General features: G+C 40.9%; 2 protein-coding genes across 2 annotated transcripts; both read right to left on the bottom strand.

Annotated features, from left to right (window-relative positions):
* Positions 1–5,139: 5,139 nt before the first annotated feature.
* LOC113893568 (olfactory receptor 8S1-like) lies at positions 5,140–7,874 on the bottom strand. The gene is made up of 2 exons (XM_027543490.1): positions 7,102–7,874; positions 5,140–5,302 (listed from the first exon to the last, which is right to left on the bottom strand). The coding sequence occupies exons 1-2, from the start codon at positions 7,872–7,874 to the stop codon at positions 5,140–5,142; spliced, it is 936 nt and encodes a 311-aa protein (XP_027399291.1).
* A 31,873-nt stretch (positions 7,875–39,747) lies between these two features.
* Positions 39,748–66,919, bottom strand: LOC113893567 (olfactory receptor 8S1-like). Its single transcript, XM_027543488.1, has 3 exons — positions 66,862–66,919; positions 41,950–42,739; positions 39,748–39,910 (listed from the first exon to the last, which is right to left on the bottom strand). Exons 1-3 carry the CDS (start codon positions 66,917–66,919, stop codon positions 39,748–39,750), a joined length of 1,011 nt encoding a protein of 336 aa, XP_027399289.1.
* Positions 66,920–72,089: the final 5,170 nt, after the last annotated feature.

Genomic DNA, 72,089 nt, shown 5'->3' with positions numbered 1-72,089 from the left:
ATTCTTTGGCGCTCAGCAACAGTATAGATGACCTTATTTGCAAAGCAGAAATAGAGACACAATGTACAGAACAAATGTATGGATACCTAGGGGGAAAGGGTGGGAGTAATTGGGGGATTGGGATTGACACATACACACTACTGATACTGTGTATAAAATAGACAACTGATGGGAACATACTGTATAACACAGAGAACTCCTCTTGATGCACCTAAAGTGGTATCCTAGATGGGAGGGAAATCTAAAAGGGAAGAAATATACACATGGCTGATTCATTTTGCTGTGCAGCAGAAGCTTTGTAAAGCTTTAACAGCCTTGTAAAGCAGCTATGTGTGTGTGTTAGTCACTCAGTCGGGTCTGACTCGTTGCGACCCCATGGACTGTAGCCCACCAGGCTTCTCTGTCCATGGAATTCTCCAGGCAAGAATAGTGGAGTGGATTGCATTCCCTTCTCCAGAGGAACTTCCCAACCCAAGGATTGAACCCTGGTCTCCTGCCTTGCAGGCAGATTCTTTACTGTTTGAGCTATAGGAAAGCAGCTATACTGCCATAAAAATTAACTTATTAAAAAAAATATATATATATGACAGCAACTCAGCAATTGAAAAATTTGAACACTTGGGGCCTGTGGTTGGGACCCTGCACTCCATTACTCTTTCTTGCTGCTTTACTGGCCTTTACGGGGTAGGTTTGCAGAACCTTATTGTCATTTGATCATGAGGCATGTGAAAGAAGGATATTAGGAGATCAAGTCCTAAAGTCTGTTTCTGCTTCACACTGATGGTCCAAATCTGGACAAGTCATCTCTGTCTCTGTGGCTCAATTTTTTCATCATTAAATGAAAGCTTTGGTCCAGTGATTTTTCTGAGATCTCATCCTGCTTTGACAATTCAGCTTGCCAAAATTCCATTCAAGATACACAATTTCTGTCTTAGCCAAGTTATTTATCTTCTAATTCTCTCTTTGTACACTCTATACCTGTGGGTACTTTCGGCATTCAGACCATATTTCTCTTGTCTCAGGGACCAGCAGCTCCCAAATGAAGCCTCCATAGCCTGTTAAAGGACGTATAGGCCCTGGCAAGTGGTGGACAAGACAGCCCATTCCTATACTTAATGCAACCAAACTCTCAGGAAATAACTTGGCTTTCATAATATGATTTTAATCTGAATTTTAACACAATGTGACACATTTCCCAGGGATATTGCATGTATTTTCTTCCTTAATTATGAGATAATAGTCTTCCCCAATCTATAGGGTTTTAGGAATAATTCAGAGAAGGCAATGGCACCCCACTCCAGTACTCTTGCCTGGAAAATCCCATGGACGGAGGAGCCTGGTGGGCTGCAGTCCATGGGGTGGCTAACAGTTGGACACGACTGAGCGACTTCACTTTCACTTTTCACTTTTGTGCATTGGAGAAGGAAATGGCAACCCACTCCAGTGTTCTTGCCTGGAGAATCCGAGGGATGGCGGAGCCTGGTGGGCTGCCGTCTCTGGGGTCGCACAGAGTTGGACACGACTGAAGCGACTTAGCAGCAGCAGCAGCAGTAGCCTGTGTGTTGTGTGTGGGTAGGCAGGATTGAATGGCCATTCCTCCTACTGATCTCACAATCTGCTTATTATTTTGCTTCAGTTACGCCCTCAGGAAGGCATATGCTCTGGAAAATGTAAAGCACCAGCTCCACCAAGTGTGCAAAGCAGAAATGCTACTGAACCTGGGACTGTTTTGCTAGCTCCTCAGCCCTGGCCTTCATCTCCAGAGAAATATCCTCATTTTGGAAATTTCGCCTGGAGTATGCCACATATGAGGACTTGATTTTCAGATGGCTTTGCTGAAGAAAACTGACAATTGAGGAAAGGATCTCAGCCTGAGGGTCAAAGGATCGAGAACAGATAGAAGTCAGGGAGCTGGCATGGAAGTGGTCTGCTATTGTCTCTCTGAGAACTTTCTTGGAGCTGAATGGGAGATGAGGTGGCAGCTGGGCATTTGTTTTGCTTTCTCCGACTTCTCCTTCCTCTAGGCTTGGAACAGTTCTTGAAGGCATTAGGGATCTGAAGTTGTCTGGACTCGGGTGGGTGACAGAGAGACTTAGGACAGGGGGTCAGAGTGCACGTGCTTCAGCAACCTCTTGTGAAGATGACCTTGGGTGGTGTCCCAAAATAAAGATTGTTTTTCTCTTTTTCTGTCCTGATCTCTCCTCCATGCTACTTTCCTCTGACATCTATATTGTTACGAAGGCAGGAATTTTATTGGACTAAATTAAATGTTTCTTTTCATATGTTCCTTCTCTCACTCCCTTCTCTCTCATTCATTTTTTTTTTTTTTGTATTCTAATTGAGAGGCAATAAGTAATAGGAACTACTAGACTCGATGGACGTGAGTCTGAGTGAACTCTGGGAGTTGGTGATGGACAGGGAGGCCTGGTGTGCTGCGATTCATGGGGTCGCAAAGAGTTGAACACGACTGAGTGACTGATCTGAACTGAGACACTGAGGATACAGAATCCGTTAGATAGGGTTTTACTCTCAAGACTCACATTTTAGAGGAAAATATTCCCTCTTCTTTCCTAGGATCATGCAAGGGAAAGGGGGACTCCTGAGACAGACTGATCATTCATTTCTCATGCACCTCTTAATAAACAAATAGTTATTCAGGATTTATTATTTGCTATGTTCTACCTTAGGTATTACTAGTTAAGAATAATACAGTTGGAAACATGCTTATTTTTTTTTTTTTTGATTTATAGGTATTTTATTTTTACAATTTACCACCTTTCTGAGTTTACTAAGCACTAACTGGGGCTTCTAGATACAAAATTATTTCACTTCTAAAAAGAAAACAGTGGGTATATGTATAACTGGTTTTGTTTGCCACTTGGCTGTATATCGAAAACCAACGCAACATTGTAAATCAACTACACTATAATCAATTCTTTTAAAAAGCCCTTTCAGAATATTTCAGCCTATGTTGTTTGCCTCTCATCCATTACCACTCCTTTTTTAACCTTCTCCCTGACCTCATGATTAGCACTGTTTTCTTCTGAAGGTGACAATGAGTGGCTAGCCATTGATTCATTCACTTGTTTAAGATAATTACTTGGTTACTTTTTTTTTTTTTTTAGCTTTTCTTTCTTTTTTTTTTTTTTAAATTTTATTTTATTTTTAAACTTTACATAATTGTATTAGTTTTGCCAAATATCAAAATGAATCCGCCACAGGTATACATGTGTTCCCCATCCTGAACCCTCCTCCCTCCTCCCTCCCCATACCATCCCTCTGGGTCATCCCAGTGCACTAGCCCCAAGCATCCAGTATCGTGCATTGAACCTGGACTGGCAACTCGTTTCTTACATGATATTTTACATGTTTCAATGAAACATGCTTATTTTTATTTCATTTCTTTCCAGGTTACTCTGGAGCTGTAGATTTTGCCAGGCAGTTTTCTGTATGGGAACAAAGGAGGAGCTGGGTCTCAGTACTAAGATAAGACTCTCCCAGAATGAAGTGGGAAATTTGCTAGTGGTTGGATTTCTGCTTTGTGCATAAACAAAAGTAAAAGATTGAAGGAGAGGCAAAAGAGGAGGGGTTGAAACGGTAAGAAATGAGAGGAGAAAGATAGTGGAAATGGCTGTTGGAGCTGTGAAGATTTTCTTTACTGTTTTTCCCCCAGTTTAAGGAGAGCTGATTGACCTATATTAATATGTAAGTTTAAGGTGCACAGCATGAGAATATAAATACACACACACACACACATACACACACATATAAATGTGTATTGCAATAGGTTCAGTTAATATCCATCATCTAAAAACTTCTAATCAGGAAAATCTTGAAAGTTAGCTATGGTTGAGAAAATTTCACACATTGAGTTTTGGGGAAGTCATTTTGGCTTATATATGGTTCAGCCTGGAGTTTGTGTGAACCTGAAGAGCCTGTCAAACACACACAGTAGGTCTGCTTCAATCATTAAGGTAAAGAATATCTGTTTTGAAGATAAAGATATGACATCTGTGTTTAACTCCCTTGAAGAAAGGTTCCTTTCCTAGACACCAGGGTCCTGCTGTCTCATTCTATATCTACTTATCCTGTCTCTTTTGGAAGCTTGAAGGAATATACCCAGGTAATGTTTGATGTGTGTTCTGTGTTCTGATAAGATATATGACTATGCTAAAAATCATGCTTCAGTGGAGCAGTTTCTCAGAGTTATCTGAGAGGCTGTCTTCTGGGCTATAGTCCTCAGTTTGGCTCATATAAAACTCTTCTCTATTCCTCAAAATATTCCATCATCTCATAAAGGTATAAGATAAAGAAAAGCAAGAAGAAAAGAAAAAAAAAAACTTTTCTCCTTGTGATGTTACTAGTTGGGATTTACTTTCTTATCAGATTTTGTATATATCATACAATGCTGTTAACTATAGTCACCATATAGTACAAGTTAATATTTACCTTACACTGGAAATTTGTACCTTTTAATTACTTTCCTCCAATTGCCTTTCCTCCTACCCTCCATCTCTGATAACCATATGTTTGACCTTTTTTTCCCTAAGAGTTTGGTTTTCCCTAGATTCCTCATGTATGTGAGATCATATTGCATTTGTCTTTATTTGTCTGACATTTCACTGAGCAAAATGCCTTCATGGTCCATGCGTGTCATCACAAATAGTAGAATTTCCTAATTTTTACAGCTGAATAATATTCCATTGCTTTATCTATGCCTTCTTTATCCATTCATCCATTAAGGAAACCTAGGTTCTTTCTATGTGTTTGGTGTTGTAAATAATGCTGTCATGAACATGGGGGTGCAGATACCTTTCTGAGTTATTGGTTTCATTTCCTTTGAATGTATTCCCAGAAATGGAATTGCTGATATATATGGTGGCTTCATTTTTAGTTCTTTGAAGATCCTTCATATGTTTATTGAGAAGATTTTCTTGTGTGGTGACTGGGTCCTCTGTGGATGGCTGCCATTGGTTTTGTGGAGGTTTTTCCATTTTGCTTGACTAGGGGAGGGCACTGGGGTCAGAGCAACTAAGGCTTCTGTTTTTCTTGCTGAGATAGCTTTGAGATGAAGGTTTTCTGTCTCCTCTCCTTTCTCATGACTTTTCCTCCTTTTATGAGGCTGCAGTAGAGCTTGGCTTAGAAGGTAAAACTAGGTTTCCTGGCCAATGTCCTCCTAATAGCTGCCTTCACCTCCTGGTTCTTCAGACTGTAGATAAGGGGGTTCAGTAGGGGGGTCACCACACTGTACTGCATGGATAGCACTTGCTCCAGGGCTGAGCCAGAAGCTGGAGTCATGTACCTTGAAGGGAATTGCACAAAGGGAAAAAATGAGCTCAGGACAATGACCACAATGCTGTTGGCAGCCAGGGTCCATTCCATCCTAGATTCTGCAAAGAGCATCCCCAGGGCTGAGTCAGCTATCACTGATAGAAGCATCTAGAAATGACTGTATTATCAGTGAGAAGTCTGTCATTTCTGCCTTCAAACACTTCCATACATGAATTATCTAATGCAAAACATTATAGGAGCTACCCCGAGGCAAAAGGACGTTCTGCAGTATATGAAGTGCTACGGGTTAGAATAGAACTAAAAATGATTTCATGCATTTCTCTCGTACTTCATACATTTCAAAGTGTCTTTTCTTAATAGTTATGATGATGATGAGGATTTTTTTTCTCTTTTTTTTCTCATATGCACAACTGTATGTTCCCATCTTGTGGTGATAGTTCCATTGTTGGGCTAGCATATGCAAAACTATATGCTGGTCCAATAATGTTGTCATTTTTTCCAAACATTTATGGGGAATTAACCCAGAATCACAGCACTTTATTTTTACAATGCTTAGTGGAATAAAATTTTGTCCTTTTAAACATATTTGTCTTTGGCTTAGAAAAGAAGCCAAGCTTTGTAAATAAAGTGAACTATAAAAATGTATTTAGCATGAGATATGATTCCAAAATAGTAAGAATTAAAAGGATGTACTTCGTTAAGTATCACAAGGAGTATTTCCCAAAGAAGCATTGGAAAACAAATTTTTGCAGTTGTTCCATTATCATTGGAACATTCTTTTTTGGGTTTGGTGTGCTTGATTAAGAAAGATATTCATCTTACTGTCATTTTTTAATCTTTTAATTTCATACTCCTAACATATCTGTGAAATAGGTGGGAGAAATCTCCTACCCTCTTGGGAAAATGAGGATACAGAGACAAAGAGAGCTCAAGAGATTTTTCCACAGGCTCAGGTGAGCTCTCCTAGACCATTCCTTATCCTTTCACACCCTATGACTTCTGTCCAGAAAAAAAAAAAAAAAAAAAAAAAGCAGGTGAGAGAAGTTTAGAGCAATTTTAGTAAATCCATCTCCAGTTCACTAGTAGAGAGTATAGGCCATAGTTACTCTGTTCCCTGGGAAGCAAGGACTCATCAGGTATTGCTGTTTATATTTCAGAGAAACGTAGTAGAAAAGAGCTTGAGGTGTCCAGTCAGTAAGACTTGGTTTTTATTTTGGCTTCATTCCTAGCTTGTTCTGGAAAGTTTTGTAGGGTACTTGGTTACTCCTAAAAATCAAGTTTCTTATCAGAAAATGAGATTAATAATATTTCTCTTTTGGTGTGGTGTGATGTATACTAAAATTGAGCTTGATTATGTAAATCAGCTGTTATGTAATAAACACCTAATAAATAGTTAAGGCAGAAATAAGCTGTGGAGACACCAATTTCCAGTAGGAAAGAGAAATGGCATCTGTTGCAAGGATGATATAATTTATTTATTTTTGTCTAGCACTAATAAAAGTCTAGCAAAAGTCTGTATTATTTTCTTTTGATGACTCTGAAATCATAGGTTAATGAAAGTAAGAAAGTCTTTACTTCTTGTATAAACTTATTTTGCAGAGTTAGACAATTGAGGCCTCAGAAAGAAAATGGATTAAAAAAAAAATAATTCACGCATTAGGTCCACAGCGGAGCCAGAACTAGAACCTAGGCTTATTGATTCCAGTATAATTCTTTTCTTGCCACTTTGCAATGCTCTGTCTACAGGGCAAGTTTACTTAGGGTGAAAAACACACTGCATTTGTAGGCAAAGTTTTAGCAATGACATACCTGAAAATTCCAGAACCATAAAATATGATGACCACAAGAAAATGGGATGAGCAGGTAGAGAAGATCTTGTTCCAACCTGTGGCAGAGTTCATTCCCAGGGCTGTCAGGATAATACGGGTGTAAGAACCCACCAATATGACAAAGGTGCCAAGGCCCAGGACCACCATGGTGGTCAGGATGGAGAACACACTAATGTAGGGGTCAGAACAGGCCAACAGGAGCACTGGAGGAAGCTCGCAGGCAAAACTGCGGATTAGGTTGGGGCCACAGAAGTGCTGCTGAGCCAGGAGGATGGTATTAAGCAGGCCAGTCCCCATTCCTATGGCCCAGGAGGCTCCCGCAAGGCCAGCACACACCTTCTTATTCATGGTCACCACATACAGCAGCGGGTGGCACACAGCCTGGTACCGGTCATAGGCCATGACTGAAAGGAGGCAAGTTTCAGTGGCCCCAAGAAATATAACAAAGAAGATCTGGATGAAACAGTCAAGAAAGCATATAGTCTTCCACTTGGAAAGCAGGTTCTTTAGCAGCTTAGGCACAATGATTGAGGCATAGAAAGCATCCAGGCAGGAGAGGTGACTGAGGAAGAAGTACATAGGGGTGTGGAGGTGGGAGTCAGTCCTGATCACCAGCAGCATCAGCAGGTTCACTGTGAGAATCAGGAGGTAAATCACCAGGAATGTTACAAAGAGTACTGCCTGGATCTGAGGGTTGTTGGATAGTCCTTGGAGAATAAAGAAAGTGACTGTGGTTGTGTTGCCAGCTTCCATGGAGCACTGGAGTTTCTCTTTAGAAGGACAAGAACAGAAAAGAATGCTCCAATGTGCTATGAGTCTCAGAGAATGGCTTGAGATGAGGTGTTACGAATAAAGCCTCAGGGCTGACCCAGATCAGATTGTGTAGCAGAGGCAACCTTGCTATGTCAGACCTCATCAGTCCTGCCCAGCTCAGAGCAATAATCTATTGGCTGCGGTGGAGATGGTGGGGAGGAAGATGGAGAGGCTCACACCTAGAAAGGAAGAAGAGAAAAGAGATTATTCAGACTGGAGAAGGAAAGGAAGGGAGTTGTAAATAGCCTCCAGAGCACTGAGAAGTGCTCTTCTCCAGTTCCCAAAGTAACTGAATTCAAAGCACAGGAAGACTCACTGGCATAGTGAGTGAGCAATAAAGATTTTGGCTGACCTAAGGCTCATAGTCCATGATGCAGGTTTGAGTGATTGGTAGAGGTACTGTGACAGTGGATGATGGCACAAAGCCGTTCTCTGTCACTGTGAGTTCATGAATCAGTCACTTGGGTTTCTCATTACAAGAAAATCTGGAAAAACTAGACATTTTAAAATCTGTTCCAGCTTAGAAATTCTACAGATTGGGAGCCAATCTTCCTTGGGTATCTCTGGTACTAAATGGAAACTTTCTCCCCTTCTGTGTCAACAGAAGCAGAAGTGGCACAGGAGTAGTTGTTTTCATGGAAGTCAGGCAGGAGGAAGCCGTCAAGTGGGAGGCAAGGGTTGTGTACTGCAGTGACTCCAAGGGCTTCCCATTCCAAGATTCTGTGAATTTATAATGTCCACTGTTTGTACTGTAATCTCATCACTTAACATGAGGGTCCATGACGACTGTGCTATTCTCTGAGTTGGTACTAGAGGATTTGGATGAAGCCAGGTCAAATTTGGACCACGTTCTGTGCATCACAGAGATAGTAAAAGAGAAAAAGAGGGGAGATAAAAGACCACCTAGAACATGTGGCAAAATGAACAGTCAAGAGGATTTAGTGCAGAGCAAAGCAAGATATTGTCTTCCCCTCTGTCCCCTTGAAGGGTAACTCAGGAGGAGGATAAATGAGAATCTGATCTCTATTTATGGCTTGTATACTCAGGAGTTCCCAGATTGGATAGTTTTAAGATAAGATGGAGCTGAACGAGAAGAATATTTGTCTTCACGTGGGTTCCCTACAACAAGAGACACTCTCAGTGGTGGATATTTGGGATTCTTTCTAACACTGGAGCAAAAGCCACAGATATGGCTAGGGCTTCATGGACTACTGACAACTTTGTCTTTCCTTTAGAAGATGCAGAGGTGGAGATTTTGAGCAAGGAAATATCCCTATAGTCCTTCTGTCCAATGAGAAAATTTCTTGACTTTGCCTCCAAAATAACAATGGCCAGAGGGACCTGATCTCAGCCCTAGACCTTGGAGAGTGTTGGCGGTCCCTGGAGAGGCCCTTAAGCAGGAGGCCTGCTCTGATCTGAATGAGTCCTCCAGGGCCAACATTCCCCCTGTATTACTCTTGTTTCAGTGGGTTGCAAGAGGTACCCTTGGGTGGCTAAGAGTTTCTCAAGATGAAGATAGAGGCTTTTCTATAAGAGACTCTATAAACAGAGTCTCTCTTTTAAGATTTAGAAACCTTAAAACTACGGTTTCTTAGTTTTAAATCTTGTTATTCCTTTCTCTTTCCCCTCCTTCCTTCTTTTTCTTATCTTTTTGTTAATTTTTTTAGAAATAGGTATGTATTCATTTGTTACTTTTGGCTGCACTGGGTCCTCATTGCTCATGTGTGCTTTCTCTAGCTGTGAAGAGTGGGGGCTACTACTCACTGCAGTGTTGCATGGGCTTCTCACTGCGGTGGTGTCTCCTGCTGTGGAACACAGGATCTGTGTGCACACGGGCACCTAGCTGCAGCACACGGCTCAGTGGTTGCAGCACATGGGCTCAGTAGTTGCAGCTTGCTGGCTCTAAGGTATATGGGCTTCAATAGTTGCGGCACAGGGGCTCATTTGTTGCAGCTTGAGGGCTCACGAGCATGTGCTCAGAAGTTGTGGCCTGTGGGCTTAGTTGCACTGTGGCATGTAGAATCTTCCTGGACCAGGGACTGAACTCATGTCCCCAGCATTGGCAGGCAGATTCCCATCCATTACACCACCAGGGAATTCCTTTTTCTGTTCAATTTTAAATAATATTTGTGATTATAGAAATAAAATGATAAAAGATAAAATACAAAAAAGATATTTTAGGAAACTGGAGCCTATTATACAGAGTGAAGTAAGCCAGAAAGAAAAACACCAATACAGTATACTAATGCATATATATGGAATTTAGAAAGATGGTAACGATAATCCTGTATACAGGACAGCAAAAGAGACACTGATGTATAGAACAGTCTTTTGGACTCTGTGGGAGAGGGAGAGGGTGGGATGATTTGCTAGAATGGCATTGAAACATGTATAATATCATATAAGAAACGAATCGCCAGTCCAGGTTTGTTGCATGATACAGGATGCACGGGGCTGGTGCACTGGGATGACCCAGAGGGATGGTATGGGGAGGGAGGTGGAAGGGGGGTTCAGGATGGGAAACATGTGTATGCCCCTGGCGGATTCATGCTGATGTGTGGCAAAACAAATACAATATTGTAAAGTAATTAGCCTCCAATTAAAATAAATAAATTTAAATTAAAAAAATAAAAATAAAAATGAAAAAGTATGTTTAAATAACTTCATGATAACAGGCAAAAATGCAAATTTATTATGCTATCCAATATTAATTCTTTAATTTTTTGCAATTTGAAAAAATCCAGGTAGGTTAAAACTGTAAAACAGTTCTGGGTTAGTAGATGCAGACTAGTATATGTAAAATGAATAAACAACAAGGTCCTACTATATAGCACAGGAAATTTATTTTCAATATCCTGTCATAAACCATAATAGGAAAAAGAACGTGTAAATGTTTTTGATGAATGTTTTTGATGTATGGCAGAAATTAACACAACACTTGATATCATCTAACTTCAGTTAAAAGGGCTTCCCTAGTGGCTCAGACAGTAGGAGAATGCGGGAGATGGGGTTTGATCCCTGGGTCAGGAAGATCGTCTGGAGAAGGGAAAGGCTATCCATTCCAGTATTCTTGCGATGGAGAATTCCATGGACCGAAAAGCCTGATAGGCTATAGTCCATGGGGTTACAAAGAGTCAGACATGACTGAGTAACTTTCACTTTCAGTTAAAAAGGAAAAAAAAAACACACTTAAAATTTTAACTGTGGTAGAACCTTTTTAAAATATGGAAAATTTTAAGCATATATAGAAGTAAAAAGAATAGTGTAATAATCCTGTATCCATCACCCAGCTTCAACAATTATCAACTCACTGACACTTTGATCACATGTGATTGAAAAATGTAATCTCTATTATGAACATTGGGGTACACGTGTCTCTTTCAATTCTGGTTTCCTCAGTGTGTATGCCCAGCAGTGGGATTGCTGGGTCATACGGCAGTTCTATTTCCAGTTTCTTAAGGAATCTCCACACTGTTCTCCATAGTGGCTGTACTAGTTTGCATTCCCACCAACAGTGTAAGAGGGTTCCCTTTTCTCCACACCCTCTCCAGCATTTAGTGCTTGTAGACTTTTGGATCGCAGCTGTTCTGACTGGCGTGAAATGGTACCTCATAGTGGTTTTGATTTGCATTTCTCTGATAATGAGTGATGTTGAGCATCTTTTCATGTGTTTGTTAGCCATCAGTATGTCTTCTTTGGAGAAATGTCTATTTAGTTCTTTGGCCCATTTTTTGATTGGGTCATTTATTTTTCTGGAGTTGAGCTGTAGGAGTTGCTTGTATATTTTTGAGATTAGTTGTTTGTCAGTTGCTTCATTTGCTATTATTTACTCCTGTTCTGAAGGCTGTCTTTTCACCTTGCTTATAGTTTCCTTTGTTGTGCAGAAGCTTTTAAGGTTAATTAGGTCCCATTTGTTTATTTTTGCTTTTATTTCCAATATTCTGGGAGGTGGGTCATAGAGGATCCTGCTGTGATGTATGTCGGAGAGTGTTTTGCCTATGTTCTCCTCTAGGAGTTTTAAAATTTCTGGTCTTACGTTTAGATCTTTAATCTGTTTTGAGTTTATTTTTGTGTATGGTGTTAGAAGTGTTCTAGTTTCATTCTTTTACAAGTGGTTGACCAGTTTTCCCAGCACCACTTGTTAAAGAGATTGTCTTTAATCCATTGTATATTCTTGCCTCCTTTGTCAAAGATAAGGTGTCCATAGGTGCGTGGATTTATCTCTGGGCTTTCTATTTTGTTCCATTGATCTATATTTCTGTCTTTGTGCCAGTACCATACTGTCTTGATGACTGTGGCTTTGTAGTAACAATAACCCTGTATCAGATCAGATCAGATCAGTCCCTCAGTCGTGTCCGACTCTTTGCGACCCCATGACTTGCAGCACGCCAGGCCTCCCTGTCCATCATCAACTCCTGGAGTTCACTCAGACTCACGTCCATCAAGTCAGTGATGCCATCCAGCCATCTCATCCTCTGTCGTCCCCTTCTCTTCTTGCCCCCAATCCCTCCCAGCATCAGAGTCTTTTCCAATGAGTCAACACTTCACATGAGGTGGCCAAAGTACTGGAGTTTCAGCTTTAGCATCATTCCTTCCAAAGAAATCCCAGGGCTGATCTCCTTCAGAATGGACTGGTTGGGTCTCCTTGCAGGCCAAGGGACTCTCAAGAGTCTTCTCCAACACCACAGTTCAAAAGCATCAATTCTTCGGCGCTCAGCCTTCTTCACAGTCCAACTCTCACATCCATACATGACCACAGGAAAAAACATAGCCTTGACTAGATGGACCTTTGTTGACAAAGTAATGTCTCTGCTTTTCAATATGCTATCTAGGTTGGTCATAACTTTCCTTCCAAGGAGTAAGGGTCTTTTAACTTCATGGCTGCAGTCACCATCTGCAATGATCTTGGAGCGCAGAAAAATAAAGTCAGCCACTGTTTCTACTGTCTCCCCGTCTATTTCCCATGAAGTGATGGGACCAGATGCCATGATCTTCGTTTTCTGAATGTTGAGCTTTAAGCCAACTTTTTCACTCTCTTCTTTCACTTTCATCAAGAGGCTTTTTAGTTCCTCTTCACTTTCTGCCATAAGGGTGGTGTCATCTGCATATCTGAGGTTATTGATATTTCTCCCGACAATCTTGATTCCAGTTTGTGTTTCTTCCAGTCCAGCGTTTCTCATGATGTACTCTGCATATAAGTTAAATAAACAGGGTGACAATATACAGTCTTGACGAACTCCTTTTCCTATTTGGAACCAGTCTGTTGTTCCATGTCCAGTTCTAACTGTTGCTTCCTGACTTGCATATAAATTTCTCAAGAGGCAGATCAGGTTGTCTGGTATTCCCATCTCTTTCAGAATTTTCCACAGTTTATTGTGATCCACACAGGCAAAGGCTTTGGCATAGTCAATAAAGCAGAAATAGATGCTTTTCTGGAACTCTCTTGCTTTTTCCATGATCCAGCAGATGTTGGCAATTTGGTCTCTGGTTCCTCTGCCTTTTTGAAAACCAGCTTGAACATCTGGAAGTTCATGGTTCATGTATTGCTGAAGCCTGGCTTGGAGAATTTTGAGCATTACTTTACTAGCATGTGAAATGAATGCAATTGTACGGTAGTTTGAGCATTCTTTGGCATTGCCTTTCTTTGGGATTGGAATGAAAACTGACCTTTTCCAGTCCTGTGGCCACTGCTGAGTTTTCCAGATTTGCTTGCATATTGAGTGCAACACTTTCACAGCATCATCTTTCAGCATTTGGAATAGCTCAACTGGAATTCCATCACCTCCTCTAGCTTTGTTCGTAGTGATGCTTTCTAAGGCCCACTTAACTTCACATTCCAGGATGTCTGGCTCTAGGTCAGTGATCACACCATCGTGATTATCTGGGTCATGAAGATTTTTTTTGTACAATTCTTCTGTGTATTCTTGCCGTCTCTTCTTAATATCTTCTGCTTCTGTTAGGTCCATACCATTTCTGTCCTTTATCAAGCCCATCTTTGCATGAAATGTTCCTTTGGTATCTCTGATTTTCTTGAAGAGATCCCTAGTCTTTCCCATTCTGTTGTTTTCCTCTATTTCTTTGCATTGATCGCTGAAGAAGGCTTTCTTATCTCTTCTTGCTATTCTTTGGAACTCTGCATTCAGATGTTTATATCTTTCCTTTTCTCCTTTGCTTTTCGCTTCTCTTCTTTTCACAGCTATTTGTAAGGCCTCCCCAGACAGCCATTTTGCTTTTTTGCATTTCTTTTCCATGGGGATGGTCTTGATCCCCATCTCCTGTACAATGTCACGAACCTCTGTCCATAGTTCATCAGGCACTCTATCTATCAGATCTAGGCCCCTAAATCTATGTCTCATTTCCAGTGTATAATCATAAGGGATTTGATTTAGGTTATACCTGAATGGTCTAGTGGTTTTCCCTACTTTCTTCAATTTAAGTCTGAATTTGGCAATAAGGAGTTCATGGTCTGAGCCACAGTCAGCTCCTGGTCTTGTTTTTGCTGACTATATAGAGCTTCTCCATCTTTGGCTGAAAAGAATATAATCAGTCTGATTTCGGTGTTGACCATCTGGTGATGTCCATGTATAGAGTCTTCTCTTGTGTTGTTGGAAGAGGGTGTTTGTTATGACCAGTGCATTTTCTTGGCAAAACTCTATTAGTCTTTGCCCTGCTTTATTCTGTATTCCAAGGCCAAATTTGCCTGTTACTTCAGGTGTTTCTTGACTTCCTACTTTTGCATTCCAGTCCCCTATAATGAAAAGGACATCTTTTTTGAGTGTTAGTTCTAAAAGGTCTTATAGGTCTTCATAGAACCGTTCAACTTCAGCTTCTTCAGCATTACTGGTTGGGGCATAGACTTGGATTACTGTGATATTGAATGGTTTGCCTTGGAAACGAACAGAGATCATTCTGTTGTTTTTGAGATTGCATCCAAGTACTGCATTTCAGACTCTTTTGTTGACCATGATGGCCACTCCATTTCTTCTGAGGGATTCCTGCCCGCAGTAGTAGATATAATGGTCATTTGATTTAAATTCACCCATTCCAGTCCATTTCAGTTCGCTGATTCCTAGAATGTCGACATTCACTCTTGCCATCTCTTGTTTGACCACTTCCAATTTGCCTTGATTCATGGACCTGACATTCCAGGTTCCTATGCAATATTGCTCTTTACAGCATTGGACCTTGCTTCTATCACCAGTCACATCCACAGCTGGGTATTCTTTTTGCTTTGGCTCCATCCCTTCATTCTTTCTGGAGTTATTTCTCCACTGATCTCCAGTAGCATATTGGGCACCTACTGATCTGGTGAGGTTCTCTTTCAGTATCCTATCATTTTGCCTTTTCATACTGTTCATGGGGTATGAGACAGCAAAAGAGACACTGATGTATAGAACAGTCTTTTGGACTCTTTGGGAGAGGGAGAGGGTGGGATGATTTGGGAGAATGGCATTGAAACATATATAATATCATATATGAAACGAGTTGCCAGACCAGGTTCGATGCACGATACTGGATGCTTGGGGCTGGTGCACTGGGACGACCCAGAGGGATGATACAGGGAGGGAGGAGGGAGGAGGGTTCAGGATGGGGAACACGTGTATACCTGTGGCAGATCATGTTGATATATGGCAAAACCAATACAATATTGTAAAGTTAAAAAATAAAATAAAATAAATGGAAAAAAATGTAATCTCTATATTACATGAACAGTCAAATATTTAAAACATGAACTTGTTCAAAGGTAGAAAAGGATAGGTATCGAAGAGCAATTATCAGTGTTTGCCACAGATAAGGACTGAATGATGGTTGATTGAATAAATTCCTGCTGCTGCTGCTGCTGCATCGCTTCAGTCGTGTCTGACTCTGTGCGACCCCAGAGACGGCAGCCCACCAGCTCCCCCCGTCCCTGGGATTCTCCAGGCAAGAATACTGGAGTGGGTTGCCATTTCCTTCTCCAATGCATGAAAGTGAAAAGTGAAAGTGAAGTCGCTCAGTCGTGTCTGACTCTTTGCGACCCCTTGGGGTAGCAGCCCATCAGGCTCCTCTGTCCATGGGATTTTCCAGGCAAGAGTACTGGAGTGGGTTGCCATTGCGTTCTCCGGAATAAATCCCTAGGAGATAACAAAGCAACAATAGGCAAGGAACTTGGGTTTTTCACTCTGGACCATCCAATACTATTGAGCTTCAGAAAAAAATAATCTTTTAATTTGTTTGATTCACTTTATTTTGGAACCTCTTCTGTAATAGCTTTATCCTTTATCTTCCTAAAACAGAGGTCCTAACTAACTCTAATTATTTCCAACTTCCCACCACCAAAAAAAGGTTGCAGTTACACATTCTTTTGTGTTTGCCTTCAGAAGTAAGTCTATTATGTTTGAGATGTACGTTAGGTGATCTCTGAGCTACAAAGGGTAAGAGGAAATATTACTACAGACAAAAGTAAAAAGTAAAACTTTTATTACAAGAGTTTGAACTACATACTCAGAAATATTGTTGCTGTTGTTCAGTTGCTGAGTCATATCACACTCTTTGCGACCCCATAGACTACAGCATGCCAGGCTTCCCTGTCCTTCACCATCTCCTCAAATTTGCTCAAACTCAAGTCCGTTGTGTTGAGGATGCCATTCAACCACCTCATTCTCTGTTGCTTCCTTCTCTTTCTGCCCTCAATCTTTCCCAGCATCAGGGTCTTTCCCAATGAATCAGTTCTCTGTATCAGGTGGCCAATGTATGGTAGCTTCAGCTTCAGCTTCAGTCCTACCAATGAATATTCAGGGTTGATTTCCTTTAGGATTAACTGGTTTGATCTCCTTGCTACCCAAGTGACTCTTAAGAGTCTTCTCCAGCACCACAGTTTGAAAGCATCAGTTCTTCAGTGCTCAACCTTCTTCATGGTCGAACTCTCACATCCATACATGACTACTGGAAAAACCATAGCTTTGACTATATGGACCTTTGTTGGCAAAGTAATATCTGTCTCTCCTTTTTAATACACTGTCTTGGTTTGTCATAGCTTTTCTTCCAAGGAGCAAGCATCTTTTAATTTTATGGCTGCAGTCACCATCCACATGGATTTTGGAGCCCAAGAATATAAAGTGTGTTGCTGTTTCTGAGTGACTCAGAAATATATCTGCATTTTAATACAAACTACATAGTTTGTAGTCTTTTATAACTTGATATCAATAATGAATTAGGCTAAAATTCATTATCTATGTGAAGTTATAAGACTACCCAAGTGGAATCAGAGTGGTGTCCTGGCCTGGGCTAGTCCACTCTGGGCCTCCCTGTGTTACCTTTGGGTCCCTCTAGGCAAATAGCCATAGGTGTCTGGGGTGAGACCTGACCCAATGTCAGCAGTGTCAGTAAAGGCTATCACCATGGGTTCTGAGGACATGATCTCGGAACATTGGGACACAGCAGAACATGTCCATTTGAGAGTTTCAAGTTAGCTGGCTAGGGGGCATCTCTAGATGTGGTTGCCTTGTTATTCAGGTTCCAAGATTGTTGGTTTTGTTGCCAGGGAAATGAGGCCACTTCATGGGGTCCCCTTACCTGGGCCTCCTCCTTTCACAAAGCTCCTCAAGGGCACCTTTGGGCTGATGACTATATGCCATGTCCACGCACAGTGATACCAACACAACCCACTCCATAGCTTTAGGGAGGCCTGGGTGCGGTAAGGACCCCAACTTTGAGGACATAGCTGGGTTCAGACCCGACTGCTCCTTTTCAACAGTCATGTGACCCTCAGCAAGCCATGTACCTCTCAGGGTCCCCCGATTCCCCATCTGAATGTGGGGGTCATTCTGGTGTCTACATTCTAGGGAGGTCATCAGGTGTATAGACCTTATATACTTGTATTGCCTCTAAAGCCCATAGGCTCATATCACACATGGCTCATGGACAGACTTAGCAAAGGAAAGATTACATTTATAAAGGGCTGCTTTAGCACAGAATACAACTGCAACAAGCCTGGGTCTACTCTGAGATCAAGGGAAAGTCACTCCCCTCCCTGCCTGTTTCCCAGTTCCCCCTGGGAAGGTTGAAATTAAATGAAATTCAGACGTTGTCCCCTCTGGCATACAGCCCTCCAGGTCCTCTTGTTATGTACGTTTAGACTCAAGTCTTAGTGTTTCATCTTGGTCTATGTGGTGGCTGTCCCCATTATGGCTCCCAGGGTTCCTGGCTCCTGGAATGCATCCTTGTGTAATCCCCACCCCTCCAAGTGGATGAACATTGCAACTGAGTTATAATATACAGACTGATTTATGAAAAGTCTGTGACGTCTACTCATCCCCTCTCTCGTGTTCATTCTTTCTCTCTGTCTCTCAGTCTCTCTATCTGTCTTTGCCTATTTTTCTGTCTGTATGGGTATATGCATATATGTATATATGTATGTAAAATGTCCTTTCCCTTCCTTAACCCCCACTGATGATGTCCTGCCTCCTTAGAAGGAGGGTGACATCATTATCAAGGACAGAAAATTGGGAATGAGAGAATTCTGTACAAATAGACCTTATTCAACATCATTGTTATCACCCTTAGCCTCCCTACATAGTGTAGTTCCTTTCCCACAATCACCTCTCTTTTCTCAAACCAATAGAAAAACATTTAGGTTTTGTCACTTCTCTTGGTCTTTCTTCATTTCTTTAGGAAGGTGCACTGTGTCACATACAACTTATGGGGAATAAATATGTATGCTTCTCTCCTGTGACTATGTCTTGTATCCATTTAATTCTCAGGACCAGCTTTCAACTCTAAGAAGGAGCTTTCAACTCTAAGAACCTTACCTGGTTTTTGTCTTAGAGTCATCTTTCTAACTGGCATCTATAATTCCACCCCTTTACTTGTCTTGAGTCTTCAGTAGGCAGACATGCTCTCAGCTACCATCTTCAGAAACTCTGTGAATATGGGCTGTGTCTTTGGAAATGAAATACATTCTTACCATACAATCCAGCCCTCAAAATATTGGAATCAAAGGACCCAAATGAATCGAGTATTTACATTTACACAAAAACCTGCACAGAAACATTTACGACAGTTTTCTCCTTAAGTGCCAGAATTTAGAAGCAGTGATGATGTCCTTCAGGAGGTGAATGGACAAATAGACTTGGTTATATCTATGTAACAGAATGTTTTTCAGCACTGAAAAGAAATGAGAGAGCTAGGGAGCCATGGGGAGACAGGTAGGATACCTGAAATGCATATTACTCACTGGAAGAAGTCAATTTGAAAAGGTGGCATACTACAGAGTACCAACTATGTATGACATTTGGGAAAAGGCAAACCATGGAAAGGATGAAAAGATCAGTGGGGATGTGAGGGGTTCATGGTGGGGCTGAGGGATGGGGAGTGATAAACACACTGAGCACAGAGGATTTTAAAGGCAGTGAAATTATTCAGTAGGATGTATTCATGGTGACATACATTTGTCAAAACCCATAGAATGTACAACACCAGGTGTGAATCCTAATGTAAACTCTGGACTCTCGTGATCATGACGTGTGACCACCACACAGGATGTTGATAGGAGACTTTGGATGTGGAAGGCTCTGAGCACCCATGGAGGGTGATGGGAGAATCAACCAGGTCACAGCAGAGGGCTTATGGGAACTCTTTGTACCTTACCCAACTTTGCTTTGAACTTGGGCAAACTCCAGAAGACTGTGAGAGATAGGAAGGCCTGGTGTGCTGCAGTCCATGGGGTCGCAAACAGTCGGACACGACTTAGTGACTGAACAACAACAACACTTCTTTAAACAGATAATAAAGCTTCTTTAAACAAAGATGTTCAAGCAAGTTCTCTAGTAGTATCAAATGTCCTTACCTCTTTGAGTCCTTATTTGGGCGACTTGAGAGCTGAACTTCAGCGGACATGGTCTCTTCAACCTACACATTTTCACAGTTTCATCTGACATCTGCTTTTTACCTCATTACACTCTTTCTTTTCTAAGATAGTATTTTTTCTTCTTCTTTTTTTAATTGATGTATAATTGACTGTCAATATTATATTAGCTTTTTGGAATGCAACATAGTGGTTCAATATTTTTATACACTACAAAATGATCATCAAGATTTGTTTAGTTACCATTCATCACCATACAGTGTTTTTACAATATTATGGATTGTATTCCATATGCTGTACATTACATTCTTATGACATTTGTTTTATAATTGGAATTTTGTACCTCTTAATCTTTTTCACATACTGTAGCCATCCCCCTACCACTCTTTTCTAGCAACCACGAGCATATTCTTGGGATCTATGCATCCATTTGCTCATTTTGTAGATTCTATACACATATAAACAACATCATAGGGTACTGCTCTTTCTCCGTTTGACATATCTCACTTAGCGTAATATCCTCTAGGTCAATTCTTCTTGTCACAAGATTTCATTCTCTTTTTTTTGCAAATATCTTCTCATGTTCAGTAGGGTGCTTTTTTGTTTTGTGAGTGATTTCCTTTGCTGTTTAAAAGATTTTCTGTTGGATGGGTTCCCAGTGGTTTATTTTCCTTTTGTTTTCCTTGTTTGAGGAGAGAGATCTCCCCAAAATATTGCTAAGACTCATGTCAAAGAGCATACTGCCCATATATTCTTCTAGGAGTTCCATGACTTCAGATCTTGCATTGAAGCATTTGATTCATTTTGAGGTTTGGTGACGGGCAGGAAGGCCTGACGTGCTGTAGTCCATGGGGTCGCAAAGAGTTGGACACGACTGAGCGACAGAACTGAACTGAGGTTATTTTTGTAGATGGCATGAGAAAGGATTCTAGTTTGATTCTTGTGCATTCAGCAGTCCAGTTTTCCCAACACCATTTATTATTGAAGAGGCTTTCTTTTCTGCATTGTATATTCTCATCTCTGTTGTTGTAGATCACTTGACCATATAAGTGTGGGTTCATTTCTGGGCTTTTTATTCTGTCCCATTGATCTATGTGGAACTTTTTCTTTGTGTGTGTGTGTGCCAATACCATATGACTGAGGATTCCAGGTGTGTTTGAAATCAGGGAGCATGTTATGTTCAGAGTTGTGCTTGTTTCTTAAGGTTGTATTGACTATTGAGACTCTTTTGTGTTTCCATATACATTTTAGAATTCTTTGCTCTACTTCTTTGAAATATTCCATTGGTATTTTGATAAGAATGACATCAAATCACTAGATTGTCTTGAGGTGTGGAATCATTTTAACAATACAAATTCTTCAAATCTATGAACACAGTATCTCTTTCCATTTGTGTCATCTTCAGTTTCTTTCATTGTTGTCTTCCAGTTTTCTGAGTACAAGCCTTTTACCTCTTTGGTTAGATGTATTCTTAGGTATTTTATTTTTATTAATCTCATTGTCATTGGAATTGTTTACTTAATTTCTCATTCTGAGAGTTTTTATGAGTATATAGAATTACAACAGATTTCTTTTTTTTTAATTTAAATTTATTTTAATTAGAGGCTAATTACTTTACAATATTGTATTGGTTTTGCCATACGTCAACGTGAATCCGCCATGGGCGTACACGTGTTCCCCATCCTGAACCCCCCTCCCACCTCCCTCCCCATACCATCCCTCTGGGTCATCCCAGTGCACCAGCCCCAAGCATCCAGTATTGTGCATTGAAACTGGACTGGTGATTCATTTCTTATATTATATTATACATGTTTCAATGCCATTCTCCCAAATCATCTCACCCTCTCCCTCTCCCACAGAGTCCAAAAGACTGTTCTATACATCTGTGTCTCTTTTGTTGTATGACAGATTTCTATATGTTAATTTTGTATTCTATAAGTCAGCTGAATTTTCTGATGAGTTCTATTTGTTTTGGTGTGTTGTCTTCAGGATTATCATGTCATATCATGATATTATCATATCATGACATAAGATATCATGTCATCTACTATCAGTGAAAATTTTAATTCTTCTTCTCCAGATTCTTTTTATTACTTTTTTCCATCTAATTACAATGGCTAAGACTTCCTAGACCATATTGGATGAAAATGGTAAGAGTGATTAGGGTTTTAGTTAGGTTTAAGCATAACTATCTCTCTTTTCCTTCCTCCCTCGCTGTCTCTCTAAGGCCTCTGGGGAGGATAGAACTACTTCAGGGTCACACTTGACTCAGGGAATTTAGCTGGACCATTGTTTTCTGCCCCAGCCCCCTCAGCCCAATCCTTGGCATATTTCTGTCTATAATCTGTGTATCATCTTTAGCCAGGTGTCCATTCAGATATTTACCTATTTTTAATGGGATTACTTGTGTTAGAATTCTTTGTATTTTTTGAGCCAAATCCCTTATTAGATATGTGTTTGCAAATATTTTTCTCCCAGTTTGTGACTTGGCTTTGATTTTCTGAATGAGCTCTTTCTCATAATAGAAATCTTTAATTTTTAGAATGCTTATGGTATGACTTTTCTTTGTGGATTGCCTTTTGTGTTTTGTGTGTTAAAATTCAAAGCTACTGATCTACAAACCCAAGCTCATGTCGATTTTCTTCTTTAATTTTGAGTAGTTTTGCATTTAAAGTTTGTCTATAAATAATTTTGAGTGAATTTGGAGTTAAGTTATAAAGTTTATGTGTACATTCATTTCACTGTATATAGTTTCCAATGAATTGTTCCTTAAGTGTTTCTGGAGAAGTTATAGGGTGTTTGATTCCATTTCAGTTTGAATTTCAAAAGCTGGATAAGTTCAGCAGTTGGCCAGCAGAGAACTGTGAGCAAAACGCGGTCTACAATCCCTGTACCAACCATACGGGGCGCTGGGCCCACTTCTCTGACCCGCCAGCGCATGCACCTTCCTCTGAAACTGGCTCTGTGCGCAGCTGAAAGTGGGCTGCCGTCTACGGAGTCGGACTGAAACGACTTAGCAGCAGCAGCAGCTGAAAGGATGCGTCTCCTCAGGCACCACCAGGGCTTGAGCTTTGGGAAGCGCCGGGCAAGTGTCCATGCAACAGGAGTTCAGTCTCTGTAGGGCTCGCCGGTGTTTGGCCTTTAGGACAACCTGAAGTTGCATCTGTGCTGACAGGTCCTGGGTTTCCTCAGGATCTGCCTGTGGAAGCACCATTGGGAGTAAAAGGTGAGAAGTGAGTAGAAGCTTCCTGTGTATGACTGTGGTAATGGGTGGGGGAGGGTCCACCTTCTGCTGATGCCGCAGGGGCTTGTTGTGTTAAACTGGGTTTTCAGTCAGTTTTCTCTGCAAAGTAGATGGTGTCTGATGTAGTTCTTTGATGTGTGGTGTGCAGTTTTCAAGCAGTGTTTATTGTGCAGTCTGTCCTTCCCCCTTGGTGTGTTCTTGGCTACTTTCTCCTAAGTTAACTGACTGCATCTGCATGGGTTTAATTCTGGGGTCTCTGTTGCCCTCCTCTGGCCCTTGAGCCTGTTTTTGTGCCAGTTCCACATTTTGGATATTGTAGCTGTGAGATGCCTCCAGCAGGTTCTCCTTTCTGAGGATCACTTTGGCTATATGGGGTCCTTTGTGGTTCCACAAATATTAAGATGATTTGCTCTATTTCTATAAAAAATACTAATGGAATTTTGGTATGGATTGCATTTTACTATATAATTTGAGTAGGATGGATAGTAATTCATTCTATAAGTGTGGGATCTCTTTCCATTTATTTGTATCTTCCTCAGTTTCTTCATCAAGTTTTTTGTGTGCAGGTCTTTCAAGTCCTCAGTAAAGTTATTTCTAGATATTTTGTTCTTTTTGATACAATTGTAAATTGAATTGTTTTCTTTCTCTTTCTGACGGCTTTTTATTGTTTAGAAATGTAATTGAGTTTTGTGTATTGATTTTGTAACTTCACTGAATTCATTTATTAGTCCTATTAGTTTTTTGGTGGAATGCTGTAGAAAATTGGAATTAAAAAAGCCCATTCCTTCTGTCACATCCAGGTCACCCACAACACTGATGACATAGTGGCTCCTAATATCTTCACGGTGCCTCTCAATTACAGGTGGATTCCTATATGAGCAATTAGGTTCATGACTTTGTATGAACTGCATCTGAGTAAGGCTTGGCCTCTATAAGGAAGTGTAATGTTTTCTCTTTCAAGCATAGAAAAAAATTACAATAGCAGTGCAAAGTACTGTTTATCTCTTAGGTCTCCAGCCATCTTTGCTTTAACTCATTTGCCGCTCACATGAAATATTCTAGTGTGTTTTCTCCATGACAGGCACACTCTCCCAGGGAACCTGCACGCAACCTCCAAATGAAGACATCAGTGCGGGGGTCCAGCCCCAGTGGATTCAGGGAATTCGAAGCGGGGACGGTGTTGGCGAGGATCAGGAAACAACTGCTTAATTAAACTTTAATTAAGGATATAAAGAGTAATAGAATGAGGATAGCTCAGTGAAGAAATTCAGTGGAGAAAAGAGGCTAAAATAAGGATAGCTCAGTAGGAAAATTCAGTGAAGAAAAGAGGCTGAATAATTCAGCCGGAAGGTAAGAGAAAGAACGACATGGGGAGACCAAGTTTCGGTGAACAAGGCCCGCACTTTATTTTCCAAAGTAGTTTTTATACCTTGAGTTGTGCATAGAGGATAATGGGGGAAGGGGTAGAGTCATGCAGCAAGCCAGGCTTTCTTCCTGCAAACTTATCATATGCAAAAGCTTAGGTGATTTGCATCATCTTCTGGCCTGGAGGCCTGTTCCATTTTAAGACCCTTTCTTCAGAAAACTTATTTTTCTCTAAAGGTGATTGGTCAGGAGCCACCCTCCAAAAGCATTAGATAAAGTTGCATTCCTACAGAGCAAAGGTGTGGTGGGCTATAACAAGAAAAAGAATTAACTCAAGGGTCCCAGGTTACAAACATTAAAGCTACTACTTACACCAATTATATTAATCAATACACTGTCAGGGACACAGCAGGTAAGGGATATGGAAACTTAGCAGCAAACATTGGCCCAACAAGTGAAAATCCCTTCACCAATACAATTTCTAATCAATCTTTTAACTACTCAAAAGAATCTGTGTTTAGACAGTTTAGAACATCTCCTGCCTCTCACAGTTGGGAGGCTCTGAACAATCACATGTGGCCAGAAAAACCTATTCAGGCAGGCTAGAGGATTTCCAGAGGAGTTTGTAGGTTGAAACACTGTCACACCCAGTAATTATTAACTGGAGCTGTAAGCTAACTCTTTTTCAGAGAGGTAGTGGGGGACAGCCCCCTGTAAAGTCAGAGGTGTAGGTGAAAGCACAAAGCAGAAAGTAGGCAGATTCTGGTTTTGGGTGTAAATGCTTGAGAATTTCCAGGGGGACTCCTGAGGCTCGATCCCACCTTTGCGTATGCCGAGCCTCCTTCCTCATGACCTTTGTCATGGGTGGAGCTCCTCACGCTGGCTCCCGGCAGTGATAGAATTCCAGCTGAGCTATTCCAGATCCTGAAAGATGATGCTGTGGAAAGTGCTGCACTCAATATGCAATATGCCGGCTCCCGGCACATCAGTGTGGTTTCCACATTATAATCCAATCCACAGGCCCACTTCCACTTTTGTCAGCTGGCCCCAACTCTAAGGACATGTCTTTTTCCATTCTGATCTACTTTTCTCTTTTTGGAACCATTACTTATACTTTCCCTCAGTTTTATAACCTTGATGGATTTAAAGCTTTAGATGAATATGATCTGGCTGCCCTTTTCTGTATGGCTTCTTTCCCTTTAGGATGTTTTCAATGTTCATCCATGTGTTTGTGCCAGCATTTTATTCACTTTTTTCACTGTACTTAAATATAGAAACATTTATCATTCAAGCCATTGTAAGTGTACAGTTCTATGGCACTAACTACATTCACATTGTTGTACAAATATCCTCACCATCCATGTTCAGAAATTGTCAATTTTCACTAGTGAAACTTGTAGCCATTAAACTCAAATTCCCCTCAGCCCCTGGCAACCACATTCTCCTTTCTTTCTTTGAATTTGACTTCTCTGGATACTTCATATAAGTGGAATCATATAATTTTTGACCTTTTGGAACTGGAGTTATTTCATGTATCATAAAGTCACTCAGTCGTGTCTGACTCTTTGTGACCCCGTAGACTGTAGCCTACAGGGCTCCTTGGTCAATGGAATTTTCCAGGCAAGAGTACTGGAGTGGGTTGCCATTTCCTTCTCCAGGGCATCTTCCCAACCCATGAATTGAACCTTGGTCTCCTGAACTGCAGGCAGATGCTTTACCCCTCTGAACCACCAGGGAAGATCATGTATCATATTGATTTTCAGGTTAATATATGTTGTATTAATAGTATGTGTTGGTATCCTTAGTTTTAAAGACTGAATTACATTGTATATATGCCACATTTAGTTTATCTATTCATTCATTGATGGACACTTGGTTTGTTTCTATCTTCTGTTTTTATGGTTAATGCTACTATGAATATGAGTGTACCCATATCTTTTCCTGTCCTGCTTTCAATCTTTTGATTATATACCCTCATATGAAATTGGTGGTGTGTGTGTGTGCGCGTGCTAAGTCACTTTAGTCACGTCCAACTCTTTGCGACCCTATGGACTATAGGCTCCCAGACTCCTCTGTCTATGGGATTCTCCAGGCAAGACTACTGGAGTGGGTTGCCATTTGTTAAGCCAGGGAATCTTCCTGAACCAGGGATCGAACCTGCTTCTACCTCTTATATCTCCTGCATTGGCAAGCGGGTTCTTTACCACTAGAACCGCCTGGGAACTTGGTATGTTTCTATCTTTTGCTCTTGTGGTTAATGCTGCTCTGACTAGGAGTGTGCCCATATCTTTTTCTGTCCCTGCGTTCAATCTTTTGATTATGTACCCTGATGCACCGAAGAACTGATGCTTTTGAACTGTGGTGTTGGAGAAGACTCTTGAGAGTCCCTTGGACTGCAAGGAGATCCAACCAGTCCATTCTGAAGGAGATCAGCCCTGGGATTTCTTTGGAAGGAATGATGCTAAAGCTGAAACTCCAGTACTTTGGCCACCTCATGCGAAGAGTTGACTCATTGGAAAAGACTCTGATGCTGGGAGGGATTGGGGGCAGGAGGAGAAGGGGACGACAGAGGATGAGATGGCTAGATGGCATCACTGACTTGATGGACTTGAGTCTGAGTGAACTCCAGGATTTGGTGATGGACAGGGAGGCCTGGCGTGCTGCAATTCATGGGGTTGCGAAGAGTCGGACACGACTGAGCTACTGAACTGAACTGAACTGAAATTGGTGGATCATCCATTAATTCTGTTTAAAGTTTTGAAGAACTGCCATGTATTTTCCACAGAGGCCAATTTTGTTTTATTCCTTCTGTGGTGAATAATATGGCTGTTTATGGATCTACCCCATTTTGTTTATCCATTTATCCATTGATGGACGTTTGCATTGTTTCTACCTGTTGGCTATTGTGCACAGTGTTACTATCAATATATATACATCTGTTATTAATTCTTTGGGGTTTATATCTAGGAGTGGAGTTGTTGAATCCTATGTTAATTGTATATTGTAAACATAGGTAGCACCCTTTTCCACAAGTAAAGTTTAAAGGTTCCAATTTTTCTGCATTGTTGTTAACGTTTGTTATTTTAAGATTTTTTTATTTTAACCATTTTAGAATATGTGAAGGAGTTGTTGCATTGTGGTTTTAATTTGTATCTCCATCATGACTAATGATGTTTGATATGTTTTCATCTGCTTGTTGACCATTTGTATGTCTTGTGTGGAGAACAGTCTGTTGAAGTCATTTATCCATTTTTAAGCTTGGGTTGTTTGTCTTTATGTTGTTGGTCAAGTTCTTGGGATACAAATTCATCAGATATATAATGTTCAGATGTTTTCTTACATTCTCTGGGCTATATTTTCACTTTCTGAATTGTAACTATTGATGCACAAAGGTGTTTAACTTTGAGGAAATCCAATTTATTTTTTTTCTTTCATAGCTTGTTGTTTTCTTTCAGATCTAAGAAACCAGCACTAAACCCAGATTGCAAAGGTTTTTCCCCATGTTTCACTGGAACATTTTTACATTCATTCCTTGGTATCTGTGGAGGGTTGGTTCAAGGACACTGAGCACACCAAAATCCGCGTATACTCAAGTCTCTTATAATAAAAATGGTATAGTGTTTGCATGTAACCTAAGCACATCTTCCTGTATGCTTTAAATCATCTCTAGGTTACTCATACTAATTAATAAGGTGTAAATGCTATGTAAATGTTGTAATACAAAGTAAATGTTATACATCAATAAAAATTTGCTGGCACATGGAAAATTCAACTTTTGCCTTTACAAACTTTTTGTAATTTCCTCTTTCTAATATTTTCAGTACAGAGTTGGTTGAATCCAATGATATGGAACCTGTGGATACAGGGTTTTGACTGTAACTTTACTTCTTACATTTAAGCCTTTTGTGTATTTTGAGTTACTTTTTGTATATGGAAGGAGGAAATGGTCCAATTTCATTCCTCTGCACATGGGTAGCCAATTGCCTAGCACTGTTGAAAACAGCATTTTCTCCCACTTTAATGTTGATCATTGTCTAAAATCAGTTTACCATAGATGGGTGGGTTTATTTCTGAAAACTCCCTTCAATTTCATTTTCTATATGTATATCTGTATGCCAGTCTCTTGGAGAAGGCAATGGCACCCCACTCCAGCACTCTTGCCTGGAAAATCCCATGGATGGAGGATCCTGGTAGGCTGCAGTCCATGGGGTTGCTAGGAGTTGGACACGACTGAGCGACTTCACTTTCACTTTTCACTTTCGTGCATTGGAGAAGGAAATGGCAACCCACTCCAGTGTTATGCAATAGGCATAAGCCTCTAGTTTAGAGAAGGACCAGAGAAGAGGGATGCTCATTTCCTTTCTGGTTAACACTTAGCTCTCTCATTTCCCTTCCGTAACTCCTGCTAGAGTTCCTGGGTGATGACCTTACTGATGACATTATGGGTGTCAAGAAGGTTCTGGATAAAGTAGGAATTAACTCCTGGTGAGTCCCCGATCTGTTTCCTCCTTTACCCTTCTGTCCTTTTTCTTAGAATTTTAATCCCAGCACCATATCCCTTTCTCTCTATTTCCTGGTCTTTTAAGATAGAATGGAGTCCTCAAAACAAAACTCATTAAGCAGACTCAGGTTTCCAGTTTTTAAGTCTCACTTACTCCACTTCTGTTTAACAATTTTCCTAACAAGATTTCCCTAACAGAGGGCTGAGATCCAGGGTTTCCTTTAGCAAGTCTTGGACATTTAATTAGACTTGTTTAGACCTAAACCCTAAGGCAAGTTTTTGTACCACGGCCCTACAATTTTCTTGGAGTTAAAAAGAAATGGCGGCGGCACAGTGTTCCTTGCCACGTGGCCAGGAAAATCTTTTTGGTTTTAATTTTCACCCATACTCTTCCACCTCAGCCTTCTAGGAGACAACGCTACATGAGAGTTGAACTAAGATCCTGTCAGTCAACTTGCCTTGTCCTCTTCTTGATCAGGTTGGCCTATGATGTACTGTGTTCTGAGGAGCTGGATCAGTGGCTCTGTGAGAAGTTGGGAACACCTGCTGTCTTTGCTGCTTCTGCCCTCTGTCTGTTCCTGGAATTCCTCTCCCCTGTGGCTACCTTGTTTTGCTTCTTTGTACCCCCTTGAAGCTAACTCGTCTCTGAGCCCTGGGCCCTGTAGTGACACCATTGGACATTAGGACTGATCTCCAGGGATGTGTGACTGATGCTCTGAACTTTTGACCCTTTTTCAGTGACCCTGAAAATTATTTGGCATTCCCTTTCTTTGATATTGGAATAAAAACTGACCTTTTCCAGTCCTGGGGCCACTGCTGAGTTTTCCAAATTTGCTGACATATCGAGTGCAACACTTTAAGACAATCATCTTTTAGGATTTGAAATTACTCAGCTGGAATTTCATCACCTCTACTAGCTTTGTTCATAGTAATGTTTCCTAAGGCTTACTTGACTTCACACTCCAGGATGTCTGGCTGTAGGTGAGTGAACACACCATTGTGTTTATCCAGGTTTAAGACCTTTTTTGTATAGTTCTTCTGTGTATTCTGGAATGCAGGAGACCCGGGTTCGATCCCTGGGTCGGGAAGGTCCCCTGGAGAAGGAAATGGCAACCAACTCCAGTACTCTTGCCTAGAGAATCCCATGGAGGGATTCCCTGGTGGCACAGATGGTAAAGCGTCTGCCCGCAATGCTGGAGACCCGGGTTCCATCCCTGGGTCAGGAAAATCCCCTGGAGAAGGAAATGGCAACCCACTCCAGTATTCTTGCCTGGGAAATCCCATGGACAGAGGAACCTGGTGGGCTACAGTCCATGGGGTCACAAAGAGTCAGACACGACTGAGTCACTCACTGAGTGACTTCACTTTTCTGTGTATTCTTGCCACCTCTTCTTAATCTCTTCTGCTTCTGTTAGGTTCTTGCAACTTCTGTCCTTTATTGTGCCCATCTTTGCATGAAATGTTCCCTTGGTGTCTCTAGTTTTCTTGAAGAGATCTCTAGCCTTTCCTATTCTATTTTTTTTCTATTTCTTTGCATTGTTTACTTAGGAAGGCTTTCTTATCTCTCCTTGCTATTTTCTGGAACTCTGCCTTCAGATGGGTATATCTTTCCCTTTCTCCTTTGCCTTCCACTTCTGTTCTCTTCTCAGCTATTTGTAAGGCCTTTTCAGACAAGCATTTTACCATCTTGCATTTCTTTTACTTGGGCATGGTTTTGGTCACCACCTCCTGTATAGTGTTACAAACCTCCATCCAAAGTTCTTCAGGCACTCTATCTATTAGATCTGATCTGTTGAATCTATTTGTCATTTCCACTGTATTTTCGTAAGGGATTTGATTTAGGTCATACCTGAATGGCCTAGTGGTTTTCCCTACTTTCTTCAATTTAAGTCTGACTTTTTCATTAAGGAGCTCATGATCTGAGCCACAGTCACCTCCAGGTCTTTTTTTTTTTTTTTGCTGACTGTTTAGAGTTTCTTCATCTTCAGCTGCAAAGAATATAATCACTCTGATTTCGGTACTGACCATCTGGTGATGTCATGTGTGGAATTGTCTCTTGTGTTGTTGGAAGGTGGTATTTGCTATGACCAGTGCATTCTCTTGGCAAAGCTCTGTTAGCCTTTGCCTGCTTCTTTTGTACTCCAAGGTCAAATTTGCCTGTTACTTCAGGTATTTCTTGACTTCCTGCTTTTGCATTCCCGTCCCCTATGGACTGGAAAAAAAAAGAAAGAAAAGAAAGTTTTCTTACTTCCTTTCTTTCCCCTATGGACAGCAAGTAGATCAAACCAGTCAATCCTAAAGAAATAAACTCTGAATATTCTTTGGAAGGACTGATGCTGAAGCTCCAATACTTTGGCCACCTGATGTGAAGAGCTGACTCATTGGAAAAGACCCTGTTACTGGAAAAGATTGAGGGTAGGAGGAGAAGGGGATGATAGAGGATAAGATGGCTGGATGGTATCATCAACTCAATGGACATGAGTTTGAGCAAACTCTGGGATGTAGTGAAGGACAAGGAAGCATGGCTTGCTGCAGTCCATGGCACTGAAAATTAGGCATGACTGAACAACTGAACTACGACAACAATGATGAAAATGATATCTTTCTTGGTATTGAAAGAAAGTGAAAGTTGCTCAGTTGTTGCTGACTCATTGCGATCCCATGGACTATAGCCTGCTAGGCTCCTCTGTCCTTGGGATTCTACAGGCAAGACTACTAGAGTGGGTTGCCATTTTCTTTTCCAGGGGATCTTCCCCACTCAGGGATCGAACCCAGGTCTCCTGCATCACATGCAAATTCAGAGCTGCTGGTGACCACACAAATGTTGCTAGTTATACATATTATTGCTTTTAGTAAAACTTAAGATAGAAACTTTAAGTAAGGGTATGAAGGGTCTCTTCAGGACTATAACCTAAGCAATTCGTTGGTTTGGCTAGAAACCACAGAGTTAGAAATGATATAACTGTGGCTTTAAGTTATTTGTAGAAAATCTTGGAAGTACTGAACAATAACAACAGTCCCCCTGAAGGCACCACAACAGTGTATTCCACCTGTATTCCACTCAAAATCAGGCCCTTTATTCACGACAGAGGATGAGATGGCTAGATGGTATCCTGAATAAAGGGCCTGATTTTGAGTGGCTGGGTGTGTTTTTTCCCCAGAGGATGAGGGAGGAAATAGGGTGAAGAGGTAGACATGGCCATGGCTCATAGCCACCTTCATCTCTACTGAAGAGGAAATGGACTCAACTTGTAACAACTCAAGGATGGAGATTCCTTCCTGTATCAATTCAATTCGACAAAGTTTCATTGATCACCTAGTTATTCAAAGAACTATGGAGGGGATCTTATTGTTGTTATTGTTCAGTTGTTAAGTCTTATCTGACTCTTTGTAACCCCCATGGACCCCATGGACTGCAGCACATCAGGCTCTTCTGTCCTCCACTGTCTCCTGGGGTTTGCTCAAATTCCTGTCTATTGAGTCAGTGATGGTATGTAACCATCTCACCCTCTGTTGTCCCCTTCTCCTTTTGCCCTAAATCTTGCCAGCATCAGGTTCTTTTCTAATGAGTTGGCTCTTCATATCAGGTGGCCAAAGTATTGGAGCTTTAGTTTCCGCATCAGTCCTCCAAAGAATATTCAGGATAGATTTCTTTTAGGGTTGACTGGTTTGATCTTGCAGTTCAAAGAACTTTCAAGTGTCTTCTCCAGCAACGCAATTCAAAAGTATCAAATTGTGTCGCTCAGCCTCCTTTATGGTCCAGCTCTCACATCCGTACATGAGAAAATCCACAGCTTTGACTGTATAAGGCCTTTGCTGGTAAAGTGATGTGTCTGCTTTTTAACATGCTGTCTAGGTTTGTCATAGCTTTCCTTCCAGGGAGCAAGCATCTTTTAATTTCATGGCTGCAGTCACCGTCCGCAGTGATTTTGGAGCCCAGGAAAATAAAAGATGTCACTCCTTCCACTTTTCCCCCTTTTATTTGTGATGAAGTGATGGGACTGATGCCATGGTCTTAGTGTTTTTGAATGTTGAGTTTCAAGACAGCTTTTTCGTTTCCCTCTTTCACTTTCATCAAGGCGCTCTTTAGTTCCTCTTCACTTTCTGCCATTACTGTGGTATCATCTGCATATCTGAGGTTGTTGATATTTCTTCCAGTGATATTGATTCCTGCTTGTGATTCATTCAGCCCAACATTTCACATGATGTACTCTGCATATAAGTTAAATAAGCAGGGTGACAGTATACAGCCTTGTCCTACTCCTCTCCCAATTTTGACCCAGTTCATTGTTCCATGTTCAGTTCTGACTGTTGCTTCTTGACCCACATACAGGTTTCTCAGGACACTGGTAAGGTGGTCTGGTATTCCTATCTCTTGAAGAATTTTCCACAGTTTTTTGTGATCCACACAGTCAAAGGCTTTAGTGTAGTCAATGAAGCAGAAGTAAATATTTTTCTGGAACTCCCTTGCTTTGTGTATGATCCAGTGGATGTTGGCAATTTGATCACTAATTCCTCTGCCTTTTCTAAACTCAACTTGTAAATCTAGAAGTGCTCAGTTCACATACTGCTGAAGCCCAGCTTGAAGTATTTTGAGCATTACCTTGCTAGCATGTGAAATGAGTGAAATTGTACAGTAGTTTGAACATTCTTTGGCATTGCCCTTCTTTGGGATTGGGATGAAAACTGACCTTTTTCAGTCTTGTGGCCTCTGGTTGGTTTTCCAAATATGCTGGCATATTGAGTGCAGCACTTTAACAACATCATCTTAGAATTTGAAATTTCTAAGTTCAGCTAGTATTCCATCACCTCCAGATTTAGATGGAAGGGATCTAATGTTGGCTAAAAGTATCTCTTCCCTCAAGGAATAGTAGGAAAGATAAGATAAACATTAAGAATTAATTAAAGTGTAAGATATAGTATCATAAGTATCATTAGGTTAGATCAGATCAGATCAGATCAGATCTGATCAGTCGCTCAGTTGTGTCCAACTCTTTGTGACCCCATGAATCGCAGCATGCCAGGCCTCCCTGTCCATCACCAACTCCCGGAGTTCACTGAGACTCACGTCCATCGAGTCAGTGATGCCATCCAGCCATCTCATCCTCTATTGTCCCCTTCTCCTCCTGCTCACAATCCCTCCCAGCATCAGAGTCTTTTCCAATGAGTCAACTCTTCGCATGAGGTGGCCAAAGTATTGGAGTTTCAGCTTTAGCATCATGTCCAGTTCTAACTGTTGCTTCCTGACCTGCATACAAATTTCTCAAGAGGCAGATCAGGTGGTCTGGTATTCCCATCTCTTTCAGAATTTTTGACAGTTTATTGTGATCCACACAGTCAAAGGCGTTGGCATAGTCAATAAAGCAGAAATAGATGTTTTTCTGCAACTCTCTTGCTTTTTCCATGATCCAGCAGATGTTGGCAATTTAATCTCTGGTTCCTCTGCCTTTTCTAAAACCAGCTTGAACATCAGGAAGTTCACGGTTCACATATTGCTGAAGCCTGGCTTGGAGAATTTGGAGCATTACTTTACTAGCATGTGAGATGAGTGCAATTGTGCGGTAGTTTGAGCATTCTTTGGCATTTCCTTTCTTTGGGATTGGAATGAAAACTGACCTTTTCCAGTCCTGTGGCCACTGCTGAGTTTTCCAAATTTGCTGGCATATTGAGTGCAGCAGTTTCACAGCATCATCTTTCAAGATTTGGAATAGCTCAACTGGAATTCCATCACCTCCACTAGCTTTGTTTGTAGTGATGCTTTCTAAGGCCCACTTAACTTCACATTCCAGGATGTCTGGCTCTAGGTCAGTGATCACACCATCGTGATTATCTGGGTCGTGAAGATCTTTTCTGTACAGTTCTTCTGTGTATTCTTGCCATCCCTTCTTAGTATCTTCTGCTTCTGTTAGGTCCATATCATTTCTGTCCTTTATCGAGCTCATCTTTGCATGAAATGTTCCTTTGGTGTCTCTGATTTTCTTGAAGAGATCCCTAGTCTTTCCCATTCTGTTGTTTTCCTCTATTTCTTTGCATTGATCGCTGAAGAAGGCTTTCTTATCTCTTCTTGCTATTCTTTGGAACTCTGCATTCAGATGTTTATATCTTTCCTTTTCTTCTTTGCTTTTCGCTTCTCTTCTTTTCACAGCTATTTGTAAGGCCTCCCCAGACAGCCATTTTGCTTTTTTGCATTTCTTTTCCATGGGGATGGTCTTGATCCCTGTCTCCTGTATAATGTCACGAACCTCATTCCATAGTTCATCAGGCACTCTATCTATCAGATCTAGGCCCTTAAATCTATTTCTCACTTCCACTGTATAATCATAAGGGATTTGATTTTGTGCCCTAAATGTTCATAAGAGGAAAGATAATTTATATTTGGTGGGGTGGGGCAGGTTGTGGGAAAAAGCACTCAAGGAAAGATTCATGAGAGGAATGAGATTTAAGCTTGTTTTGAAGTACTGGTGGGATTCTGACAGCTAAAGTTGTGGGGGTGGTAAAAGGACAGTAAGGGCAAGAGCTCAAAGAATCTGAAATGAATGACTTGAGGCAACTTTGAGATATCTCCTTACCTCTGAGATAAGAAAATACCCTTTGCAAATTGCTGTAAGAGGAACTCTTTCTGAGAACCACTAGATGAGGAGAGCTGAGCAATAGAAGAATCTGGACCCTTGGGGCCTTGTGGTTGGGACTCTGTATTTCATTACTCCTTCTTGTTAGTTGGTTGGTCATTAAGGAGTGTGTTTGCAGAACTTTATTCTAATTTGACTATGAAAAATGTGAAGAAGGGTACTCAGGAGATTTGAGTCCTAAATCTGTTTCTGCTTTTCACTGATGGTCCAAAGCTGGTTAAATCATCTCTGTCTCTGTGGCTCAGTTTTCTCATTATTAAATGAAGATTTTGGTCTAGTGATTTTCCTGAGATCTTTCCCTGCTTTGACAATCCAGTATTCCAAAACTTTAACTTAAATTGCCCATTTTTGTATTAGCCAAGTTTTATTTTTCTGATTCCCTCATTTCCCCCCATATACCTGGGCTTCCCAGGTGGCTCTAGTGCTAAAGAACTCACCTGCCAATGCAGGAGACCTAACAGGCATGGGTTCGATCTCTGGGTTGAGAAGATCCCCTGGAGGAGAGCATGGTAACCCACTGCAGTATTCTTGCCTGGAGAATCCCATGGACAGAGGAGCCTGGCAGGCTACAGTCCATAGGGTTGCACAGAGTTAGACATGACTGAAACGACTTAGCACCCACAAAGTACCTACACTCTATATACCCATTGGGTATTTTGGCATTTAGACCATATTTCGGTTGTCTCAGAGACCAGTAGCTCCTTAATGGAGGCCCAGTAGCCTGTTTATGGACATATAGGGCCAGGCAAGTGGTGGACAGGGCATCCCTTTCCTATACTTAATGAAAAATAAGTCACAGGAAATAACTTGATATTCATCCTATGATTTTGGTCTGAATTTGAACACAGTATGACACATCTCTCATAGGTGTGCATTTCCCTCCTTAATCATGGGGTGAAAGGCTTTCCTCCAAGTCTACAGGGTTGTAGGAATAATCCCTGTGTGTGGTTGTGGGAAGGGCTGGATTAAATGGCCATTCCTCCACTGATCTCACAATCTGCTTATTATTTTGCCTCAGTTACACCCTCACGCCCTAGTCAAAGCTATGGTTTTTCCAGTAGTCATGTATGCATGTGAGAGTTGGACTATAAGGAAAGCTGACCACTGAAGAATTGATGTTTTTGAACTGTGGTGTTGGAGAAGACTCTTGAGAGTCCCTTGGACTGCAAGGAGATCCAACGAGTCAATCTGAAAGGAAATTAGTCCTGAATATTCATTGGAAGGACTGATGCTGAAGCTGAAACTGCAATACTTTGGCCACCTGATGCGAAGAACTGACTTATTGGAAAGACCCTGATGCTGGGCAAGATTGAAGGTGGGAGGAGAAAGGGGCAACAGAGAATGAGATGGTAGGATGGCATCACCGATGCGATGGACATGAGTTTGAGTAGGCTCCGGGAGTTGGTGATGGACAGGGAATCCTAGTGCAGTCCATGGGGTCGCAAAGAGTCAGATACGACTGAGCGACTGAACTGACACCCTCAGGAAGGCATATGCTCTGGAAAATGTAAAGGACCAAGAGGTCAGAACAGAAATGCTACTTAAGCTGGGACTGTTTTGCTCAGCTCCTAGCCCTGGCCTCATTCTACAGAGAAATATCTTCATCTTGGAAATTTCCCCTGTGAGTGTACCACATGTGAGGCCATGATTTTCAGAGGGCTTTGCTGAAGAAAACTGGCTGTTGCAGAGCAGATCATAGTCTAAGGGTCAAAGGATCGAGAACAGATAGAAGTCAGGGAGCTGGCATTGAAGTGGTCTCAGTTGTAGACCTGTCAGTCTTTGGATGGAACAACTGCTATTGTCTTTCAAGGAGCTCTCTTTGGACCTGAATGGGAGATGGCTGGTAGCTGAGCTTTTGTTTTACTGTCTCCAATTGCTTCTCCTTCCTCTAGGCTTGGAACAAGTCTTGAGCCTAGTCAGGGATCTCAAGTGGTCTGGGTTCAGGTGGGTGGTGGAGAGACTCGGGCTGGGGTGATGGAGTGCATGTGTTTCAGCAAGCTCTTATGAGTACGACCCTCAGTGGTGTCCCAAAATATGGGCTCTTTTTCTCTTTCTATCCTGATCTCTCTTTTATGCTACTTTCTGCTGACATGTATATTGTTGTGAAGGCAGGAATTTTATTGGACAAAATTAAATGTTTCTTTTCATATGTTCCTTCTCTCCCTTCTCTCTCATTAGTTCATTCTTTTTCTTCTTCTTCTTTTTTTATGCGCTAATTGAGAGCCAATTAAGTGATAGGACCTACTAGGTACAGAATCATTAGACAGGGTTTTGCTCTCAGGGCTTACGCTTTAGAGGAAAATATTCCCTCCTGTTTCCTAGGATCATGCAAGAGAATGGACTCCTGAGACAGACTGATCATTCATTCCTTCATGCATTCCTTAATCAACAAATAGTTTTTCAGGATTTATTATTTGTTATGTTCTGATTTAGGTATTTCTAGTTAACAAAAATAGAGATGACACACTTATTTTATTTCATTTCTTTCCAGGTTTCTCTGGAGCTTTAGATTTTGCCAGGTAGTTTTCAGTGTGGGAACCAAGTAAGAGTTGGGTCTCAGTATTAAGACGGGACCCTCATAGTATGAAGTGGGAAGTTTGCTAGTGGTCAGATTTCCACTTTGCGCATAGACAAAAGTAAAAGAGTGAGGGAAAGACAAAAGAGGAGGGGTGGAACAGGCACGAAATGAGAGAGAAAAGCAGTAGCTGTGGAAATGGCTGGTGAAGCTGTGAAGATAGTCCTTACTTTTTCCCCCTAGTTCTATGGAGACATAATTGACATACATTAATGTATAAGTTCAAGGCATGCAGCAGAGTGGCTCGATATACATATATAAATGAGTATTCCAATATGTTCAGTTAATATCCATCATCTTGAAACTTCTAACTGGAAAATCTTGAAAGTTCCCTCTGATGGAGAAAATTTTCATACGTTGAGTTTTGAGGGAGTCATTTTGCCTTATACATGGTTCAGCCTGAAGTTTGTGTGAACTTAAAGAGCCTGTCAAAAACCTGCTACATCATGGCATGTCTGATTTTTAACCATTAAGGTAGAGAATGTCTGTTTTGAAAATAAGGATAAAGAACTCTCTTCTTATGACATCCATATTTAATCTCTTGAAGATAAGGTTCTCTTCCTAGATACCATGGTCCTGCTATCTCACTCGATATTTATTAAACCTATCTCTTTTGGAACCTTGAAAAAATATTCCCAGGTCATCTTTGATGGATATTCTGTGTTCTGATAAGGTATATGTCTACACTAAAAATAATAGTTCAACGGAGTAGTTTTTCAGAGTTATCTGAAAGGCTTGACTGAAATAAACCTCTTTTCTATTCCTCAAAAAAATTCCATCATCTCATAAAGATATAATATAAAGAAAAGCAAGAGGAAAAAGGAAGTAAAAACTTTTCTCATTGTGATGAGAATTCTTAGGATTTACTCACTTACCATATTTCCTATACATCATACAGTGGTGTTAACTACAATCTTCATATTGTACATTACACCTAGTACTTATCTTACCCTGAAAATTTGTACCTTTTAATTACTTTACTTTCCTCCTACCATCCACTCCTGGTAACTACATGTCTGATCTCTTTTTCTATGAGTTCGGTTTTTTCCTAGGTTCTGCATGTGTATGAGATCATATTGTATTTGTCTGTCTTTGACTGATTTATTTCACTGAGCATAATAATGCCTTCACAGTCCATCTATGTTGTCACAAATGGTAGAGTTTCTTCTTCTTTTTTTTTTTTATGAATGAGTAATATTCCATTACTTTATCCATGCCTCTTTATCCATTCATCCATTAAGGAAACCTAGTTTCTTTCCATATGTTGGGTATTGTAAATAATGCTGCCATGAACATGGGGGTGCAGATAACTTTTTGAGTTAGTATTTTCATTTCCTTTGGATAAATTCCCAAAAGTGGAATTGCTGGATAGATAGTGGTTCTGTTTTTGTTTTTTGATGATCATCCAGATGTTTATTGAGAAGATTTTCTTGTGTGGTGACTGGGTCCTCTGTTGATGGCTGCCATTAGTTCTGTGGAGGTTTTCCCATCTTGCTTATCTGTGGGAAGGCACTGGGGTCAGAGGAACTAAGGCTTCTGTTTTTCTTGCTGAAAAACATCTCTAAATAAGTAAGCTTAGAGATGAAGCTCTCTCCATCTCCTCTTCTTTCCCATGACTTTTCCTCTTATTTATGAGGAGGCAGTAGAGCCTGGCTTAGAAGGTAAGCCTGGGCTTCCTGGCCAGCATCCTCCTTAGCGCTGCCTTCACCTCCTGGTTCTTCAGACTGTAGATAAGGGGGTTCAGTAGCGGGGTCACCACACTGTACTGCAAGGATAGCACTTGCTCCAGGGCTGAGCCGGAAGGTGGGGTCATGTACCTTGAAGGGAATTGCACAAAGGACAGAAATGAGCTCAGGACAGTGGCCACAGTGATGGTGGCAGCCACAGTTCATTCCGCCCCAGACTCTGCAAAGAGGGTGCTCAGGGCTGAGTCAGCTGTCATTGTAGAAGCATCTAGAGATGACTGTATTATCCGTGAGAAGTCTGTCATTTCTGCCTTTAAACACCTCCATAGATGAATTATACAAAACATTATAGGAGCTACCCCAAGGAAATGGAGAAGGCAATGGCACCCCACTCCAGTACTCTTGCCTGGGAAATCCCATGGACAGAGGAGCCTGGTGGGCTGCAGTCCATGGGGTCGCTAAGAATCGGACACGACTGAGCGACTTCACTTTCACTTTTCACTTTCATGCATTGGAGAAGGAAATGGCAACTCACTCCAGTGTTCTTGCCTGGAGAATCCCAGGGATGGGGTAGCCTGGTGGGCTGCCGTCTATGGGGTTGCACAGAGTTGGACACGACTGAAGCGACTTAGCAGCAGCAGCAGCCCCAAGGAAAAAGGAAGTTCTGTAGCATATCAAGTGCTACAGATTAGAATAAAAAATAATTTCATGCATTTCTGTAACACTTCACTTTTCAAAGTACTTTTCCTTAATAATTATGATGACAATATGAGGATTTTTTCCTTTTCTTTGTCTTGCATACACAGCTGTTTGTTCCCATCTTATGATGATTATTCCTTACAAAACTATATGCTAGTCCAATAATGTTGTCATTTTCCCCAAACATTTATGGGGAGTTACCTCAGAATCACAGCACATTATTTTTATAATGTGTAGTGGAATGAAATTTTGTCCTTTTTAGTATGTTTGTCTTTGGCTTAGAAAACAAGCTAAGCTTTGTAAATAAGGTGAAACACAAAAATTTTGTGTTTAGCTTGAGATATGAATCCAAAAGAGTAAGATTAAAATTTTGAATGTAACTTGTTAAATGTTACTGAGAGTATTTCCCAAAGAAGCATTAATTTTTTTTTTTTGCAATTGTGCCATTATCATTGGAATGAATGTTCTTTTTGGGTTTGCTGTGCTTGATTAAAAAAGGTATTCATTTTACTGTCATTTTTTAATTTTTAAATTATCTCTCCTAACATATCTGTGAAGTAGGTAGGAGAAATCTTGTACCCCCTTGTGGCAAACGTGGAAACTGAGACAAAGAGAGCTGCAGAGATTTGTCCTCAGGCTCAGATGAGCTCTCCTAGACCTTTCTTTATTTTTTCCCATGCCACATGTCTTACCAAGTAACAAACAGGTGAGAAAAGTATAGAGCAATTTGTGCAAATCCATCTCCATTTCACTAGTGGAGAGCACAGGCCATTAGTTACTGTTTCCTGGGAAGCAAGGACTCATCAACTAGCACTGTTTACGTTTGAGAGAAACACGGTGGAAAAGAACGTGCAGTTTCAAGTCAGGGATACTTGGTTTATATTTAGGTTCCATTCCTAGCTGGTTCTGGCAACTTTTGTAAGGTACTTAATTACTCCTGAAACTCAGGGTTTCTTATCAGAAGTTGACATTAAGAATATTTCTCCTGTGTTGTTATACATAATAAAATTGAGCTTGATTATGTAAAGCAGCTGTTGTATAGTAGATGCCTAATAAATAAACCAGAAATCATCTGTGGAGACATGAACTTCCAGTAAGAAGGAGAAATGGCATCTGTTTCAAGGATGATGTATTTTATTTTATTTTCTTGTCTAGCACTGAATAAACGTCTACCAGAGGCCCTGTGATTTTCTTTTGATGACCCTGAAAATCATACGTTAATGAAAGTAAGAAAATCTTGACTTCTTGTATTAGATTATATTTCAGAGTAGACAATTGAGGCCTCAGAAAGAAAATGGATTTTTAAAAATAATTCACACATCAGGCCAACAACAGAGCCAAAACTAGAATCTAGGCCTACTGATTCTAGTACAGTTCTTTTCCTGCTACTCTGCAATGCTCTGTTTACAGAGCAAGTTTCCTTAGTGTGAAAATATCCTACATTTACATTCAAAGGTATAGCAATGACATACCTGAACATTCCTGAACCATAAAAAGTGGTGACCACAAGAAAATGAGATGAGCAGGTAGAGAAGATCTTGTTCCAACCTGTGGTGGAGTTGATCCCCAGGGCTGTCAAGATAATACGGGTGTAAGAACCCACCAATAGGGCAAGAGAACCAAGGCCCAGGACCACCATGGTGGTCAGGATGGAGGCAAAGCTCATGTAGGGGTCAGAACAGGCCAACAGGAGCACTGGAGGAAACTCGCAGGCAAAACTGCGGATGAGGTTGGGGCCACAGAAGTGCTGTTGAGACAGGAGGACGGTGTTAAGCAGGCCAGTCCCCATTCCTATTGCCCAGGAGGCTCCCACCAGGCCAGCACACACCTTCTTGTTCATGGTCACCACATACAGCAGCGGGTGGCACACAGCCTGGAACCGGTCATAGGCCATGACTGAAAGGAGGCAAGCTTCAGTGGCCCCAGAAAATATGACCAAAGAGATCTGGGCGAAACATTCAAGGAAGGATATAGTCTTCCACTTGAAAAGTAGGTTCTCTAGCAGCTTAGGCACAATGACTGAGGAATAGAAGGCATCCAGGAAGGAGAGGTGACTGAGGAAGAAGTACATGGGGGTGTGGAGGTGGGAATCAGTCCTGATCACCAGCAGCATCAGCAGGTTCCCTGTGAGGGTCAGGAAGTAAATCACTAGGAATGTTACACAGAGTACTGCCTGGATCTGAGGGTTGTTGGATAGTCCTTGGAGAACAAACACAGTGACTCTGGTTGTGTTCCCAACTTCCATGGAGCATTCAAGTTTTCCTTCAGAGGCACAAGAACAGAAGAGAATGCTCCAGGGTGCTACGAGTCTCAGAGCATTACTGGGGATGAAGTGTCATGAATGAAGTTTCAGGGCTGACCCAGGACGGATTGTATAGCAGAGGCAACCTTGCCATGTCAGGCCTCATCAACCCTTTCCAGCTCAGGGCAATAATCTATTGGCTAAGGTGGAGAAGGTGGGAAGGAAGAGTGTAGAGAATCAAACTTAGGAAAGAGAGAAAAAAGAGATTATTGAGATTGGAGAAGGAAATGAAGGGAGTTGGAAATAGCCACCAGTGCACTGAGAAGTACTGTTTCCAGTTCCAAAAAGAATGGAGTTCAAACCACAGGAAGGCTCACTGGCATAGTGAGTAAGCAATAAACGTGTTGGCTGGCCATCTGGCTTATAGTCCATGATGCATGTTTGTATGATTGGCAGAGGTATTGTGACAGCTGATGATGGCATAAGACATTCCTCTGTTGCTGTAAGTTCATGAATAATTCACTTGACTTTCTTGCCAAAAAAACAAATCAAGAAAACTAGATGGTTTCTAAAGTCTCTTCCACCCGAGAAAATCTGAAGATTGGGGGACAGTCTTCCTTAGTATCTCTGATACTAAATGGAAACCTTTTCCCCTTCTGTGTCAACACAAGCGGAAGTGGCACCGGAGTTGCTGGTTTCACAGAAACCAGATAGGAGGAAGCCCTCAAATGGAGGCAATGGCTGTGCACATCAGTGACTTCAAGGGATTTCTGTGATGTTATAATATCCAATGTTTGCACTGTGCTCTCAGGATTTAACATGAGAGTCCATGAAGATTGTGCTATTCTCTGAGTTTTTACCAGAGGAGTTGGATGAAATCAAGTCAAATTTGGGGCATCTTCTGTGCATCACAGAGATCGTAAAGGAAAAAAGAGGAGAGATAAAAGACAACCTAGAATGTGTGGATGGAGAAGGCAATGGCACCCCACTCCAGTACTCTTGCCTGGAAAATCCCATGGACGGAGGAGCCTGGTAGGCTGCAGTCCATGGGGTCGCTAAGAGTCGGACACGACTGAGCGACTTCACTTTCACTTTTCACTTCCATGCATTGGAGAAGGAAATGGCAACCCACTCCAGTGTTCTTGCCTGGAGAATCCCAGGGATGGGGTAGCCTGGTGGGCTGCCGTCTATGGGGTCGCACAGAGTCGGACACGACTGAAGTGACTTAGCAGCAGCAGAACGTGTGGAACAACAGACAGAGGGTTTAGTCTAGAACAAAGGAAGATAAAAGCGTTCACCTCTCTCCCCCTGAAGGGTAATTCAAGAGGATGATAAATAAGAATCTGATCTCTATTTATGGCTTTTACACTCACGAGTTCTCAGAATGGATAGTTTTAGGAGAAAATGGAGTTGAATGAGAATAATATTTGTCTTCACCTGTGTTCTCTAGAGCAACAAGAGGTGCTCTTAGTGGAGGCTACCTGAATGGCATCCTTTCCAACACTGGAGCAAAAGCCACGAATATGGTTAGGGCTTCCTGGGCTTCCCTGAACTTTGTCCTTCCTTTAGAAGATGCAGAGGTGGTGCTTCTGAGCAAGGAAATATCCCTATAGTCATTCTGTCCAACAGGAAGATTTCTTGACTTTGCCTCCAAATTAACAATGACCAGAGGGACTTGATCTCAGCTCTAGACCTTGGAGAGTGTTGATAGTCCCTGGAGAGGCCCTCAGGTAGGAGGCCTGCTCTGATCTAAATGAGTTCCTGGGCCAACTGTTTCTTCCCTGTGTTATTCTTGTTTCAGTGAGTTGCATCATCTAAGAGGTACCCTTGGGTGGCCAAGAATTTCTCAAGATAAAAATATAGAGTTCTAAGATTTCTTAGTTCTAAATCTTGGAATTCCTTCCTTCTTCTCTTCCCTCCTTCCTTTCCTTCTGTTTTTGTTAACTGAAAAATACTTATTTATTCATTTGATATTTTTTAAAAATTTATTTTTAGTTGAAGGATAATTGCTTTACAGAATTTTGTTGTTTTCTGTCAAACCTCAACATGAATCAGCCATAGGTATACATGTATCCCCTCCCTTTTGAACCTCACACCTTTCTCCCCACCCCCACCCCCATCCCACCCATCTAGGTAGATACAGAGCCCATGTGGCGCTTACATTACCATATGTAAAATAGATAGCTAATGGGACTTTGCTGTATGTCTCAGGACACTACTTTGATATTTTTGGTTGCACTGAATTTTCGTCACTATGTGCACACTTTCTCTGGTTGCGGATGGTCGGGTCTACTCTTCTGTTGCAGTGTTGCTTCTTGCTATAGGCACACAGGCTTCAGTAGTTGCAGCACAGGGTTTCACCAGTTGTGGCTCATGGGCCCTAGAGCTTGCAGGTTTCAGGAGGTGCACGTGGGCTCTGTAGTTGGATCTTATGGGCTCTAGATTGAAGAGCTCAGAAGCTGTGGTGTGTGGGCTTAGGTGCTCTGAAGCATGTGACGTCTTATCTGACAAGGGATTGAATCCGTGTCCCCTGCACTGGCAGGCAAATTCACATCCACTGGGCCACCAGGGAAGTCGTCTTTTTGTTAAATTGTAAGTAATATTTATGATTATAGAAATATAATGATAAAAGCTGGGCTTCCCAGGTGGCATTAGTAGTAAAGAATCTGCTTGCCAATGCAGGAGACCCAAGAGATGTGGGTTAGATCACTGGGTCAGGAAGATCCCCTGGAGGGGGATATGGCAACCTATTCCAGTATTCTTGCCTGGAGAATCCCATAGATAGTGGAGTCTGGCAGGCTGTAGTCCATAGGGTCACAAAGAGTTGGACATGACTGAAGAAACTGAGCGTGCAATGATAAAAGATACAATTGAAAAACTATATTAAACATATTTTCATGATAACAGGAGAAAATACAAATTTATTATGTTATCCAAAATTGATTCTTTAATTTATTGCAATTCACAAAAATCCAAATAGATTAAAAGCTGTAAAAAGTTTTGGGTTAGCAGATGTAAACTAGTATATATAAAATGGATAAACAACAAGGTCCAACTGTACAACACAGAGAAGTATTTCAATATCTTGTCAGAAACCATAATGGAAAAGAATATAAAAAAAGAATGTATGTATGTATGTATTCCAGAATCTTTTGATGTAGAGCAGAAATTAACAACATTTTAAATAATCTAATTTCAATTTTATAAAGGTAAAAAAGCTTAAAAAATGTAACTGTCATAAAAACTTTTTATTATTGAAAAATTTAAGGATTGTTGTTGTTCAGTCACTAAGTCATGTCCAGCTCTTTGCAACTCCATTGACTGCGGCAGGCTCAGCTCACCTGTCTTTCACTATCTCCTGGAGTTTGCTCAGATTCATGTCCATTGTGTTGGCAATGCCATCGAACCATTTCATCCTTCTCCTTTAGTTTTCAATCATTCCCAGCATCAAAGTCTCTTCCAATGAGTTGGCTCTTCGCATCAGGTGGTCAAAGTATTGAAGCTTCAGCTTCAGCATTAGTCCTTCCAATGAATATTCAGGGTTGATTTCCTTTAGGTTTGACTGGTTTGATCTTAATGTCCAAGGGTCTCTCAGGAGTCTTTTCTAGCACCACAATTTGAAAGCATCAGTTCTTCAGTGTTCAGTCTTCTTTATGGTGCAACTCTCACAACCGTACGTGCCTACTGGAAAAACCCTAGCCTTGACCGTACAGACCTTTGTCAGAAATCGATGTCTCTGTTTTTAATATGCTGAGTAAGAAGAATAGTGTAATAATCCTTCTGTATCCATTATCAGCTTCAGCATTTATCAACTCATTTGCTGTTATGCACCTTTGACCACATGGAACCAAAAAATGTGGTCTCTATATTACATAAACAGTCAAGTGTCTAAAACATGGACATGTTCAAAGGTAGAAGGGAAGGATAAGTATTGATGAGAAATTATCAGTCTTTCCCAGGGATACTGACTGAATGATGGTTGATTGAATAAATACCTAGGAAATAACAAAACAACAATATCGATGGAACTTGGGTTTTTAACTCTGGACTCTCTAATACATCTCTGGACTTAAGAGAAAATGATCTTTTATTTTGTTTGATTCATTTTATTTTGGGATCTCTTCTGTAACAGCTTAGCCTTTATCTTTCTAAAACAGATTGCCTAACTAACTTCAATTTATCTCCAATTTGCCACCACCAAAAATAAGGTTGCAAAAAACAATTTTTTAGTGCCTTCAGAAGCATTTCTTTTATATTTGAGATGTATGTTAGGTGTTCTCTGAGCTACAAATGGTAATAGGAAATCTTATTATGTGCTGACAAAAGTAAAAAGTAGAACTTTTTTTTTTTGCAAAAGCTTAAACTGCATACTCGGAAATATATCTGCATTTTAATACAAATTACATAATTCCTTGTCTTTTATCAGTTCAGTTCAGTCCAGTCACTCAGTTGTGTCTGACTTTTTGCGACCCCATGGACTGTAGCGTGCCAGGCTTCTTTGTCCATCACCAACTCCTGGACTTTACTTAAACTCATGTCCATTGAGTCGGTGATGCCATCCAACCACGTCATCCTCTGTCTTCCCCTTCTTCCACCTTCAATCTTTCCCAGCATCAAGGTCTTTTCAATGAGTCAGCTCTTCACATCAGGTGGCCAAAGTATTGGAGTTTTGGCTTCAGCATCAGTCCTTCCAATGAATATTCAGGACTGATTTCCTTTAGGATGGACTGGTTGGATCTTCTTGCAGTCCAAGGGACTCTCAAGAGTCTTCTCCAACACCACAGTTCAAAAGCATCAATTCTTTGGCACTCAGCTTTCTTTACAGTCCAACTCTTACATCTATATGACTACTGGAAAAACAATAGCTTTTTAAAAAAAATATAAATTTATTTATTTTAATTGGAGGTTAATTACTTTACAGTATTGTATTGGTTTTGCCATACATCAACATGAATCCGCCACAGGTATACACGTGTTCCCCATCCTGAACCCTCCTCCCTCCTCCCTCCCTGTACCATCCCTCTGGGTTGTCTCAGTGCACCAGCCCCAAGCATTCAGTATCATGCATTGAACCTGGACTGGTGATTCATTTCATATACGATATTATACATGTTTCAGTGCCATTCTCCCAAATCATCCCACCCTCTCCCTCTCCCACAGAGTCCAAAAGACTGTATAGCTTTGACTAGATGGAACTTTGTTGACAAAGTAATTTCTCTGCTTTTTAATATGCTGTCTAGGTTGGTCATAACTTTTCTTCCAAGGAATAAGCGTCTTTTAATTTCATGGCTGCAGTCACCATCTGCAGTGATTTTGGACCCCAAAAAATAAAGTATGTCACTGTTTCCACTGTCTCCCCATCTATTTGCCATGAAGTGATGGAACCAGATGCCATGATCTTAGTTTTCTGAATGTTGTGTTTTAAGCCAACTTTTTCACTCTCCTCTCTTACTTTCATCAAGAGGTTCTTTAGTTCTTCTTCACTTTCTGCCATAAGGGTGGTGTCATCTGCATATCTGAGGTTATTGATATTTCTCCCAGCAATCTTGATTCTAGTCTTTTATAACTTCATGAAAATAATGAATTAGGCTAAAATGCACTCTAATATTTTATAGACTTTAAGACCAGTGTTTTTAGTATATAAAAATATGTTTTTACAGAGGAAAGAAACAGAACTTGCAAGTAGGCGTTTTAAACATAAGTGTCTATAGCTACAAAATTCTGTTCTTGGTAGCATTTATGTTTTGGGGGAGTCTCCCAGTCTTCAAAGGACAAAGCAGAGAGTAGAATCAGTGTAAGATGTCCACAGTTTGTAAGCAGAGGCTCTGAAGATTTGCAACATCCTGATAAGATGCCTTCAGTTCCTTAACATTGCACACAAATTATGTGATTTATGTTGTATATTTCTCGGTCCACTTACCAGTTATCCTGTCATTTTCTGCTCTACTGATCAAATACTGAATGTCTATACATCTGAGCAGAGGATCCACAGGGTTGCGGTCAGTCAAAAGAGAACAAACTGCCAGCAAAACCTTTGAAATCGTCAAAGATACTCTGTTTGTCTTTAAGGATGTCCAGACAGATGATTCCTGGACTGTGGGTGTTGCTGTTATAGGTTCTGGTGCAGAACATAGTAGTATATTTTTAAAACTTTTATTTATTTGTTTTTGACTGTGTTGGGTCTTCATTGCTGTGCTCTCTAGTTGCAGAGGGCGGAGGCTACTCTCTAGTAGTGCACAGGCTTACTTTCTTGTGGTGCACGGGCTTCTCGTTGCAGTGGCTTCTTTTGTGGGGGAGCCCAAGGCCTAGGGTGCGCTGACTTCAGTAGTTGTGTCATGTGGACTCAGTGGTCGTGGCTCCTGGACTCTAGAGCACAGGCTCAATAGTTCTGGCACACGGGCTTATTTGCTGCAAGGCACATGGAATCCTCCCGGATAAGGGATCAATCACGAGTCTCTTGCATTGGCAGGCTGATTCTTCACCACTGAGCCACCAGGGAAGCCACACATTGCTATATTTAAAATAGATAACCCACAATGACCTACTGTGTAGCACAGAGAACTCTACTCAATACTCCATACTAACCTAAATGGGAAAAGAGTTTGAAAAAGAAGACATACATGTATATGTACAACTGAATCACTTTTCTATACACTTGAAACTAGCCTAACATTTTAGCCAGCTTATATTCCAATACAAAATAAAAATTTAAAAAGAAATATTTGGTGTGGACAATAAGATGAAAATGCGATATCCAGAAAGAACATATCACTTTCACATACAGAACCTGGTGGAACAAGTGTGGTCGATCTCCACTTATCAGTGTTGTCTCCATTGGCCCAGCAGTGAAGTTAAGAGGGGAGAATCAAGGTTATTTCAGCTAGCTCCTTCTGAGTTCTTATGGTGCTAGTGGATAACTTAGCAGTGGTTTTGCTAGAGTGTGGTGCTTTTCTTCTGGGTGGCAGAAATTTTTCTCACTTGTTTTTAGGCTTTGGAGTGGCTGGATTTCGCCAATCCGTGTCTGAATTAGCACATCGGCCTGTGGCTCTCATTACGAGACATTTACCAGATTTGATATCTTGGAGATGTTATTTCTTGGAAAATTCTGCTGCCTGCTCGGCCCAGTCCCTGGATGCTATGGTTGTTGGGGGAAGTGAGGAAGAGGCAGGGAGGGCAAAAAGGAAGCCAAGGAAGTTCAGGCCAAGAGTGTGGAACATTGAGAGTTGGACAGGATTGTCTGCAATAAACATTTAATACATGTTTCCTCGAGAATTTATATGATAATATTTTAGAGAATTATATCCGGATGAATATATCTGGATCATAGTGTATATGTAGGTATAATTTGGTCAAGTACTCATGCAATGGAGATGATGTAACTTTTACTATAATCCTTGTAGGTTTCTCTTTCATTAATAATTGTTAGCTAATATTTGGTCATCTATCAGGTGTGGAATGCCATCTCTTTGCTGTTTTAACTTAATATTTTTTAGTTGCTATTGAGTTGAGCATCTCTCTATACATTTGACAATTATGATTTATTATAGGATATTGAGTATTGGTCTCTGTGCTATACAATAGGACTTTGTTGTTTATCCATTCTCTGTATAATAATTTGCATCTGCTAGTCCCAAACTCCCAATCCAACCCTCACCCCCCACTTCTCCTAGGCAACCACAAGTCTTTTTTTTAATTAATTAAATTTTTTTATTGAAGGATAATTGCTTTATGAAATTTTGTTGTTTTCTGTCAAACTTCAACATGAATCAGCCATAGGTATACATATAACTCCTCCCTTTTGAACCTCCCTCCCATCTGCCTCCCCATCCCATCCCTCTAGCTAGGTTGATACAGAACCCCTGTTTGAGTTTCCTGAGCCATACAGCAAATTCCCATTGGCTATGAAATTTACATATGGTAATATAAGTTTCCATGTTATTTTTTCCATACATCTCACCCTCTCCTCCCATCTCCTATGTCCATAAGTCTATTCTCTATGTCTGTTTCTCCATTGCTGCCCTTAAATAAATTCTTTAGTACCATTTTTCTAGATTCCATATATATGCATTAGAGTATGATATTTATCTTTCTCTTTCTGACTTACTTCACTCTGTATAATATAGATTCTAGGTTCATCCACCTCATTAGAACTGGCTCAAAGTGTTCCTTTTTATGGCTGAGTAATATTCCAATGGGTATATGTACCACAACTTCTTTATCCATTCATCTGTCAATGGACATCTAGGTTGCTGCCATGTACTAGCTATTGTAAATAGTGCTGCAATGAACAATGGGACATGTGTCTTTTCACGTTTTGTTTCATAGTTTTTAAAGGAATCTCCATACCATCTTCCATAGTGGCTGTATCAATTTACATTCCCACCAGCAGTGCAAGAGCATTCCCTTTTCTTCACACCCTCTCCAGCATTTATTGTTTGTAGACTTTTTGATGATGGCCATTCTGACCAGTGTGAAGTGATATCTCATTGAGTTTTGATCTGCATTTCTCTAATGATGAGTGATTCCAAATAGGAAAAGGAGTACATCAAGGCTGTATATTGTCACCCTGCTTATTTAATTTATATGCAGAGTACGTCATGAGAAATGATGGGCTGGAGGAAGCACAAGCTGGAATCAAGATTGCTGGGAGAAATATCAATAACCTCAGATATGCAGATGACACCACCCTTATGACAGAAAGTGAAGAGGAACTGAAAAGCCTCTTGATGAAAGTGAAACAGGAGAGTGAAAAAGTTGGCTTAAAGCTCAACATTCAGAAAACTAAGATCATGGCATCTGGTCCCATCACTTCATGGGAAATAGATGGGGAAACAGTGGAAACAGTGGCTGACTTTATTTTTCTGGGTTCCAAAATCACTGCAGATGGTGACTGCAGCCATGAAATTAAAAGACACTTACTCCTTGGAAGGGAAGTTATGACCAATCTAGACAGCATATTAAAAAGCAGAGACATTACTTTGTCAACAAAGGTCTGTCTAGTCAAGGCTATGGTTTTTCCTGTGGTCATGTATGGATGTGAGAGTTGGACTATAAAGAAAGCTGAGCGCTGAAGAATTGATGCTTTTGAACTGTGGTGTTAGAGAAGACTCTTGAGAGTCCCTTGGCCTGCAAGGAGATCCAACCAGTCCATCCTAAAGAAGATCAGTCCTGGGTGTTCATTGGTAGGACAGATGTTGAAGCTGAAATTCTAATACTTTGTCCACCTGATGCGAAGAGCTGACTCATTGGAAAAGACCCTGATGTTGGGAAAGATTGAGGGCAGGAGGAGAAGGGGACAACAGAGGATGAGATGGTTGGATGGCATCACCAACTCAATGGACATGGGTTTGGGTGGACTCCGGGAGTTGGTGATGGACAGGGAGGCCTGGCGTGCTGTGGTTCATGGGGTCGCAAAGAGCTGGACATGACTGAGCCACTGAACTTAACTGAACGATGAGTGATGTTGAGCATCTTTTCATGTGTTTGTTAGCTATCTGTATGTCTTATTTGGTGAAATGTCTGTTTAGGTCTTTTTCCCACTTTTTGATTGGGTTGTTTGTTTTTCTGGCATTGAGTTGTATGAGCTGCTTGTATATTTTAGAGATTAATCCTTTGCCAGTTGTTTCATTTGCTATTATATTCTGAAGGTTGTCTTTTCACCTTGCTTATAGTTTCCTTTGCTGTGCAAAAGCTTTTAAGTTTAATCAGGTCCCACTTGTTTACTTTTGTTTTTATTCTCATTACTCTAGGAGGTGAGTCATAGAGGATCTTGCTTTGATTTATGTCATTGAGTGTTCTGCCTATGTTTTCCTCTAAGAGTTTTATAGTTTCTGATCTTACATTTAGGTCTTTAATCCATTTTGAGTTTATCTTTGTGTATGGTGTTAGGACGGAGAAGGCAATGGCACCCCACTCCAGTACTCTTGCCTGGAAAATCCCATGGACGGAGGAGCCTGGTAGGCTGCAGTCCTTGGTGTCGCTAGGAGTCGGACACGACTGAGTGACTTCACTTTCACTTTTCACTTTCATGCATTGGAGAAGGAAATGGCAACCCACTCCAGTGTTCTTGCCTGGAGAATCCCAGGGACAGAGGAGCCTAGTGGGCTGCCATCTATGGGGTCACACAGAGTTGGACACGACTGAAGTGACTTAGCAGCAGCATGGTGTTAGGAAATGTTCTAATTTCATTCTTTTACATGTAGCTGTCCAGTTTTCCCAGAACCATTTATTGAAGAGGCTGTCTGTGCCCCATTGTATGTTTTTGCCTTTTTGTCAAAAATAAGGTACCCATTGGTGCATGGGTTTATTTCTGGGCTTTCTATCTTGTTCCATTGGTCTGAATTTCTGTTTTTGTGCCAGTACCACACTGTCTTGATGATTGTAGCTTTGTAGTATAATCTGAAGTCAGGAAGGTTGATTCCTCTAGCTCCATTATTCTTTCTCAAGACTGCTTTGGCTATTTGGGGTCTTTTGTATTTCCATATGAATTGTGAAGTTTTTTGTTCTGGTTTTGTGAAAAATATCATTGGTAATTTGATAGGGACTGCTTTGAATCTGTAGATTGCGTTTGGTAGTATAGTCATTTTCACAGTATTGATTCTTCCTACTCAGGGACATGGAATATCTCTCCATCTGTTTATGTTGTCTTTGATTTCTTCTATTAGTGTCTTATAATTTTTTGTGTACAGTTCTTTTGTCTCCTTAAGTAGGTTTATCCCTAGATATTTAACTCTTTTTGTTGCAATGGTTAATGGAATTGATTCCTTGATTTCTCTTTCTTTTTTTTCATTGTTAGTATACAAAATGCAAGTGATTTCTGTGTATTGATTTTGTATCCTGCAACTTTGCTAAATTCACTGATTAGCTCTAGTAATTTTCTGATACTATCTTTAGGGTTTTCTATGTATAGTATCATGTCATCTGCAAACAGTTAGAGCTTTACTTCTTTTCCGATCTGGAATCCTTTTATTTCTTTTTCTTATCTGATTGCTATAGCTAGGACTTCCAGAACTATGTTGAATGAAAGTGGTGAAAGTGGACACCTTTGCCTTGTTTCTGATCTTAGGGGAAATGTTTTTAGTTTTTCACCATTGAGAATAATATTTACTGTAGGCTTATCATATATGGCCTTTACTATGTTGATGTAGGTTCCTTCTCTGTCCATTTTTTGAAGAGTTTTAATCATAAATGATTATCTGGATCATGAAGATCTTTTTTGTACAGTTCTTCTGTGTATTCTTGCCACCTCTTCTTAATATCTTCTGCTTCTGTTAGGGCCATACCATTTCTGTCCTTTATTGAGCCCATCTTTGCATGAAATGTTCCCTTGGTATCTCTAATTTTCTTGAAGAGATCTCTGGTCTTTTCCATTCTATTGTTTTCCTCTCTTTCTTTGCACTGATCACTGAGGAAGGCTTTCTTATCTCTCCTTGCTAGTCTTTGGAACTCTGCATTCAAATGTGTATATCTTTACTTTTCTCCTTTGCTTTTGGCTTCTCTTCTTTTCACAGCTATTTGTAAGGCCTCCTCAGACAGCCATTTTGCTTTTTTGCATTTCTTTTTCTTGGGGATGGTCTTTATCCCTGTCTCCTGTACAATGTCACGAACCTCCATCCGTAGTTCATCAGGCACCCTGTCTATCAGATCTAGTCCCTTAAATCTATTTCTCACTTCCACCGTATAATCAGTAGGGATTTGATTTAGGTGATACTTGATGGTCTAGTGGTTTTCCCTACTTTCTTCAATTTAAGTCTGAATTTGGCAATAAGGAGTTTATGGTCTAAGCCACAGTCAGCTCCTGGTCTTGTTTTTGCTGACTGTATAGAGCTTCTCCATCTTTGGCTGCAAAGAATATAATCAATCTAATTTTGGTGTTGACCATCTGGTGATGTCCATGTGACATCCATGTCACATGTCCATGGATGTCCATGTGATATCCTCTTGTGTTGTTCAAAGAGCGTGTTTGCTATGACCAGTGCATTTTCTTGGCAAAACTCTATTAGTCTTTTCCCTGCTTCATTTTGTACTCCAAGGCAGAATTTGCCTGTTACTCCAGGTTTTCTTGACTTCTTACTTTTGCATTCCAGTCCCCTATGATGAAAAGGACATCTTTTTTTTGGTATTAGTTCTAGAAGGTCTTATAGGTCTTCATAAAACTGTTCAACTTCAGCTTCTTCAGCATTACTGGTTGGGGCATAGACTTGGATTACTATGATATTGAATGGTTTGCCTTGGAAACGAACAGAGATCATTCTGTCATTTTTGGGATTACATACAATTACTGCATTTCAGACTCTTGTTGACTATATTGGCTACTTCACTTCTTCTAAGGGATTCTTGTCCACGGTAGTAGATATAATGGTCATCTGAGTTAAATTCACCCTTTCCAGTCCATTTCAGTTTGCTGATTCCTAAAATGTCGATATTCACTCTTGCCATCTCCTGTTTGACCACTTCCAATTTGCCTTGATTCATGGACCTAACATTCCAGGTTCCTATGCAATATTGCTTTTTACAACACTGGACCTTTCTTCCATCACCAGTCACATCCACAAGTGGGTGTTGTTTTGCTTTGGCTCCGTCTGTTCATTCTTTCTGGAGTTGTTTCTCCACTGATCTCCAGTAGCATATTGGGCATCTACCAACCTGGGGAATTCATCTTTCAGTGTCCTGTCTTTTTACCTTTTCATACTGTTCATGGGGTTCTCAAGGCAAGAATACTGAAGTGGCTTGCCATTCCCTTCTCCAATGGACCAACATTTTGTCAGAACTCTCCACCATGACCTGTCTGTCTTGGGTGGTCCTTCACTCATGGCTCATAGTTTCATTGTGTTAAACAGGGCTGTGGTCCATGTGATTAGATTGGCTTGTTTTCTGTGATTGTGGTTTTCAGTCTGTCTGCCCTCTGATGGAGAAGGAGGAAACTTGCTGATGGGTTAGACTGAGGGGGAAACTGGGTCTTGTTCTCAAGGGCAGGGCCATGCTCAGTAAATCTTTAATCTAATTTTCTGTTGATGGGCAGGGCTGTGTTCCCTCCCTGTTGTTTGACCTGAGGCCAAACTATGGTGGAGATAATGAAGATAATCGTGACCTCCCTCAAAAGATCCATGCATGTACTGCTACACTCAGTGCCTCTAGCCCTGCAGGAGGCCACCACCCACCCATGCCTCTGCTGGAGACCCCCAGACACTCAGAGCAAGTCCAGGACAGTCTCCTGTGGGGTCACTGCTCCTTTCTCCTGGGTCCTAGTACACAAGGTTCTGTTGTGCCCTCCAAGAGTCTATTTCCCAGTCCTGTGTAAGTTCTAAAAGTTATATGGTGGGGTTAATGGTGACCTCCTCTAAGAGAGCTTATGCCATACCCAAGTCTGCTGCACCCAGAGCCCCTGTCCCTGTGCAGACCACCGCTGACCCGTAACTCCATAGGAGATGCTCAAACACAGTTCCGTCTCAGTCTATGTGGGGGTCCCTGGGTCCTGCTGTGCACAAGATTTGTTTGAGCCCTCTGAGCTTCTGTGGTGGGAATGGGGTTTGATTCTAAATGTGAATTCACCCCTCCTACCATCTTACTGGGGCTTCTGCTTTGCCCTTGGACGTGGAGTATCTCCTCACAGCCGTTCCATCGCCTACTGTCTTACTGGAGTTTCTCTGACCTTAGGCGTGGGGTATCTCTTCATGGCTGCTCCAGCAAAACATAGCCGCTGCTCCTGACCTTGGACATGGGGTATCTCCTCTTGGCTACTTGCTGCACAGTGGCAAGCTGTACAAAAAAGATCTTTACCACCCAGATAATCACGATGGTGTGATCACTCACCTAGAGCCAGACATCCTGGAATGTGAAGTCAAGTGGGCCTTAGGAAGCATCACTACGAAAAAAGCTAGTGAAGGTGATGGAATTCCAGTTGAGCTATTTCAAATCCTAAAGATGATGCTGTGAAAGTGCTGCACTCAATATGCCAGCAAATTTGGAAAACTTAGCAGTGGCCACAGGACTGGAAAAGGTCAGTTTTCATTCCAATCCCAAAGAAAGGCAATGCCAAAGAATGCTCAAACTACTGCACAATTTCACTTATCTTGCACACTAGCAAAGTAATGCTCAAAATTTCTCCAAGCCAGGCTTCAGCAATATGTGAACCGTGAACTTCCAGATGTTCAAGGTGGATTTAGAAAAGGCAGAGGAACCAGAGATTAAATTGCCAACATCTGCTGGATCATTGAAAAAGCAAGAGAGTTCCAGAAAAACATCTACTTCTGCTTTATTGACTATGCCAAAGCCTTTGACTATGTGGATCAGAATAAACTCTGGAAAATTCTGAAAGAGATGGGAATCCCAGACCACCTGACCTGCCTCCTGAGAAATCTGTATGCAGGTCAGGAAACAACAGTTAGAACTGGACATGGAGCAACAGACTGCTTCCAAATTGGGAAAGGAGTACATTAAGGCTGAATATTTTCACCCTGCTTATTTAACTTCTATGCAGAGTACATCATGAGAAACGCTGGGTTGGATGAAGCATAGCTGGAATCAAGATTGCTGGGAGAAATATCAATAACCTCAGATATGCAGATGACACCTCCCTTATGGCAGAAAGTGAAGAAGAACTAAAGAGCCTCTTGATGAACGTGAAAGAGGAGAGTGAAAAGGTGGCTTAAAGCTCAACATTTAGAAAACAAAGATCATGGCATCTGGTCCCATCACTTCATGGGAAATAGATGGGGAAACAGTAGAAACAGTGTCAGACTTTATTTTTTTGGGCTCCAAAATCACTGCAGATGGTGACTCCAGCCATGAAATTAAAAGACACTTACTCCTCGGAAGGAAAGTTATGACCAACCTAGATAGTATATTCAAAAGCAGAGACATTACTTTGCCAGCAAAGGTCCGTCTAGTCAAGGCTATGGTTTCTCCAGTGGTCATGTATGGATGTGAGAGTTGGACTGTGAAGAAAGCTGAGCACTGAAGAATTGATGCTTTTGATCTGTGGTGTTGGAGAAGACTCTTGAGAGTCCCTTGGACTGCAAGGAGATCCAACAGTCCATCCTAAAAGAAAATCAGTCCTGAATATTCATTGGCTGGACTGATGTTGAAGCTGAAACTCCAATACTTTGGCCACCTGATGTGAAGAGCTGACTCATTTGAAAAGACCCTGATGCTGGGAAAGATTAAAGGTGAGTGGAGAAGGGGACGACAGAGGATGAGATGGTTAGATGGCATCACCGACTCAATGGACATGAGTTTGAGCAAACTCCGGGTGTTGGTGATGGATAGGGAGGCCTGGCTTGCTGCAGTCCATGGGGTTGCAAAGAGTCAGACATGACTGAGCAACTGAACTGAACTGAACTGAATCATAAATGGGTGCCTGATTTTATCAAAGGCTGTTTCTACATCTATTGAGATTATCATATGTTTTTTATCTTTCTATTTTTTATATGGTATATCACATGGAATGATTTGCATATACTGAAGAATCCTTGCATCCCTGGAATAAACCCAGCTTGATCATGTTGTATGAGCTTTTTGATGTGTTGCTGAATTGTGCTTGCTCAAATTTTGTTTAGGATTTTTGCATCTATGTTCTTCAGTGATATTGGCCTGTAGTTTTCCTTTGTTGTATTGTCTTTTTCTGGTTTTGGTATCAGGGTGATGGTGGCCTTGTAGAATGAGTTCCTTCTCATTCTACGAGGGAGGAAATGTTCCTTCCTCTGAAGTTTTTTGAAAGAGTTTTAGAAGGATAGGCATTAGCTCTTCTCTAAATGTTTGATAGAATTCTCCTGTGATGCCATCTGGTCCTTGGCTTTTGTTTTTTGGGAGATTTTTGATCACTGCTTCAATTTCAGTGCTTGTAATTGGGTTGTTCATAATTTCTATTTCTTCCTGGTTCAGTCTTCGCAGACTGAACTTTTCTAGGAATCTGTCCATTTCTTCCAGGTTATCCATTTTATTGCCATATAATTGTTCATAATAATCTCTTATAATCCTTTGTACTTCTGCCTTGTCTGTTGTAATCTCTCCTTTTTCATTTCTAGTTTTGTTGATTTGATTCTTATCTCTTTTTTTCTTAATAAGTCTGGCTAAAGGTTTGTCAATTTTGCTTATCTTCTCAAAGAACCAGATTTTAGTTTTATTAATCTTTATTATTGTCTCTTTCATTTTGTTTTCAATTATTTCTGCTCTTATCTATATGATTTCTTTCCTTCTTCTAATTAGGGATTTTTTTTATTCTTTTTTCAGTTGTTTTAGGTGTAGAGTTAGGTTGTCTTTTCGATGTTTTTCTTGTTTCTTGAGGTAAGATTGTATTGCTATAAACTTTCCTCTTAGAACTGCTTTTGCTCATCCCATAGGTTTTGAGTTGTCATGTTTTCATTGTCATTTGTTTCTAGAAATATTTTGATTTCCCTTTTGATTTCTTCAGTAACCTGTTGGTTATTTAGAAATGTGTTTTTTAATCTCCATGTGTTTGTATTTCTTATAGTTTTTTTTTCTTGTAATTGATATCTAGTCTCATACCATTGTGGTCAGAGTAGACGCTAGATACGATTTCAGTTTTCTTGAATTTACTGAGGTTTGATTTGTGACCCAAGTTGTGGTCTATCCTGAAGAATATTCCCTGTGCTCTTGAGAAGAAGGTGTATTCTTCTGTGTTTGGATGGAATGTCCTGAAGATATCAATGAGATCCATCTCATCTAATGTATCATTTACAACATGTGTTTCCTTATTAATTTTCTGTTTTGATAATCTGTTCATTGGTGTGTTGGGTGTTAAAGTCTCCTACTATTATTGTGTTAGTGTCCATTCCTCCTTTTATTTCTGTTAGTGTTTGTCTTATATATTGAGGTGGTCCTATGTTGGGTGCAGAGATATTTACAATTGTTATGTCTTCCTCTTGTATTGATCCCTTGATCATTACGTAGTGTCCTTCCTTATCTCTGTAATCTTCTTTATTTTAAGGTCTATTTTGTCTGATATGAGGATTGCTACTCAGCTTTCTTTTGCTTCTCATTTGCATGGAATATATTTTTCCATCCTCTCACTTTCAGTCTATATGTGTCTTGAGGTCTGAAGTGGGTTTCTTGTAGACAGCATAAATATGAGTCTTGTTTTTGTATCCATTCATCCAGTCTGTGTCTTTTGGTTGGAGCATTTAATCCATTTACATTTAAAGTAATTATTGATATATATGTTCCTATTCGGAGAAGGCAATGGCACCCCACTCCAGTACTCTTGCCTGGAAAATCCCATGGGTGGAGGAGCCTGGTAGGCTTCAGTCCATGGGGTCGCTAAGAGTTGGACACGACTGAGCGACTTCACTTTCACTTTTCACTTTCATGCATTGGAGAAGGAAATGGCAACCCACTCCAGTGTTCTTGCTTGGAGAATCCCAGGGATGGGGGAGCCTGGTGGGCTGCTGTCTCTGGGGTCCCACAGAGTCGGACACGACTGAAGTGACTTAGCAGCAGCATGTTCCTATTACCGTTTTCTTAATTGTTTGGGGTCGATTTTGTAGATGTTTTTTCTTCTCTTGTATTTTTTTGACTATAAAAGTCCCTTTAACATTTGTTGTAAAGGTGGCTTGGTGGTACTGAATTCTCTCAACTTTTGCTTTTCTGAGAAGCCTTTTATTTCTCCATCCATTTTGAATGAGATCCTTGCCAGGTACAGTGGTCTTGGTTGTAGATCCCTTTCAGTGCTTTAAATATATCCTGCCATTCCCTTCTGGCCTGCAGAGTTTCTGCTGAAAGATCAGCTGTTAAGCATTTGGGGTTTCCCTTGTATGTTACTTGTTGTTTCTCCTTTGCTGCTTTTAACAGTCTTTCTTTGTGTTTAGTCTTTGTTAGTTTGTTTAGTATGTGTCTTGGCATGTTTCTCCTTGGGTTTATCCTTTATGGGACTCTTTGTGTCTCTTGGACTTGATTGACTATTTCCTTTTCCATGTTGGAGAAATTTTCAACTATAATCTCTTCAAAAATTTTCTCATACCCTTTCTTTTTCTCTGCTTGTTCTGGGACCCCTATAATTCAAATGTTGGCACATTTGATATTGTTGCAGAGGTGTCTGAGACTGTCCTCAGTTCTTTTCATTCTTTTTACTTTATTCTGCTCTTCAGAAGTTATTTCCACTGTTTTATCTTCCAACTCACTGATTCATTCTTCTGCTTCAGATACTCTGCTACTGATTCCTTCTAGAGTATTTTTAATTTCAGCAAATGTGTTTTTGTTTCTGTATGTTTATTCTTTAATTCTTCTAGGTCTTTGTTAATTGATTCTTGCATTTTCTCCATTTTGTTTTCAAGGTTTTTGATCATCTTTACTATCATTATTCTGAATTATTTTTCAGATAGTTTGCCTATTTCCTCTTCATTTATTTGGACTTCTGTGTTTCTAGTTTGTTCCTTCATTTGTGTAGTATTTCTCTGCCTTCTCATTATTTTTTTTTTTGACTTTTTGTGTTTGAGGTCTCCTTTTTGCAGGCTACAAGGTTGAATTCTTTCTTCCTTTTGGTTTCTGCCCTCCTAAGGTTGGTCCAGTGGTTTGTGTAAATTTTGTATAGGATGAGATTTGTGACAAGTGTTTTTTTGTTTGTTTGTTTGTTTGTCTTTCCTCTGATGGGCAAGGCTGAGTGAGGTAGTGATTCTGTCTCCTGATAATTGGGTTTGTATTTTTGTTTTGTTTATTGTTTAGATTAGGTGTCCTGCACAGGGTGCTACTGGTGGCTGGGTGATGCCGAGTCTTGTATTCAAGTAGTTTCCTTTGTGGGAGTTCTCACTATTTGATACTCCCTAGAGTTCTCTGGTAGTCTAGGGTCCTGGAGTCAGTGCTCCCACTCCAAAGGCTCAGGGCTTGATCTCTGGTCAGGAATGAAGATTCCACAAGTGGTTTGCTATGGCATTAAGTGAAGTTAAAACAAATACCCCAAAAACAGGAAACCAAAGATGAACTCCAGACAAATGGCAGTTACAAAATCGGGCAAATAATAATTAAAATAATGGAATATACACCTATACATATACACCTATGAGCAAAGTCAGAACAGTCTAAGAAAAATAAAGTACAGTAGATTGACCTGATGAACAAAGGAAATAAAAAGTTATATTTACCAGTTAAGAACAAAACTAACTAAAGTAAAAACTGGAAAACAAAACTAAAAGCAAGTTGTCAAGTGAGGAATAAAGCAATGAAAACAAAACTAACAGATATGTTGAGAGGAAAGGAAAAAAGAAAGGAAAGAAAGAATAGATATGCAAAGTTAAATAGAGGTAGATGAAGATTTGTATACATTAAAGATTAACTGCAAGCGGAAAAGAACAGTAGGAAAAGCAAACAAAGGAATAAATGTAGAAAAATATGATAGGTTTAAAAACAATTAAATTATAAAAAAGAGAAAAGGAAAGAAAAAGAAAAAAAAGAAGAAAGAAAAAGAAAAACAAACAAAAAATGAAAACTCCACAGAACTGCAAAAGCCCAACGTATAGGCAGAGGTTTATAACAGCATTAAAAAATGTGACTGAATATATACATATACACCCATAAGCAAAATCTAAACAGTCCAACAAAAATAAAGTACAGTAGATTGACCTGGCGAACAAAGGAAACCAAAAATTGTACCTACTGGTTAAGAACAAAACTTATTAAAGCACAAATTGGAAAACAAAACTAAAGCAAGGTACCAATTGGGGAATAAAGCAATGAAAATAAAACTAACAATTATGTTGAGAGGAAAGGAAAGGAAAGGAAAGAAAGAATAGATACGCAAAGTTAAATAGAGGTAGATAAAGAAGATTTATATACATTAGCTGCAAGAGGAAAAGAAGAGGAAAAGCAAACAATGGAATAAATGTAGGAAAAATAATAATAGGTTTCAAAATTAAAATTAAAAAAAGAGAAAAGAAAAAAAGGAAAACTCCACAGAACTGCAAAAGCCCAATGTAGAGGCAGAGGTATATACCAACAATAAAAAATGTGACTGAGGAAAAGAAAAAAAAGAAAGCCCAAAAGCTTAGTTAGATTTCATAGTGCCAATAAAATTGACAACTACAACGGGGCGGGGCAGGGGGGGCTGGGAAAGAAAAAATTCAAAAGAATCTATCAGATCAGACAGATCAGTCACTCAGTTGTGTCCGACTCTTTGCGACCCCATGAATCGCAGCACGCCAGGCCTCTCTGTCCATCACCAACTCCCGGAGTTCACTCAGACTCACGTCCATCGAGTCAGTGATGCCATCCAGCCATCTCATCCTTTGTCATCCCCTTCTCCTCCTGCCCCCAATCCCTCCCAGCATCAGAGTCTTTTCCAATGAGTCAACTCTTCCCATGAGGTGGCCAAAGTACTGGAGTTTCAGCTTAAGCATCATTCCTTCCAAAGAAATCCCAGGGCTGATCTTCAGAATGGACTGGTTGGATCTCCTTGCAGTCCAAGGGACTCTCAAGAGTCTTCTCCAACACCACAGTTCAAAAGCATCAATTCTTTTGACAGAATGTGGTTCACTGGAGAAGGGAATGGCAAACCACTTCAGTATTCTTTTTTTTTTTTTTTTCCCCTCAGGTGAACTTTAATTTCTTTTTTTTTTTTTTTTTTTAAATTTTATTTTATTTTTAAACTTTACATAATTGTATTAGTTTTGCCAAATATCAAAATGAATCCACCACAGGTATACATGTGTTCCCCATCCTGAACCCTCCTCCCTCCTCCCTCCCCATACCATCCCTCTGGGTCGTCCCAGTGCACTAGCCCCAAGCATCCAGTATCGTGCATCGAACCTGGACTGGCAACTCGTTTCTTACATGATATTTTACATGTTACAATGTCATTCTCCCAAATCTTCCCACCCTCTCCCTCTCCCACAGAGTCCATAAGACTGTTCTATACATCAGTGTCTCTTTTGCTGTCTCGTACACAGGGTTATTGTTACCATCTTTCTAAATTCCATATATATGCGTTAGAATACTGTATTTATGTTTTTCCTTCTGGCTTACTTCACTCTGTATAATAGGCTCCAGTTTCATCCACCTCATTAGAACTGATTCAAATGTATTCTTTTTAATGGCTGAGTAATACTCCATTGTGTATATGTACCACAGCTTTCTTATCCATTCATCTGCTGATGGACATCTAGGTTGCTTCCATGTCTTGGCTATTATAAACAGTGCTGCGATGAACATTGGGGTACACGTGTCTCTTTCCCTTCTGGTTTCCTCAGTGTGTATGCCCAGCAGTGGGGTTGCTGGATCATAAGGCAGTTCTATTTCCAGTTTTTTAAGGAATCTCCACACTGTTCTCCATAGTGGCTGTACTAGTTTGCATTCCCACCAACAGTGTAAGAGGGTTCCCTTTTCTCCACACCCTCTCCAGCATTTATTATTTGTAGACTTTTGGATCGCAGCCATTCTGACTGGTGTGAAATGGTACCTCATAGTGGTTTTGATTTGCACTTCTCTGATAATGAGTGATGTTGAGCATCTTTTCATGTGTTTGTTAGCCATCTGTATGTCTTTTTTGGAGAAATGTCTATTTAGTTCTTTGGCCCATTTTTTGATTGGGTCGTTTATTTTTCTGGAGTTGAGCTGTAGGAGTTGCTTGTATATTTTTGAGATTAGTTGTTTGTCGGTTGCTTCATTTGCTATTATTTTCTCCCATTCTGACACTTCAGTATTCTTGCCTTGAGAACCCCGTGAACAGAATGAAAAGGCAAAATGATAGGATACTGAAAGAGAAACTCTCCAGGTCAGTAGGTGCCCAATATGCTACTGCAGATCAGTGGAGAAATAACTCCAGAAAGAATGAACAGACGGAGCCAAAGCAAAACAATACCCAGCTGTGGAGGTGACTGGTGATAGAAGCAAGGTCCAATGCTGTAAAGAGCAATATTGCATAGGAACCTGGAATGTCAGGTCCATAAATCAAGGCAAATTGGAAGTGGTCAAACAAGAGATGGCAAGAGTGAACGTCGACATTCTAGGAATCAGCAAACTGAAATGTACTAGAATGGGTGAATTTAACTCAGATGACCATTATATCTACTACTGTGGGAAGGAACCCCTCAGAAGAAATGGAGTGGCCATCATGGTCAACAAAAGAGTCCGAAATGCAGTACTTGGATGCAATCTCAAAAATGACAGAATGATCTCTATTCGTTTCCAAGGCAAACCATTCAATATCACAGTAATCCAAGTCTATGCCCCAACCAGTAACGCTGAAGAAGCTGAAGTGGAACGGTTCTATGAAGACCTACGAGACCTTTTAGAACTAACACCCAAAAAAGATGTCCTTCTCATTATAGGGGACTGGAATGCAAAAGTAGGAAGTCAAGAAACACCTGGCTTAACAGGCAAATTTGGCCTTGGAATACGGAATGAAGCAGGGCAAAGACTGATAGAGTTTTGCCAAGAAAATGCACTGGTCATAACAAACACCCTCTTCCAAAAACACAAGAGAAGACTCTTGTACATGGACATCACCAGATGGTCAACACCGAAATCAGATTGATTATATTCTTTGCAGCCAAAAATGGAGAAGCTCTATACAGTCAGCAAAAACAAGACCAGGAGCTGACTGTGGCTCAGACCATGAACTCCTTATTGCCAAATTCAGACTTAAATTGAAGAAAGAATCTATAGAACAAGTCAAAACATAAGAATAAGAAATGTTTTTCTTGAGTCACTGCTGTGACTCAAGAAAGAACTCATAGTTCTTTCCCTCACTGGGAGTCACAGTCCATCTCACCTCCCTAGGATGCCCTCCAACACTGTGCTGATCTCTGGACCTGCTGTGGGGGAAGCTCAGATTTTAATCTGGTCCTACTCCTGTGTGTTCTTGGCTCCAGTGTCCACAGCTATCAGAACTAGTGCATTTTCTTTTGTGCAAACTCTCAGTGTCCTTTTATATATTCCATAGACACAGAGTCTGCCTAGTTGATCATATGGATTTAATCTGCAGCTTACACAACTGGTGGGAAGGTTTTGGATCTTCTTAGCCATACTGCCCCTGGGTTTCAATTGTGGTTTTATTTCCACCTCTCATGTGGGTCATCCACTGGACTTTGCTCCTGAGGCTGCCCTTGAAGATTTGGGTTTGCCCCTGTGAGGGCCAGGCGTGGAGGTGGTACAGCTGCCTGGGTTGCAGGGATTCTGGCAGCACCAGGCACTCAGGAGAGTTGGTGGCTAGGTCAGCAGGAAATATAGTGCTTTAGAAGGGTATGGCTACCAGTACTGGCCAATATGCTCCAGTATTCTTGCCTGGAGAACCCCCCTGACAGAGAAGCCGGCAGGCCACAGTCTACAGGATCGCAAAGAGTTGGGCATGACCGAAGCAACTCTGTGTATGTAGACGTGAGACTTATTTTGCCTATGGCAGCTCTGCCCCAGTGAAAGTTGAGTGTGAAGGTGGCGCATCTGCTTGGCTTGTGGGGACCGTGGTGGTGCTAAGGGTGCAGGGACACGGACTGCCTCTGGTGCAGGAGTTATGGCTGTATCAGAGTTTTTTCACAAGCCTCTTGTAGCTGGTGATTGGAAGGCCTCCTTGGCTAGTCTTTCTCCCTAGCTCCACCCATTCAGGCACTTAGAGGGCTCCCTTGCCTGGTGTCCTTCTCTGTTGTTCGGTGTGTCAGGGACATAAAGGGGCCCCTATGGGGTCCTGGCTGGGGTCCTACTCTGTAGATTGGTACGTCAGATACTTAAAGCGGCACCCTCAGTGGGGTCCTACTCTATAGTTCAATGCCTCAGGTGTTTGATGGGCCAGACTTTCTATTGTTCAGCTGCGGATGCTGGCATGTGGGGAGAGAGAGAGTCCACCCTCTACACGTGACTCAGCAGTATAACCTTGCTTCCATAGCTGCCTGGCTTTCCTCCACAGGCATTTCCCACCACAGTCTCCTCCTTCACATTCCCTCGATCCGTCTCTCTGCAGTCAACAGCAGCCCTCATCCTGGGATTGCTTCACAATCCCTAAACTCCAGCTCCCACCTGCTGCACCTTCCAGGGTACCTGTGTCCCTGTTCAGGGTATGTATGGCTGTGGCAAGGACTGTCTGATTCTCATTCCATTTAGGTGGCCACAGATCAGCTGCTTCACTCTCAGCCTTAAATGTTTCTCTTCTGACTCAGACAATTGCCCCGATGTGGGGATCAGACCCCTGCTTCAGTTCCCTTACCCGCGAAGGGCAGGTCCAGTCCTACTAACACTCCTGTTTTCTCCTCTATGTACTTCATCGTAGTGAGTTTTGTGTGGTTCTATATATTCTTTTCCATATATTCATTTCCATTCCTATCTGCTCTCAGCTGCTGTTCTGCATGCACTTCTGTGTCTGAAGGTGTATTCCTGATGTATCCATGGAGAGAGATACACTCCACATCCACCTACTCCTGCACTATCTTGTTCTCTCCACAAGTCTGTTTTCTATGTCTGTGAGTCTGTTTTTCTTCCATATGTTCTTTGTCACATGACTTTTACTTTATAGAAGGAGTGTACTGTTTCATATCCTTTGGTATCACACTTAGAACCATGTGTGTATGCCAATTTTATGCACATATTTACTAAGGGCTTCATTTTGTACATTTCATCTTTAATCATCTGGATTTCCCTTTCAAGTAACAAAAATGCTATTTCAGATAAAAACAAAACCAAAAATCCACCAGTTCCTCTTAAATATGTGGGCAGACACAAAAACCTACTTTTGTATAATTTCATTTATAGGAAACATTGAGAATATGTAAAGAAATAGAGAAAGAAAGGGGATTAGGGGTGTCCAGGGGCTGGGGGAGGAAGGAATTGGGGACTGCATGCATCGGATAAAAGGTTTTATTTGGAAGAGTGAAGTATTTTGAAACTAGACAGTGGTGATGGTTGTATAGTGTTGGGAATGTACTTAATGGTCTAGACTTGCAAAATTAAAAAGGCTTAAATTTTATTATTTTATTTCTTTTTCACATTTACAAGTCTTTACCTAATGTATTATTATAAATAAATTGTAGGCAAATACCATTTATTTTCTGCAGCACCTAGCTAGTTGCTCTGGGCATATTGACTACTGGAAATAAAATACAAATTTTAAGTGTTCGTATAATTTTAGTGATATGAAATTGAGCAGAGGGTTATTTGAATTGCAGCAAACTTTACATTTGATAAGCCCTAGCTTCCCTGGTGGCTCAGAGGGTAAAGCGTCTGCCTGCAATGTGGGAGACCCAGGTTCAATCCCTGGGTTGGGAAGATCCTCTGGAGAAGGAAATGGCAACCCACTCCAGTGTTCTTGCCTGGAGAATCCCATGGACAGAGGAACCTGGTAGACTATAGTCCACGGGGTTGCAAAAAGTCGGACACGACTGAGCGACTTCACTTTCTTTCTTTTTCTTTTTATCTGTTCACTTACTGAATTCTCTTGAGTTTGTTGGTTTCATTGCCAGGGGATTGAGGTCACTTCCTGGGATCCCCTTCTCTGGGCTTACCACTTACATAAAACTCCAAAGGGTACCTCTGCACTGATGACTGTTCACCCCCAACCCCATGCCATGTCTGTGCACAGTGATACCAATACAACCCACTCCATGGTTTCAGGGAGGCCTGGGTGCAATAAGGATCCCTACTCTAAAGACACAGCTGGGTTCAGACCCAGCTTCTCCTTCTCATCAGTGATGTGTCCCTTGACAAGCAACATGCCTCTCAGGGTCTCCAAGCCACCCATCTGCACAATGAGGTCATTCCTAGGGAGACCATCAGGTGTATAGATTTATAAACACCTACACTGCCTGTAAAGCCCATAGGCTGGTATCACACATGGCTCATGGACAGACTTAGCAAAGGAAGGATTACACAAAGGGCTACTGTAGCACAGAATACAACTTCAAGAAGCCTAGGGAAAATCACTCACTCCCCATCCTGCCTGGTTCCCAGTCCTGCTGTGGGAGGGTTGAAATTAAATGAAATACAGACATTGTCCTCTCTGGCCTACAACCTTCCAGATCCCCTTGTTTTTAGATTCAGATCCAAGTGTTTCATCTTGGCCTATGTGGTAGGCCACCCGCATTGTGGCTCCCAGGGTTCCTGATTCCTGGTTACACATCCTTGTATAATCCCCACTGTTCTTAGTGGATGGACAATGAGATTGGGTTCTAACATATGGACTGATTTATGAAAAGTCTGTGACTTCTACTCATTTCTCCTCTTTTGCTGTCTCTAAGTCTCTCTAACTCTGTCTTTGCCTTTTTTTTTTTTTATCTCTCTCTTTCCTGTGTGCATCAGATCAATTCAGTCAGTCAGTCGTGTCAGACTCTTTGCGACCCCATGGAATGCAGCACACCAGGCTTCCCTGTCCATCACCAACTCCCAGAGCTTGCTCAAACTCATGTCCGTTGAGTTGGTGATGCCATCCAACCATCTCATCCTCTGTCATCCCCTTCTCCTTCAATCCATCTGCCTTCAATCTTGCCCAGCATCTTTTCCAATGAGTCAGTTCTTCGCATAAGGTGGCCAAAGTATTGGAGTTTCAGCTTCAACATCAGTCCTTCCAATGAATATTCAGGACTGATTTCCTTTAGGATAGACTGGTTGGATCTCCTTGCAGTCCAAGGGACTCTCAAGAGTCTTCTCCAACATCACAGTTCAAAAGCATCAATTCTTTGGCACTCAGCTTTCTTTACAGTCCAATTCTCACATCCAGACATGACCACTGAAAAAGCCATAGCTTTGACTAGATGAACCTTTGCTGGCAAAGTAATGTCTCTGCTTTTTAATATGCTGTCTAGGCTGGTCATAACTTTTCTTCCAAGCAGCAAGCATCTTTTAATTTCATGGCTGTAGTCACCATCTGCAGTGATTTTTGAGTCCCCCCCCCCCCACCCCGCCAAAAAAGTCTCTCATTGTTTCCATTATTTCTCCATCTATTTGCCATGAAATGATGGGACCAGATGCCATGATCTTTGTTTTTTGAATGTTGAGTTTTAAGCCAGCCTTTTCACTCTCCTCTTTCACTTTCATCAAGAGGCTCTTTAGTTCTTCTTCGCTTTCTGCCATAAGGGTGGTATCATCTGTATATCTGAAGTTATTAATATTTCTCCCAGCAATCTTGATTCCAGCTGGTGATTCACGGAGCCTGGGGTTTCGTAGAATGTACTATGCATATAAGTTAAATAAGCAGGGTGACAATATGCAGTCTTGATGTACTCCTTTCCCAATTTGGAACCAGTCTGTTGTTCCATGTCCAGTTCTAACTGTTGCTTCTTACCTGCATATGGATTTCTCAGGAGGCAGATCAGCTGGTCTGGTATTCCCATCTCTTGAGGGATTTTCCACAGTTTGTTGTGATCTACACAGTCAAAGGCTTTGGCATAGTCAATAAAGCAAAAGTAGATGTTTTTCTGGAACTTTCTTGCTTTTTCGATGATCCAGTGGATGTTGGCAATTTGATCTCTGATTCTTCTGCCTTTTCTAAATCCACCTTGAACATCTGGAAGTTCATGGTTCATGTACTGTTGAAGCCTGGCTTGAAGAATTTTGAGCATTTCTTTGCTAGAGTGTGAGATGAGTGCAATTGTGTGACACTTTGAACATTCTTTGGCATTGTCCTTCTTTGGGATTGGAAAACTGACTTTTTCCAGTCGTGTGGCCACTGCTGAGTTTTCCAAATTTGCTGGCATATCGAGTGTAGCACTTTCACAGCATCATCTTTAGGATTTGAAATAGCTCAACTGGAATTCTATCACCTTCACTAGTTTTGTTCATAGTAATGCTGCCTAAGGCCCACTTGGCTTCACATTCCAGGATGTCTGGCTCTAGATGAGTGACCACACCATTGTGGTTATCTGGGTCATGTATTCTTGCCACCCCTTCTTAATCTCTTCTGCTTCTTTTAGGTCCATACAATTTCTGTCCTTCATTGTGCCCATCTTTGCATGAAATGTTGCCTTGGTATCTCTAATTTTCTTGAAGACGTCTCTAGTCTTTCCCATTATATTATTTTCCTCAGTTGCTTTGCATTGGTCACTTAGGAAGGCTTTCTTATCTCTCCTTGCTATTCTTTCGAACTCTGCATTCAAATGAGATACACACATATCTTTCCTTTTCTCCTTTGCCTTTCATGTCTCTTCTTTTCTCCGCTATGTGTAAGGCCTCCTCAGACAACCATTTTGCCTTTTTTGCATTTCTTTTTCTTGAGGATGGTCTTGATAACTGCTTCCTGTCCAATGTCATGAACCTCTGCCCATAGTTCTTCAGGCACTCTGTCTATGAGATCTAATCTGTTGAATCTTTTTTGTCACTTCCACACTGTATAATCGTTAGGGATTTGATTTAGGTCATACATGAATGGTCTAGTGGTTTTCCCTACTCTCTTTGATTTAAGTCTGAATTTTGCAATAAGGAGTTCATGATCTGAGCCACAGTCAGCTCCTGGTCTTGTTTTTGCTGACTGTATAGAGCTTCTCCATCTTTGGCTGCAAAGAATATAATAAGTCTGATTTTGGTGTTGACCATCTGGTGATGTCCATGTATAGAGTCTTCTCTTGTGTTGTTGGAAGAGGGTGTTTGCTATGACCAGTGCGTTCTCTTGGCAAAACTATGTTAGCCTTTGCCCTGCTTCATTCCGTATTCCAAGTCCAAATTTGCCTGTTGCTCCCAGGTGTTTCTTGATTTCCTACTTTTGCATTCCAGTCTCCTATGATGAAAAGGACATCTTTTTTGAGTGTTAGTTCTAGAAGGTCTTGTAGGTCTTCATAGAACTGTTCAACTTCAGCTTCTTCAGCATTACTTGTTGGGGCATGGACTTGGATTATTATGATATTCAATGGCTTGCCTTGGAAATGAACAGAAATCATTCTTTCATTTTTGAGATTGCACCCAAGTGTTGGTGTTCACACTTGCCATCTCCTGTTTGACCACTTGTAATTTACCTTGATTCATGGACCTAACGTTCCAAGTTCTTATGCAAAATTGTTCTTTACACCATCAGACTTTACGTCCATCACCAGTCATATCCACAACTGGGCATTGTTTTCACTTTGGCTCTGTCTCTATTCCCTGTGGAGTTATTTCTTCACTCTTCTCCAGTAGTGTATTGGGCACCTACCAACCTGGGGAGTTCATCTTTCAGTGTGATATCTTTTTGCCTTTTCATACTGTTCATGGGGTTCTCAAGATTTCATGAGGTTCATGGAGTTTCATGTGTATGTTGGCTATATATATGTCTTTGGAGGAATGTCTATACAGATCTTTTGCCCATTTTAAAATCAGGTATGTATGTATGAATCTGTATAGGTATCTATGTAGCTATTGAGATGTGTGAATTTATATTTCAGATATTAACCCCTTATCAGGCATGTGGTTTGCACATATTTTCTGTTATTCTATAGGTTGCCTTTTCATTTCATTAACTGTTTGCTTTACTTTGCA

This window comes from Bos indicus x Bos taurus, chromosome 5 (genome assembly GCF_003369695.1).
Source record: "Bos indicus x Bos taurus breed Angus x Brahman F1 hybrid chromosome 5, Bos_hybrid_MaternalHap_v2.0, whole genome shotgun sequence".
Lineage (NCBI taxonomy): Eukaryota > Metazoa > Chordata > Mammalia > Artiodactyla > Bovidae > Bos > Bos indicus x Bos taurus.
The sequence above is the reverse complement of the archived record's forward strand: the minus strand, read 5'-3'. Positions and strand labels throughout refer to the sequence as shown.

Excerpts from the sequence above, each read along its gene's own strand:
- LOC113893568 (XM_027543490.1), bottom strand. The coding sequence starts at position 7,874 with ATGGAAGCTGGCAACACAACCACAGTCACTTTCTTTATTCTCCAAGGA. Across the intron at positions 5,303-7,101 it reads TATGGTTCTGGAATTTTCAG|GTACATGACTCCAGCTTCTG; the intron begins GTATGTCATTGC and ends ATTCCCTTCAAG.
- LOC113893567 (XM_027543488.1), bottom strand. The coding sequence starts at position 66,919 with ATGAAGTACATAGAGGAGAAAACAGGAGTGTTAGTAGGACTGGACCTG. Across the intron at positions 42,740-66,861 it reads ACTGGACCTGCCCTTCGCGG|GAAAACTTGAATGCTCCATG; the intron begins GTAAGGGAACTG and ends GTGCCTCTGAAG. Across the intron at positions 39,911-41,949 it reads TATGGTTCAGGAATGTTCAG|GTACATGACCCCACCTTCCG; the intron begins GTATGTCATTGC and ends ATTCCCTTCAAG.